Source organism: Rattus norvegicus, chromosome 4 (assembly GCF_036323735.1).
Source record: "Rattus norvegicus strain BN/NHsdMcwi chromosome 4, GRCr8, whole genome shotgun sequence".
Lineage (NCBI taxonomy): Eukaryota > Metazoa > Chordata > Mammalia > Rodentia > Muridae > Rattus > Rattus norvegicus.
The window spans coordinates 120,489,841-120,561,009 of NC_086022.1; the positions used below are offsets into that span (position 1 = coordinate 120,489,841).

The 71,169-nt window shown below is 46.0% G+C and overlaps 2 protein-coding genes across 2 annotated transcripts; both read right to left on the minus strand.

Annotated features, from left to right (window-relative positions):
• Positions 1-40,259: 40,259 nt before the first annotated feature.
• Positions 40,260-42,267, minus strand: Pcbp1 (poly(rC) binding protein 1). Its single transcript, NM_001399658.1, has 2 exons — positions 42,128-42,267; positions 40,260-42,009 (listed from the first exon to the last, which is right to left on the minus strand). The coding sequence occupies exon 2, from the start codon at positions 41,674-41,676 to the stop codon at positions 40,606-40,608; it is 1,071 nt and encodes a 356-aa protein (NP_001386587.1). The 5' UTR covers positions 41,677-42,009; positions 42,128-42,267; the 3' UTR covers positions 40,260-40,605.
• Positions 42,268-51,537: 9,270 nt separating this feature from the next.
• On the minus strand, positions 51,538-55,807 carry Tma7l1 (translation machinery associated 7 homolog like 1). The gene is made up of 2 exons (XM_039109070.2): positions 55,783-55,807; positions 51,538-55,079 (listed from the first exon to the last, which is right to left on the minus strand). Exons 1-2 carry the CDS (start codon positions 55,805-55,807, stop codon positions 54,859-54,861), a joined length of 246 nt encoding a protein of 81 aa, XP_038964998.1. The 3' UTR covers positions 51,538-54,858.
• Positions 55,808-71,169: the final 15,362 nt, after the last annotated feature.

Consider the following 71,169-nt stretch of genomic DNA (forward strand, 5'->3'; position numbering starts at 1 on the left):
AGCCACCCCCCGATGGGTATGAAACTTGCCTGGAATACTTGAGCCCTTGTCTCAAAGGCAAACAAACAAAGTAACAAGAAATAGGCGGGTGGACAGGGAAATGTAGCATGCTCCCCTAGTATGCACAAAGCCCTCGCTTCAGTTCCCAATACCATACAAAAAGGAGAGAGGCAAAGATATAGGGGAGGGGCCTTTTCCATCCTTACACTTAGGAAGCAGGATGGGTTACTGTGGCCTCTACTGGAGTCTCCATCCAGAGAAACTCCACCAACGTTCTAGCTTCTGCCACAGCTGTTCAAACCCTCAGGCTGGGCATGTGTTGGCAGGGTTTCTCTCAGTACTGGAAGGACAGAGGCTTCCTTAAGCTTGACTAAGCCACCTATTTTGATTGGATTATGCAAGACCATTCACCCAGAGAATTGAGACCATGGTAGTCTTCAGACATAGAAAAGTAAGTAAAGAGAGAGAGAAAGGATGAAGAGGAGGGTGTACCCTGCAGGGTCACACAGCCTGGTAAGGGATGGAAGGATATATGTGAGTTAGGATTCCAGATCTGCCCAACGTCCACATTCTAGGCTCCAGCCCTGGTCAGTCCAGTTCCCACATGTGGCCACTGAGCACTTGAAATGTGGCTAGCCTGATTTTACTGAACCAAGTACAAAAAATAAAGAACACATGCCGTGCTGGTTGTTTGTTTGTTTGTTTGTTGCATTTAAATTAATTACATGTTAAGTTTTGGAGCATCAAGTAAAATATTTTTAAAATAATTTTATTTTTACTATTATCATTATTGCGTGTGGATGGGGGTGTGTGTGCCACTGCAGGAATGTGAAAGAGAACAATTTCTCACCTTTTCCCTTTCCATGAGTTCCTGGGATCGAACTCAGGCTCTCTAGTTTGTAGTTCTGTGAGCGCCTTTACCCATCGAGCCGCCTTGATAGCCCTAAGGGAAGGATTTTATCTTCATCTTTTGTTTTTTGCGTTATTTATTTATTCACATATTTTTTCCATCCTGGGAATTAAATTTAGGGCCCTTCTTCTCTTATCACTCAGCCTTCCTTTTACTTTTTTTTTTTTTTTTTTTTTTGGTTCTTTTTTTTGGAGCTGGGGACCGAACCCAGGGCCTTGTGCTTCCTAGGCAAGCGCTGTACCACTGAGCTAAATCCCCAACCTCCCTTTTACTTTTTTTATTTGCCTTTTGAGACAGGGTCTCATGGTAGCCAGAGCTGGCCCTCAACTTCCAGAACAGTAATCTAGAACTCTAGCTCTGCCTGTCTCCACCTCCCAAGTGCTGGCATTTCTGGCCTGTGCCCACATCAGGTTTGCCACTATTTTTTTTTAAGGGATGCTTTTATCAAATGTTACATACAGCATTGGATAGATAAAACATTGGACTAAGCAAGGTGAGCCTGAGCAAGGGCGAGCATTCAGGCTCCTGCTTACACACACTATGTGGACTGGGCAAATTCCTAGAGGTCGAGGCAAGAGCAAGAAAATGGAAGTGGGCAACAAATGGTTATGGAGGGGAGGAGGGGTTCAGGGCTCGGGCGGGCCCGCGGAGGGCGCAGCGCAGGCGCAAACGTCTTTGTCTGCTCACAGGCGGAGTTGCTGGGTTCCACAGAACCTGCCTGGCTGGCTTTGTGCTACGCTGTTTACTCAGAGAGCGTTGAGAACCCCACTGCCTCTTCCTCCGCCTCTTCTGTCCCACCGTGAGCACGTAGAGGACCTCATAATAAACATGCAGTGTCTGAACGAGACCACACAACAGAATACACACACATGTAACACTGTGTCCAGGCGCTCACCACACCGTGCATACAGTTCACACACCACCCAGTTTCTCATGCACACCGCACGAACACGTGGTGTTTACTTTAGTTTGCACTCTCAGCGGGCACTCCGCCCCCTGCCTTCTGCTCTTAGCGCTTAGCAAGTAGCTTTAGTGAGCATGAAGGCCACTGGTGTCCCAATCCCTTTGTTTCCTGGTCTTGCATCACAACCCTGCAAGATGCCTGTCTCCAACCCGCTGCCAGAGTACCCCTTAGTGCTACTTGGCCAGACAGGCTCTGCCCTCACTCATCCGACTTTCCCCTTACAGGAGCACCAGCCTTGCTGACCTGCTTGGGCCCTAACCTCCTGCTCTTGCAGAACCTTAGTTAGCAGAGTCTTTCTCAGGCTTCCAGTTTCGTTCTTGGAGGGTGCCCAGTCAGAAGAGAAGCTGCCTCAGCTTCCTCTTCTTCCATCTGCTGCACGGCTTAACGGTCCTTTGTAATTGCTTGGTTACCGTGTGCCCATATAAAGGGATAGGCAGAAGTCCTGTCTGCTAACCACTGGCTTCCCTCCCCAGGGACAGCAGCAGAAACGATACAGCTCGCTTGGCAGTGGCTGCAGCGTCTCAGAGGCACCTGCTCTCTCTGGCTGTCCTCTGCCGGCTCTGCTGCCAAACTACCTTGACTAAAGGATCCTTTGGGACTCACTTGTCACCTTGCCAGGTCAAAGCACCAGCCTGGCTGACTGTCCCCCACAAGGCTCTATCCACCCCTTATCACACCAGTAGTTGTTGAGCCAGGGAAGAGCCCCAAGACTTCAGCTAATGGACTTTCATTTATTGCTTTGGCCTGGGGCATTGGAGCCCTAGGATAGGATCTGGGCCTTGCTCCATATTTCATTTCTGGTTCTTCGTTTTGTTTTATCTCCTTTTGGCCATCCTGCTGTTGAGGTTGCTGCTGCTGGTTTTGTTTGTTTGTTTGATATGGTTTGGTTTTGGTTTGGTTTGATTTGGTTTGGTTTTTCAAGACAGGGTTTCTCTGTGTAACAGCTCTGGCTGGCCTGGAACTCGCTCTGTAGACCAGGCTGGTCTCGACCTCACAAGTGCTGGGGCTAAAGGCATGTACCATCAATGCCCCAGTTTAAAAGTAAATAATTTTAAATAAGAAACTACAACAAAGGGGCTGGGGATTTAGCTCAGTGGTAGAGCGCTTACCTAGGAAGCGCAAGGCCCTGGGTTCGGTCCCCAGCTCCGGAAAAAAAGAACCAAAAAAAAAAGAAACTACAACAAAAACAAAGGAACAAGTAGGCACATACTTTTAACCACAGCACCCAGAAGGCAGAGACAGGCAGAACTCTGAGTTCAAGACCAGCCTGCTTTACAGAGTGAGTTCCAGGATACCCAAGGCTACACAGAGAACCCCTGTCGTTATTTACTATTGTGGGTGGGTGCCAATCCATGCAGGGGTCAGAGGATGACTCTGGAGTTTGTTCTCCCACATTACATGTGCTCCAGGGACTGCAGTCAGCTCTCCCAACTTGCTCAGCAAACCCCTTTACCCTCTGAGCTGCCTTGCTGGCCCTGCTTTGTTACTAACTTCAACTACCCATTTAAAAATCTTTTATGGGAGCAGACAGATGGCTCAGCAGTTAAGAGCACTGACTGCTCTTCCAGAGGTCCTGAGTTCAATTCCCAGCAACCACATGGTGGCTCACAACCATCTGATGCCCTCTTCTGGTGTGTCTGAAGACAGCTACAGTGTACTCCTGTACATAAAAAAAAAATCATTTATGTATTTAGGAACACATTGTATGTAACCCTGACTGGCCTAGAACTTTCTGTTCAATCAAGGCTGATCTCCAACTCAAAGACATTCGCATGGCTCTGCCTGGTGTCTGCATCTTTTACCCAGTGAGCTATCTTGTCCTCCTCTTCTCCTTTGGGCCTGGTTGTTGAATGCCACCGTCACCAGCAGGTGCTGAGCCAGGGGCCGCCTGACTGTATAACACCGGTTCCAGGGCTCAGCTAACAAGCAACAGGTTCCTTGAATACACCCATCCTGGGCTCAGCAAGTTCTGGCTCTGAAAGAGGAAGCCTGTCAGAGGCCTGAGCCTCTGTTGCCCTGAGAGGGGGAACTTACTTACCTCTGCCTTCTGTATCTGCCCACTCCTGTGGTGCACACCTTTAATCCCAGCGTTTGAGAGGCAGAGACAGGAGACTTTCTGTGACTGTGACGTCAAGACCGGCAGAGTGAATATATCTAGTTCCACACAAGTCAACACTACATAGTGAGACCCTATCTTAAAAATATTTCCCGGGGGCTGGAGAGATGGCTCAGTGGTTAAGAGCACCGACTGTTCTTCCTGAGGTCCTGAGTTCAAATCCCAGCAACCACATGGTGGCTCACAACCATCTGTAATGAGATCTGATGCCCTCTTCTGGTGTGTCTGAAGGCAGCTACAGTGTACTCATACAATAAAATAAAATCTTAAAAAATAAATTTATAAAAAAAAAATATTTCCCTGTTCATGAGTCAGGAAGCTGGAAGAGGGTGGTGAATCCACTGTAACTAGACTTATGGATTCTTTGGCACTGCAGACCTGGGTGTGAAGAACTGAACGGCACCCAGAGCTGTTAACTACTGAGTCATCTCTGTAACCCCATGAACGGCATTTCTAAGATTCAGTTCGTCCGAATGGGAAATGCAGGTACTAACCTGCTTAGCAGAGTGTCTGGGCCGATGAAAGGCAACTCTGTCACTCCACTCACACTGTCAACCACAAGAGTCGTACTCCTCCCCCCTTTCCCTTCCCCTTCCCCCCCCTCCCCACCTTCCTCCCTTCGGCCATCTTGAAACTCCCACAGTAGACCAGGCTGCCCTTGAACCCAGATCCACATGCTCTTGACATTAAAGGCTTGTGCCACCACCACCCAGCTTGTTTTCATTGTCTTTTGACACAGCATCTTACTGGGGAGTCCTGGCTGCTCTCAAAGCTACTGTTCTTGGTTTTTTGTTTTGTTTTGTTTTTTTTCTTTTTCTTTTTGTCAACTAGACACACTAGACACACAAGCCAGGATCATCTAGGAAAATGGAACGTCAATTGAGAGAACATCTCCGTTAGATTAGTCTGTGGGGCATCTTATCGATGACTGGCATAGGAGGGCTGCCCTCTGTAGGTGGTGCCGTGCCTGGGGGCAGGTGGTCCTGGTTGGCATTGGAAAACTGTCTGAGCAAGCCAGAAATGTTTCTCCATGGCCGCTGCTTCAGTTCTTGCCCTGATGATGGAGTGGAGCCTGGGAACCAAATAGACGCTCTCTTCCCCAAGGTGCTTTTGGTCATGGTCTTTATCACAGCAATAGAAAGGAAACTAAAATGCCAGCAGTGCGTCAGGGCTTTTAACCCCAGCACTGGGAGGCAGAGAACGGTGGATCTCTAAGTCTGAGGCCAGCCTGGTCTACATAGTGAACCAGGACAGCCAGGACTACTACATAGTGAGGCCCTGCCTCGAAAAACAAAGCCACAAACAAAAAATACTACTTGGAGCTGGAGAGTTGGCTCTGGGTTAATGGCAGTGGCTGTTCCTACAGAAGTCCTTGGTTTGATTCCCAGCACCCACATGATGGTTTACAACCATCTGTAGCTCCAGTTCTAGAATATCCGATGACTTCTTCTGGCCTGGTGGGAGCTAGGCATGCAAGTGGTACACAGACATAATGCAGGTCTCATACACATCAAGTAAATATATTCTAGCTGTGTAGCTCATAGCTGTGTCCTCGCCTCCAGAGCTGAGTCTAAGTGTGGGGAAACATAACCTACTCTCTAAACAGACGTTGTTGTTGGAGTTGGGAAAAGATGAAAAGTAGAGGGCCTTCCTAATTTCCTCCACAGGACCAAGTATTGAACTCAGGGTCTGACGTGGTCTGCTACTAAACTATGATCCCAGCCCCACCTCTTATTTTGTGGCCCTGGTTGTCCTGGAACTCAGTAGAGATGCACATGCCTCTGTCTCCCTCCTCAAGGTTGGGGATTAAAGGTGCACACGCCATGCCTGGCTTTTCCTCTTTCTTTTTATTTTATTTTGACAGGATCTTGTTTGATCTGGGCTGACTCGGATTGTAATGTCACTGAGGAGGGCTCTGATCCTCCGGTTTTCAGCTCCCTGAGTACTGGGATCACAGGTATGGGCCACCACACCCAGTTTGTGTAATGTTGAAGATGGAAGCCAGGGCTTCAGGGACCCTCTGTCAGGGCTCTTGCCACATTGAGCCACAGCCCCGGTCCTCCCTTCCCTTGCTTTTTTTTTTTTTTTTTTTAAGACAGAATTTCTCTAGGGCATCCTTAGCCCGGGTTGTCCTAGAACTCACACCGTAGACCAGGCTGACCACCTGCCTCTGCCTCCCCGGTGCTGGGATTAAAGGTGTGCGCCACCACTGCCCAGCTGCAGGTTTTAATTTTTGTTATTTTTAATTATGCGTTTGTGGGTAGGTATGTGCATGTGAGTGCAGGTGTCAGACATGCCCGAGGCACTGGATTCTCCGGGCAGGAGGTATAGGCAGTTTTGAACTGTTTGACCTGGGTGCTAGCGACCCAACTCAGATGGCCTGTAGCCTGCACTCAGTACTCTTAACTTCCGAGAGCTCTGCATCCTCAGATTAAACTCTAGTCAGGATTGGCGTGGAGGCACACACCGGAACGTTGGTATTCGGTCTAAGCTCCACCCCCACAGCTAGCTCCGCCCCACAGTTGCCTGGCAACAGCCAGCTGTGCCTGACTATAAAGGGGGCTGCTTGCCCCTCCTCTCCCTCTTACTCCTCTCTTGCTCTCTCTTTGTTCTTATCTTCTCTGCTCTCTTCCCCTCTGTCCCTGTCCCTTCTCTCCCCACCCCACCCACTTCCCCCCTACAAGCCCATGGTCGTCCTCCTTTCCTCTCTTCTACTCTTCTTCTCTCATTAAGCCTCTCCACATGGAACCGTGTTGGTTTGGTGGCTTTGTCCCGGCCTAGATCTAGACCCTAACACGTAATCTCAGGCACTTTCGGATGCTGAGCTGAGAGAATCACTGTGGATTCTGGTCTGAGTTCCAAAGGAGGAAACAAATAAGGACAGAAACCTTAGCCAAGTCGGATAGCTCACACCTGGGGTCCCAGCACTCTGGAGGCTCCGACAGAAGGGCTGAGAATTGTAAACCAACATGGAGCGAGACCTCGTCCCCAAAACAAATGAAAATAAACAACAGCAGCAACACATTTTAGGGCTGAGGGTGTAGTTCAGTGACAAAATGGCCCTGAGTTTGATCACCAGTGCTACAAAAGCAAAGAAGACTGTTTTTTTTTGTTTTGTTTTTGTTTTGTTTTTTTTTTTTTTTTTTTTTTTGGAGCTGGGGACTGAACCCAGGGCCTTGTGCTTGCTAGGCAAGTGCTCTACCACTGAGCTAAATCCCCAACCCCGCAGCAAAGAAGACTTTTATTGGAGTGTGAAAAAGAAAAATAAAGTTGGTTATGCTGTTCCATACCTTTAATCCCAGCACTCAGGAGGCAGAGGCAGGAGGATTTCTGTGAGTTAGAGGCCAGTCTGTCTATAGAATAAGTTCCAGGACAACCAGGGTTACACAGAGAAACTCTGTCTCAAACGACAACAAAAACAAAAGCAAAACAAAACAAACAAACAAAAACAAACAGAAGGTAAGAAGGATTAGGGTGTCCTCTTCCCTTTTCCTTTAGCCTCACTGTCTGAAGTCCTGGTTCTCAACACTGGCCACACATCAGGATCATTGTGGAGCCTCCAAAAAATGTGGGGTGAATGAGCCTGGAGCTCTGTGGGTACAAAGCAAGCAAGAAACCCTGGGCTCTGACCCCACCCCAGTATACACCAGGTACAGTGGCATTTCTACAAACTCAGCACTCAAGAGCTGGGACACATTGCTGCCTCAGGGCCTTTGCATCTCCTGGTCCCTTTCCTCTCCTCCCCATCTCTCCCCTCTCCTTCCTTTCTTGTTCTCCCTCCCTCTTCTCTTCTTTTCTCTCTCCCTCCCTCTTCTCTCCCTTCCCTCCCTCTCTCTTCTCTTCCTCCCTCCTTCCCCCTTTCCTTTATTCTATTTCCTTTTCTGCCCCCATTCCCCTATCCCTTCTCTTGGTTTTCTGAAATAGGAGTTCACTTCTGTTGTCTCAGGTGACATCAAGCACACTGTGTAGCCCAGGCTGGCCTCCAACTTGCAATAATCCTCCCGCTTGAGTGTAGGGATTACAGGCATGAGCCACTTCGCCATGCTTTAAATTTCTTCTTTAGATTTCTCATCTTTTCCTCAGATCTCTGAGCAATCTTGGTTCCCTCCAGGAGCCTTTGCCTGCAGCCCTTGGTAACCCTCCAGAGTTTTCCTGGACTGCATTCCCACAGTCTTCCCAGTTATACGTCACTTACAGGTACACTCTTTGTTCCTTTGTTCGGTTGGTTGGTTTGGTTTTTCAAGACAGGCTGTCTCTATGAATCACTGGCCATCCTGGAACTCACTCTCTAGACCAGGCTGGCCTTGAACTCAGAGATATGCCTGCCTCTGCCTCCCGAGTGCTGGGATCGGGGACGTGAGCCACCAAGCCTGGCCCCTTTATATTTTTTAACACTTACCCAAGTGTTTACTGTACTGGGAGGAGTGAGTGTCGTAGGAGAACTCATAGAAGCAGGTTCTCTCCTCTACCACAGAAGTTCTGGGAATTGAACTCAGGTTGTGGACAGCAAATACCCTTATCAACTGAGCCATCTTGCCAGCCAGTCATCTGTTTTGTTAACCTGCGGCCCCAGACTTAGAGCCTCAGAGTCTGCCTGTCTCCAGTTCTTTCCCACTGAGATGAAGCAAACTGGAGTCCCCAGGGACTTCAAGAGGAGGTGTCCCTCCTAAGTCCCCACCTGGGCTGGCTTTGTAAGAGAGCTATCTCATTCCTCACATTCCTACAAAAGACAGTCAGAGGGGTTCCATGTTTTCACTGTTGAGGACAACCTTCAACACACCCATGATTGTTTCCTCGAGATAACGCATGACAGGAGGAAGGACTGCGTCCAGCCTCTCCCCTAGTTCATCATCCAGCTGCACTGCACTGAGCCCCTCAGCTTTACAACTTTGACAAATGGGGATTTCAAACACACTGAGAGATTTTTTAAAAAGGATGGATTTGCTTCTGCTAACAAGACTATTAGACAAGTTGAAGGACATGCCTCAGTGGTTGTTTCTGCACCTTTTATGATGTTACACTTTCCCACTTGTTTTTTGAGACAGGGTTTCTCTGTGTAGCCCTGGATGTCCCAGAACTCGACTGTAGATCAGGCTGGCCTCAAACTCAGAGATCCACCTGCTTCTGCCTCCCAAGTGCTGGGATTAAAATTGTGCATCACCCCCTCCTGGCTTCCTGGTTTATTTTCTAGGTTCTTCTTTATCATTACTATTTTTAAAAACTGCCAGGCAGTGGTAGTGCATGCTTTTAATGTCAGCACTCAGGAGGCAGAGGTAGGTGGATCTAGTTCAAGGCCAGCCCAGGCTACAGAGTTCCAGGACAGCAGGAATATTTAGTGAGGCCCTGTCTCAAACAAACCATGTGTGTGTGTGTGTGTGTGTGTGTGTGTGTGTGTGTGTGTGTGTGTTTTGGTTGTATGTGTCACATGTATGAAGTGTCCTCAGAGGCCAGAAGAAGGAATCAGATCCTTTGGAATTGGAGTTACAGACAGTTGTGAGCCACTATGTGGATGTGGGGAATCAAGAGTCCTCTGCAAGAATAGCTGGGGAGTAAGCTTTGTTGGTCATGGTACTTATGACACCCCATACATCCACCTCCCCCACCACGTACCCAACACCTTTATAAGGGGCCCCTCCCCCCACATACCCACCACCTCTGTAAGGAGACAGATTCTCTTGGGATCTTGCTGCTTCTGTCTTTTTTTTCCTTCAGGCATTTCCCACGGCAAAGGGTGATGGAGAGCTCGAATCTGTCACCAGGACATTCAGGCTGAACTAACCATTGACTGGCAGGTACCAGGCCAGAGCCCAAGCTATGGTTTCAACCCAGAGGCTCCCTGTGAGGAGGCAGGGCAGGAGGCTCTTGCTTCCCAGCCCTGGGTTTGTGTCACCTGGGAAACCTTTAACAGCATGGGCTCCAGCTTGGCAATTCTTGTGGTCAGAGCTCAGTTAAAAGGAACATTATTATCTTGGCCAGAGACACTAACCTGAAACATTTCTTACAGATACATGAAGGATGGCTGGATGTGGGAGGACAGATGGATTGACTGGCTGTAGACTGAGACTGGAGACTCTGGTGACTTTTTCCACTCACTGAGCACAAGTGACAAAGAGGTCAGGAAAAGGTGACTCAAGGGGAGAGACTCCTGACAGGTTAAGATGTTTACTGCTCTTCCAGAGGACCTCAGTTCAGTTCCCAGCACTGTCAGGTCAGGCAGCTCACAAGCTCGGTGACACCAGCTCCCGGTGAACCAACGCCCTCTTCTGGCCTCTGAGGGCAACTGGACTTATTACACACACACACACACACACACACACACACATCATTTCAAATAAAGAGAAGTGGTGAATAGCACAGGTGATGAGGGGGAGGGGTGAACACTTGTAGTTTCAGGACTCACAAGCAGGAGGGTAAAGAGATCCAGGTCTCGGTTGGTAGGGTGCTTGCCGAGCACAAAGCGCTGGACTACATCCCCAGTACTACATGAGACCCTGTCCCACCACAAAACAAAATTTCCCTCCCCAGAAAGAAAGGAAAGAAGCAGTGGAAGCAACAGACTGCCATGTCTACTTTGGTGGCCTTCCTGACTTTAAAAGGTTGTGGAGCTACTGGCCAGTAAATTTGGACAGCGCTGTATCCCTGTGGTTTAACTCGCACCTCTGCTTCTTGATCATTAGGACTGTCTGGATACGTGCAGTGAGGTACCAGACACAGCTCCTCCAGGTCAAGTGCATGGCACATGGCTTTGTTTTGAATCGCATTTGTGCATTGTGTGTGTAGGAAACAGAGGAGCAAGCGTGACTTGCACCAATTGGTTCTGTTCCACTGCCTGAGGCCCAGAGATGGAGCTGAGGCAGGTTTTTGGGAAGCAGCTTTACACCCTAAGCCATCTTACTGGTCTCTGCTGTGTGGTCTTTAGTTCCTTTAGGGAGAGCCCTCAGGGTTCTCCCAAGCGGTGCAGCCCTGCCCTGAGCAGCCCCTCACCAATGGGCTACTAGGGTTTAAATTCCTCTAAGACACAAAGCATGGGCGCTGCAAGTTGCCTCTGGAACAGCCTGGACTCCAGGATGAATTTATAGCCATGACCTTTCCACTCACTCTCCTGAGTGACAGGACACTCCTGTCGACTTTCCCATCAGAAAATATCCTTCTGGAGGATTGCTTTATCCACAAAGGACTTCCCTACAAAGTCTTGGGAAGGCAGAGATCTGGGCTCAGGGTGGAGCTCAGTCACTGGAACTTGCCTGGCATATCTGGCTTGCCTAGCTACACAGAAACTGGGCTTGGTGGGACATGCCTATGATCTCAGCTCCAGGGAGGTAGCTGAGGAGGATCACAAGTTCAAGGTCATCCTGGGCTACTAAGGGAGTAAGTAAATAAGTGAGTGAAGCCAGCCTGGAATACATTAGAACAGCAAGGGGGAGGGGAAGGGGGCCAGGAGTAAAAAAAGAGAAGAGAGGGGAAGGGTGAAGAGGAAAGGAGAGAAGAGAGAGTAGGTCAGAGGAGAAAGAGAGGAGGAGGGGAAGAAAGAGACAGGGTTGCAGACACCGGACCCAGGCGGACAACTCAGATTCTCTTGGGAACTTGAAACCCGAACGCACAGACTCGGCCTGGTGGCCAGTGCTGCAGCCCGCGCAGCCGCAACACGCAAGCCTCGGTGTTTTAGCAGGTCCCGGCTGCTGCCCTAGTTCCTGCCTGTCTGCTGCAGCAGCTCTTCCTCTCGTCCTCTGTGCCACCCCAGTGTCCTTCCAATACATTACGCTGGGTCTTGGTGGGCAGAGACGATTCCCAGTCCTGAAAATCAAAGAAAACACTAAGCCCCAAACAAAGCAAGCCAGAGGAAACCACTCCAAACGGGCTTGGGGGGAGGGGGGAGGGGGAGAAGGCACTTCGGTCTTGAGGTTTTAACTCTTTTGATACCTGAGTAGTGTTTCGCATGGCTTAATTTTAGTTTTGCTTTTGACTCAGAGTCTGGCTTTGTGACCCAGGCCAGCCCTAGCTTCACGAATGCAGGCAGAACAAACAGCACCCCAACTCCAAAGCACACTCTTCACTTCTCTCTCCCGGACTATGTCTTCCTGTCAGGGAGCCACGTAGCTCAGGCTGGGTCTGAACTATTTAGCCAAAGACGACTTTGACACGGGATCCTCTCGCCTTCCTCTCCCACGCACTGGGATTCCAGGCGTGACCCACCGTGCTTGACCCACTTGTTCCTAAAAAACTGTCTCATGCAGGCCAAGCTATTTGGGAGCTCCCTGTGTAGCTAAGGCTGGCTTTGAACTCTTGACCCTCTTATCTCCAACTCCTGGATGCTGGGGTTCACAGCGTGGACCTCCATGGCAGGTACCAAAGCAGTTTTGAATCTTTGTTTTCATGACAAACTGTAGAGCCTTTGGAAAGGCTCCACCGTGAGCATTAATTTCCTGGACTTTAACACAGGCCTGGCTCACCCATGAGGTTGACTTGTTAGTTGTCGTTTGGCAGGTTTTTGTTTGGTTTTGGTTTAAGTTTTGGCTGTGCTAGGAGTGGAGCTCATGGTCTTGCAAATATTAAGCCAGGACTCACTGGATTCTAGGCTGGCCTGACACAGTCAAGCCTCCAGCCTCAACCTCTGGGGTTTGTTGGTTTAACAAACATGAGCTATCACAATGAGCTCCTTCACAGTTTTTTCTCTTTCTTGGGGGGTGGGGTTTACTGGGGAAGAGTGGTGGTGTAAGGAGCAGGGGTTAAGACAGGGTCTTACAGATCTCAGTGCTCTTCCAGAGGTCCTGAGTTCAAATCCCAGGAACCACATGGTGGCTCACAACCATCTGTAATGAGATCTGATGCCCTCTTCTGGTGTGTCTGAAGATAAAGACAGTGTACTCATATATAGTAAATAAACAAATAAACAAATAAATCTTTGAGAGAGAGAGAGAGGAGAGAGAGAGAGAGAGAGAGAGAGAGAGAGAGAGAAAGAGAGAGAGAGAGAGAGAGAGAGAGAGAGGAGAGAGAGAGAGAGTCTTACTTTGTAGACCAGGCTGACCTCAAAGTGCAGCCACTAAAGGCCAGCACCACCACCCCAGGCTAGTTAATTAATTAATTAATATATGTATGTATGCATGCACTCAGTGGTAGGAACAGAACCCGGCACCTTAGCATGCCACTCAAGTACTCTACCATTGAGTACACCCTCTGTCCAGCTAAGGGTCTTTTTACTTAGACAGTAAGACACGCTCAACCCCTGCAGGGGTTTTTCTAGGGTGGATTTTTCCAAACCCTTTGTGCTACTTCCTTCCAAAGACATCCCCCCCAACCCCCAGCCCTTGCCATTTCCCCTGCAGCCTTCCTATGGGAAGGTCCCAAGCAGCAGGAATGCAGCTGCCAGGAAAATGCGTTCCTGAGCACCGTGCTCACAGCCCTCAGGCTCGCAGGCCCATCTTCCTGCCTTCCAGATAAAGAGATCAAAGTTCCCCAACCACTGACTTTCCAGATGGCTTGTGTGAGGAGAGGGTGGGGGAGGAGGAAGACGAGATGATCCACTGAAAGGGAGAATGGGAAGTTCTGCCCTGAAAGCTGAGCTCTACATCCCAGCAGATGGCCAAGGGTCTGTACACCAGGACAGAGCCCATCTACCTGTGCTGCATGGTCAGAGTCTCACCTCCATCCCTGTAGTACCCAAGCCGGAAGGATGCCCTGAAGTCAGAGCTCTGAGTGGGAGTGGGAGAATCCCTGGGGGTAGCAGACAAACTGCTGTTCACCGTTTCTTGCTCTGTCACTGTGTGTGTGTGTGTGTGTGTGTGTGTGTGTGTGTGTGTGTGTGTGTATAAACAAGGAAACAGCAAAGTGGAACAGAATGTCCCCTCGAGTACCTGTATTTCATAAAAAGAAATTAATAGTGCATAGGGCTGGAGAGACCCCCTCAGCAGTTACGAACACTTTTTCTTGCAGAGGAACTGGGCTTGGGTCCCAGCACCCACATGGCAATTCATACCTGTAACTCTAGCTCCTGAGGATCCCATGCTCTCTCCTTAGATACCAGGCACACATGTGTGCATAAACACATATGTAGACAAGCACTCATACATACAAAACATTTTAAAATAAAGTTAAAAAGAACAAGGCAGTGGTGGCTTGTGCCTTTAATTTCAGCACTTGAGAGGCAGAGGCAGGCAGATCTCTGTGAGTTCCAGGACAGCCATGGCTACACAGTGCAAGCCAGGGCTATACAGCCTGTCTTGAAAAGCAAAACAAAACAAAACAAAACAAAACAAAACCAGAGAGAGACAGAGAGAGAGACAGAGAGAGAGAGAGAGACAGAGAGAGACAGAGAGAGACAGAGAGAGACAGAGAGAGACAGAGAGAGAGAGAGAGAGAGAGAGAGAGAGAGAGAGAGAGAGAGGTGGGGAGAGGGAGAGGGAGAAAGAAAAAAGAAACAGTAAATGTCTTAAATGTCTTTAATCCTCACTGGAGGAGGCAGAATCAGTCAGGTCTCTCTGACCAGGACATCCAAGGCTACCTCTCCCCTCCACAACAACAAACACCCATAAGGAGTCAGGGCAGGCACGGTAGGACATACTTGCAATCCCAGCCGTCAGGAGGCTGAGGAAACCTCAGCTAGAAAGGGTCTCAGGGCCCCTAGAGGTAGGCTCATAGGTGGTTATGAGCCATCACACCAAACTGGGGCCCTCTGGAGGAAAGGGCTACTCTCTCCTCCCTGAAGCAGAAGCATGGGCTCTTTGTCTCCCTTTTCCAAGCATGACTCCTCATTGACCGCTAAACCTTTCACTTCCTCCAAGGAAACTGTGACAGGCGTTTAGGACGAGGGGAGGACTGCAGTGATCTATGACAGGTGACCCAACCAGTTTTCTGGTTACGGTGGATGTCTTCCCAGCTGCTGGGAAGATATCTGCTAGGTTCACAGTCCACAGTCCACAACTCTGGCTGCCTGGTCTTGTCTGGTGTCTCTGTCTTACACCATGAGTTCAAGGCCATACTGACCAACTTAGCAAGATGAATTTCAAGCTAAAAGAGCTGACTTCATTCAACCACAGCTGTCCCACCACAGTGTCAGGTAAGTGTGGCCCCACTAAGCAGGGTCCCACCAGGTGTTTGATTGCTCATTTGTTCATGGTTTTCTTGTTTGTTTTCCAGACAGGGTTTCTTTGTGTAGCCTTGACTACACACTGTACTCCTGGAACTCACTCTGTAGTCCAGGCTGGTCTGAAACTCACAGAGATCTGTCCGCCTCTGCCTGCTGCCTCCCCAGTGCTCGGATTAAAGGTGAGAGCCACTACACTTTTACTTCTGCACTTTTGAAAGGCAGGTCTCCACAGGCCACAGTGACCTTGGACTTGCTCTATAGCTTAGGATGTCCTGGTTCTTCTTCCAGAGTGGTAGGCTTACAGCTGGCTTCTTTCGTTGGTTGGTAGGTTGGTTGGTTGGTTGGTTGGTTGGTTGGTTGGTCCGTCGGTTGGTTGGTTATGTTTTTGTTTTTTTGAGACAGGCTTCTCAGTGTAGCCCTGGCTATCCTGGAACTTGCTCTGTAGACTAGGCTGGTCTCAAACGCAGAGATCCTCCTTGCCTGTGACTCCTGAATGCTGGGCTTACAGGTGTGGCCACCACAGCTGGCTTCTTTGGTTATTTCGCAACTAAAAGTGAAGTCACCTTTGAGCTGTAATGAAAATGACTGGATTGAGCCCAGGGCCAGCATGTGTCTACCTCTGAGGTGCAGATGCAGCCATTGCCTTTTTTAGTTTTCCTTGAGACAAGATCACACTGGGGTTTTTACGATAGTCTTGAAGCTACACAGCACTCAGGAGGTAGAAGCAAACAGATCTCTGTGAGTTCGGAGCCAGTCTGGTCTACAGATCAGGTTCTAGGACATGCAAGGCTATACAGAGAAACCCTACCTTGGAGAGAAAAAAAAAGCAAAACAAACAAAACAGGAAAGCCTTGAAATTCTATGCTCCAGCCCCAGCTCCTGAGTGCTTGGCTCATGAATGTCCACCACCTCGCCTGACTTAAGGCAATTATTTTTGGTTATTGTTTTATTTTTCTGAAGCAGGGTCTTTCCCTCCTCCCCCCATTTCTGAGCACTGGGATTACAGGAGTGAACAGCACCGTGTCCATCTTTGAAGATGACTTCTGTGAGGCTACAGATATTTTTTGAAACAGGATCTCATTCAGTAGTTCCAGTTGCCTGCAACTCATTATGTTGACCATTCCGGTCTTGACCTTTCTGCCATTCTCCTGCCTCTACCTCCTGATATGTACCACTAGGCTGGTTTATACGGATGATCTGTCTGTCTGTCTGTCTGTCTGTTTTGCTCTTTCCAGACAGAGTTTCTCTGTTTAACTCTGGCGTCTTGGAGCTCACTCTGCAGACCAGGCTGGCCTCAAACTTACTCAGATGACTTTTATGATACCTCCCATGTCCTTCGGGAAAGCACAAACTCTGAACAAGGAGACAAGGTGATGTTGGTTGTTAGTGTGTGATAGGAGTATGAGGTGCTCTCTCTCCCCTGATCAGAAGGCTGGAGGCTTGTTCAAGCCAACAAAGTATGGAGCCCAGCAGGACACCGTCTTTCTCTACACTGAGGTGAGCCAAGTTATATCTGTAATTTCAGCAAGGGATTCGAGAATCTCAAGAAGTTGAAGCTTTGTTAAGAGAGCCTAATCCTTGTGATCTGTTTCTTCAGACCAGACAGTCATAGAAAAAGAAAGTAGAATTTGACAGTTTGACAGGATATTCTCGCTAACCACAAACTTACAGAATTATCGCTTGACTACAGTCCTTGCCGGACCTTTTGAAGGATCCCTCCTCAGTGCCTACTACAATGCTCAAGTCTTGATGGCACTGACCTGTGCCTCAGCACTTGGGAGGCAGAGGCAGGAAGATTGCTAAGAGTTAGTTCATGGCCAGCTTGAGCTGTATAATGAATTCCAGACTAGCCAGTGCTACAGAGAGAGATCTCAAAAAACAAACCAAGCATGGAGCCTCAAGTCTGTAGTCTGAACACTCAAGAGGTTGGGACAGTAAGATGCAGAGTTCAAGGCAGCTGCTGCCTGGCTGCAGTACACAGAGAGATCCTGTCGAAGAATAAGGAAAAGAGGAGGGGGAAAAGGAGAGGAGGGCAGAGGAGGGAAGGGGGAGAAAAAGAAACAGCCATTCATGTTAGTCTAGCCTATTAACCTATGCCTGCTACTTTAGCACTTGGGAGGATGAAGCAGGAGAGACCATCTTTAGAGATATCACAAGTTGGAGGCTAGCCTGGGCTACAAGAGACCCTTCCTCAAAAACAAAATAACAGGGACAGGTGAGATGACTGGCAAGGTAAAGGTGCTTGTCTAAGGACCTGAGTTCAGATCCCTGGTATCTATCTAAACTGTCAGATGTGGTACTGGATATCTGTTATCCCAGGACGCCTACTTGATAGACAAGAAGATTCCCCCAGAAGCTCACAGCTAGCCAGGAGTACAAGGCCAGTAGCAAAACCAAGAAAGATTGTCTTGATAAGGAGGAGATCCAAATTCCCAAAAGTTGTCCTCTGAGCCTCATATACGTGCTGGTGCTCACACAGCACACGCGTGTTGCAAAGTGGATTTTACACAAAGTAGATATTCATGTAAGGTGACCAGGCCTCTCTACACAGACATTTTGTCTATTTCAGATTCATTTCCCACATTCTTGCTAGGGTTTTTTGTTTGTTTTTGAGACAGTGTCTTTGTGTGTAGCCTTGGCTCATTCCCCCCCCCCCCCCCCGGGAGCTGGGGACCGAACCCAGGGCCTTGCACTTGCTAGGCAAGCGCTCTACCCAACCCCCATTTCCCACATTCTTAACCACACTGGAGACTTTTCTTTGCTAGGTCGGTAGGTTCAAACAAACAAACAAACAAGCAATCCCAGGCTAGCTATCCTGCTTTCCCCTTGATTAGTGGAAGGGAAAGCAGAGATGTCGTCGCAGTTTGGGCTGTGCATTCAACAAGCGGTCTGCCTCCCTGAGAACGTCAGACTCCGTTTCACTGGTGTGTGCTCTTCTGGGTACCACTGTGTGAGTGTGGAGGTCAGGTGACAGTCTGTAGAAGCTGGGTCTCTTGGAGCACATGGAAGCACATGGATTCCAGGAATCCAGTTCAGGTCATCAGGTTTGTGACAAACATCTTTCCGCTCCAAGCCGTCTTGCTGGCTCACATTTTACTTTTCCTCTTTAAATTTTTTTTGTGTTGTTGCTCTTGTCTTATTGAGGGACTGCAAACGTGTGCCCTGTATTCAGTTCCAGAAACACTGTAGTTACAAGCGAAAGTGCCACATTAACCTTTCCTTGTGGCACCACCTGGCTCTCTTTGTCCTTTTGTTTACTAGTAGTAGTGTTTGAATGTGTCTCAGGCTGGCTTGGAATTTGTTATGTGAGATCACAGATGTCACTACCACACCTGCAAGATTTTCTTTGTAAGAATTTTTTATCATTAAAGTTTTTAAGATTTATTTCTAAAACATGTGGGGTGTGTGTGTGTGTGTGTGTGTGTGTGTGTGTGGTGTGTGTGTGTGTGTGTGTGTGTGTGTGTGTGTGTGTGTGTGCAGTCACCTTTGCAGAAAAGGCCCTTGCATTCTTTGGAGCTGGCTTTCCAGCAGGCCGTATGGATGGATGGATTCTTGGGACTGAACTCTGGTCCTGTGCAAAAGCAGTCACCACTCCTTTCGCTTTGCTTGCTTTCTAAGACTGTTTCTCTCTGGAACCCAGGCTGGGGTCACAGACTGTCTTACTTTGGGTTACTATTGCTGTGATGGAACATGACTAAAAGCTACTTTGGGAGGAAAGGATTTATTTGGCTTACCCATATAGATCATTGTTAATCATGGAAGGGAGTCAGGACAGGAACCTGGAGGCAGGAGCTCATGCAGAGGCCATGGAGGGGCACCGCTTACTGGCTTACTCCTTCCTCAGGGCTTTCTGGACCTGCTTTTTTATAGAACCAGAACCACAGCCTGGAAATGGCACAGAATGGTCTTGGCCCTGCTTATCAGTTGCTATTTAAGAAAATGCCCTGCAGGGTTGCCTAAGGCATGGCATTATGGAAGCATTTTCTCCACTGAGATCGCCTCCCCTCAGATGACTCTAGCTCAGTAGGTCTCAACCTTCCTAATACTAGGACACTTTAATACAGTCCCTCATGTTACAGTGACCCCCAACAATAAAATTATCTTGTTGCTACTTCATAGCTGTAATTTTGCTACTGTTATGAGTCATAATATAGATATTTGATTTGCAGGATATCTGATATGTTAACCTGAAAGGGGTTGAGACCTACAGGTTGAGAACAGCCATTATAGCTTCTGTTGAATTGACATAAAACTAGCCAGCCAGTACAGGCACCAGCACACATGTAACTTACACCAGCTTCCGCTCACTTCTGCCTGCAGAGCCTACGACCAATTAAGAAGTTCCATCTCTCAGTCTTTTGTTTTTTGTTTTCTGGGTTGTTTTTTTTTTTTTTGACTTGTTTTTGTTTTGTTTTGTTTTTGAGACAAGGTTTCTCTCTGTAGCCTTGGTTATCCTGATACTCTCTCTGTAGATCAGGCTAGCCTAGAACCCAGAGATCCACCTGTCTCTGCCTCCTCAGAGCTGGTGTTAAAGGCGAGCACCACTAGGGCAGTCTATTGGTCTTTCTGTTTATTTTTTCTACTTGGGAATCTTTGGCTGCTGCATCTCCTTTTTTTTAAAATTAAACTTACTGGGATTTGTTCTCTTAGCATTTCATGTTTCCACTTATTTATTATTTAAATCTAATCAGTCAGAAACTTGTTTGGCTGAGTATGATGAAATACACTAAGAATGTCACCCCTCCCATTGCTGGCTTGTTTACCAGCTATATTTACAAATAAATCATGTGGACCCAGACTGTGAAGTCCGTCTCCTCCCCAGACCCCTGGAAAGGCATGTCTAATCAAATGTAGAGCTCTTGGCTAAATCTTGCAGTTGGACTCTAGCCAAATTAAAGCTTCTGGCAGCCCCTTCCCACCTGTGAGAAGGCACTCACTGGGAACCTTGTTCCCACAGCACTCCCTCCTTTGTCCTACTGATACCTGCATTAAATAGCTTTTAACTTCTGGGTTTTCTTGAGACAGGGTTTCATGTGGCTCAGACCTTAAACTCTCTACAAAGCTAAGGATAATCTTGAAGTTCTGACTCTCTCTCCTGCTTTAAACTCCCAAATTCTACTCTTCACAGTTTGTGTGGTGGTAAGGATCAAACCCAGGGCTTTGTGCGCACCAGGCCAACACTGCTAACTGAGCTATGTCTCCAGGCCCCTTTTACCTTAAAAAAAAAAAATCATTTATGGAAGTGGAGAGAGGGCTCAGTGGGTAAGAGCACTTGCTGTTTTCCAGAGGATCTAAATTCAATTCCCAGCATCCACATTACGGTGGCTATAACTGTCTGTAACTCCAACCCAGGGGATCAGACATGCACATCTATAAATAGTTAAAAAATATAAATAAATCTTTAAAAATATTTTGTGTGGCTTTCCTTTGTTTTATTTTGTTTTGTTTTGATGGGGCTGTTGTCTTGAGATTGGGTTTCTTCGTGTACCCCTGGCTGTCCTAGAACTCACTCTGTAGACCATGCTGGCCTCGAACTCACAATACACAATAAATAGGTGCAATATTAAAAAGAGGAGTTAGCACACAGGGGAACTGAGTGTTCAGCCCTGGGGAGAGGTAACAAGGAGAGACTCTGCTGCTGTGGCTGGGACAGTAGGTTCCAGGAAGGGTGTGAGCTTCTCCCTCAGCCCCCATAGCAGGATGAAATTCTGCCTTGTTCTGCCCCATGCCAGGATCCATGTCCCTAAGTTCCACCACAGGCTTCCCTGGCAGCAGAGACACAGGCAGAGCTTCAGGGCTGTAATGGAATCACGGTCAAGTTATGTTCTCTCAAACAACAGTGCTGGGGCCCTATCCCTGAGCTCATGCGTGCAAGCCTGTGTGTGTGTGTGTGTGTGTGTGTGTGTGTGTGTGTGTGTGTGTGTGTGTGTGTCTGTGTGTGTGTGTCAAAGTCTTTCTATGAGACAGAACTTCTGAGTGATTCAAGAGAGCCCTGGGCTCCCAAGATGCTCTCCAGTGTGAGGACAAAACTATTCTCACAAGAATGCTAAGGTCGGGCCTCATGTGTTTTTCAGGCTTTGACCTTTCTCCCAGCCCTCAGGAGGCAGAGGCAGGCAAATCGCTGTGAATATGTGGTGTTCAAATGGGTGCCGTGTGAGTCTCTGTGTGTATGTGGTGTGTGAGTTTCTCCGTGTGTGTATGTGATTTATGTGAATCTGTGTTGTGTAAGTCTCTTTGTGTGTGTGTCTATTATGTGTATGTGATATGTTAGTCTCTCTGTGTGTATCAGTATATGTGTGTGGTGTGTAAATCTGTGTGTGTGTGTGTGAGAGAGAGAGAGAGAGAGAGAGAGAGAGAATGTGTCTGTGATGCTGTAAGTCTGTGTGTGGTGGGGTGAGTCTGTGTGTATGTGTGTGTGTGTGTGTTTGTGTGTGTGTGTGTGTGTGTGTGTGTGTGTGAGAGAGAGAGAGAGAGAGAGAGAGAGAGAGAGAGAGAGAGAATGTGTCTGTGATGCTGTAAGTCTGTGTGTGGTGGGGTGAGTCTGTGTGTGTGTGTGTGTGTGTGTGTGAGAGAGAGAGAGAGAGAGAGAGAGAGAGAGAGAGAGAGAGAGAGAGAGAATGTGTGTGGTGGGGTGAGTCTATGTGTATGTGGTGTATGTGTGTGTGTGTGTGTGTGAGAGAGAGAGAGAGAGAGAGAGAGAGAGAGAGAGAGAGAGAATGTGTCTGTGATGCTGTAAGTCTGTGTGTGGTGGGGTGAGTCTGTGTGTGTGTGTGTGTGTGTGTGAGAGAGAGAGAGAGAGAGGGAGAGAATGTGTGTGGTGGGGTGAGTCTGTGTGTATGTGGTGTGTGTGTGTGTGTGTGTGTGTGTGTGTGAGAGAGAGAGAGAGAGAGAGAGAGAGAGAGAGAGGGAGAGAATGTGTGTGGTGGGGTGAGTCTGTGTGTAGTGTGTGTGTGTGTGTGAGAGAGAGAGAGAGAGAGAGAGAGAGAGAGAGGGAGAGAGAGGGAGAGAATGTGTGTGGTGGGGTGAGTCTGTGTGTATGTGGTGTGTGTGCATGTGTGTGTGTGTGTGGTGTATGTGTGTGTGTGTGGTGTATGTGTGTGTGTGTGTGTGAGAGAGAGAGAGAGGGAGAGAGAGGGAGACAATGTGTGTGGTGGGGTGAGTCTGTGTGTATGTGGTGTGTGTGCATGTGTGTGTGTGTGTGTGGTGTATGTGTGTGTGTGTGGTGTATGTGTGTGTGTGTGTGTGAGAGAGAGAGAGAGGGAGAGAGAGGGAGACAATGTGTGTGGTGGGGTGAGTCTGTGTGTATGTGGTGTGTGTGCATGTGTGTGTGTGTGTGTGTGGTGTATGTGTGTGTGTGTGGTGTATGTGTGTGTGTGTATGTGTGTGTGAGAGAGAGAGAGAGGGAGAGAGAGGGAGAGAATGTGTGTGGTGGGGTGAGTCTGTGTGTATGTGTGCACAAATACAGATGTGCCTACTGGACTGGAAGGTAAAGCAACCCTCGGTGTGGAGCCGAGCTTTAACACGGAACAAGATGACTCATGGTGCTGGGCTGGGAGAGCCACGGGTAGCAACTCCCGCTTCCCCGAGAAGGCAGGGCCCAGGGGGAAGACTTCGAGGTGTGGAGATTGCAGTGAGCTTCCCACCCTGCCCCAGGGACAGACTCCTTTTGGACTAACCAAATGCTTTCATAAAATTAAAGCAATTCTCTTTACTGGCACAATTAAGGACTGACTGTGGAGGTAGAGGCAGAAAGATCAAGGTTCAAGGGTAGGTAGTCTTTTTAGGAGTTCAAGTCCAGTCTTGAACTAAAATAAAGCAGAACAATGAAAAACAGATTTTCCAAGTAAGTAAGCAAGCAAGATTGCGAAGCCATGGGGATTATAATATAGGGTAAGCTCATGACTTTAAAAGTGTTTTAATGTATGTTATGTGTGTGGTTTGTGTGCTTAGTTAGGTACCCTTGGAGGCCAGGAGAGGGCATTGGATCTCCTGGAGCAGGAGTTTCAGGGCCTGTGTGCCTCCTGGCCTGGCTACTAGGAACAGAATGCAGAGCCTCTCTCTCTCTCTGGTAGACCAGTAAGCCCTCTTAACCAGTGAGCATCTCTATGCATGGATACAGCACCAGCATGAGTTCTGCCAAGGCCAGCAAACAATTGCCCTTTAATATACATGACTGGCTGGGTGTATCCTGACCAGGAGACACACAACCAGCCAAAGAGCACTTTAAAAAAATTTTTTTGAGACAAAGTTCTGGTATGTAGGCCAGCCTGGCCTTGAATTCCCCCTGCCTGAGCTTCCAGAGTTCTGAGATTACAGGGACACACCGTAACACATTTACTGGGAACTCACTTCTGAGTTTGGTCATGCCGAACACCTGGACTAAGCCTTCACAGCCAACAAATAACCACTTGCCCATGTAATGTGGCCATCTGCACTAACATGCAATATAGGGGCTGGGGATGCCCCTTAGTTGGTGGGGTGCTTGATTAGTATACATGGGGTTCCATTGATAGCATTGCACAAACTTGGTTATGGAGGCCAATTGGAATATCTGAGACACTGCCTCAAAAAAAATTAATAAATAAGTAAAATCTACACCTAGTTTTAAACCCTTAGTGTGGGAGGCAAACCAATGGAAAGCAGCTACACGGACAATATAGGAAGTGACGTCCCTACCAAGTTAAACGAACAGAGACATATGAGTTGATTTCACCTATTTGTCTGTTCTGTGGTCCTGGGACTTGAACCCAGGCCCCTTGGGTGGGAGGCAAGTGCTCACCATGGAGCCCCTTTCCTTTACTTTTACAGTGTGACCACTGGAACATTTGAAGCTGATTGTGGTGGTGCATGCTTGTAAACCCAGCACTTGAAAGTGAAGGTAGGATGATCAGGACATCAAGGTCAGGGCTGGGGAGACAGCTTAGTGCTTAAAGCAGTTGCTGATAAAGACTGAGGAACAGAGTTTAGATCCCCAGATACTCAAGCAAACACACAAGGGACAGTTTCAGCCCTAGAAGCTAGAGTGGGATCCCCAGAAAAACTGGATCACATGACTAGCCATACCAATGGCAAACCCTGAGCTTGATTGAGAGATCCTTCCTTGACAGGTGTGGTGCACCCCTTTAATCCCATCCCCTGGGATGCAGAGGCAGGTGGACCTCTGAGTTCCAGGCCAGCTTTGTCTACAAATCTAGTTCCAGGACAGCCAGGACTACATAGAGAAACTGCATTTCAAAAGAGAGAAGAGGAAGAGATCCTTCCTCAATAAATAAAGTGAAAGAATGACTGAGGATGATTCCTGACATCATCTTTGGACTTCCGTATGCACACCATGCATGTGTACACACACATGCAAACACACTTCATAACACACATGTATACACACAAACATGCATACTCACGCACACTATGTATGTATACTCACATACATGCAGACATACATAAGTACCACACATGCGTACCACATACATGCAAACATGTACATGCACACCACACATGTGTAACTGTAATTTTTTTTTAAAGATTTATTTATTATATATAAGTACACTGTAGCTGTCTTCAGATACACCAGAAGAGGGCATCGGATCTCTTTACAGATGGTTGTGAGCCACCATGTGGTTGCTGGGAATTGAACTCATGACCTCTGGAAGAGCAGTCGGGTGCTCTTAACCGCTGAGCCATCTCTCCAGCCCGTAACTGTAATTTTTTTAAATGCCTATTTTTAATGATGGTTCTTAAAAGTTTAAACATTCCTTTTAGTCCACCACCTACCAGAGGTAGTGGGAAGGAAAGGATGCAGGGGAAGTGGACCTGTTTAGAAAGGAAGCAACTCCCATCTGTGTTGCCTGAAAATCAGTTCAGTTTACAGGTCAGCAGTGGCAGCTTGATCTAGCAAACACTTCATGGGTATACCAGCAGTCCAGTCTAGTAGAGTCAGGATAGCAAAAACCAATCAGCCAGGGTGGCATGACCTAGCAAAGCCAGCTAGGCCTCAGACTCCACACAAGTCAGCAAAAGGGACCAGGAGGAAGGCTGTGCCTCTCCCAGGGAAGGGAAGATCAGTGAAGATGAGAGACCAACAAGCATTGCACAGCTACTGGCAAGCCAGTTCAGCCTCTGTCTCTGTCTGTCGAGTACTTTTTATACTCATTTCAAACATCACATGTACTTCACATGCCTTGCCTCGGCATGAGCATCTGTGTCAGCTGACATCATTCTACCAATCAGCCGGAGTCTAGGAAAGCAGCAAGACACTGCAGCACACCACCAGAAGTTTGGTTTTTTTTTAAAGATTTATTTATTTATTTTATGTATGTAAGTACAGTGTTGCTGTCTTCAGACACCAGAAGAGAGCATCAGATCTCATTACAGATGGTTATGAGCCACCATGTGGTTGCTGAGAATTGAACTCAGGACCTCTGGAAGAGCAGTCAGTGCTCTTAACCGCTGAGCCATCTCTCCAGCCCCACCAGAAGTTTTTTTGTCATATTTCTCTCTATGGAGTCCGGACAGATGCAAGTCGACTACACAATGTAAGGCAGACAAATACATGCCTGTCATTAGCAAAGAATCCTTCATCACGTGTCCTTTCACGTGTTTGCTTTAACAGAACTCTCTCCTGTGTCTGCTTCAACTAAATGTTCATGAGTCTGCCTCAGCCTTTCACCCCTGTCCACTTTAACAAAACATTCCTTCACATGTTTGCCCCAGTGAAATACCATCCAACCAACTTTCCAAAGAACCCTTAAGTTTCTACTTCACACATGTGTACCCACGCACAACTATGCACATACACACAGACTGCATATATGTACTCACAAACATGCAAACATACACATACATACCACACATATAAATATGTACACATACACACACACCAGCCAGGCTAAGATGTGTTGGATTTGTCCCCAAAACAAAACACACACACACACACACAAATCCCAAACAAACAAACAAGAATTTGGGCCCTGTGAGATGATGAGGTGCCTCACCTGATAAAGGCACTGGGGACCGAGACTGAACACCCAAGCTCATTCCCTGTGACCCACTTGGTGGAAGGAGAAAACTGGCTCTTACAATGTCCTCTGAAGGCCAAATGTGGCAGTGTCTGCCTTTAATCCCAGCACCTGGGAGGCAGAAGCATGAGGATTTCTATGAATTCAAGGCCAGCCTGGTCAACATAGGGCGTTTTAGGATAGCCAGAGGGGGTTGAAGAGAAGTTGTTCCCTGATCTCTATGTGCATGATATGACACACACACACACACACACACACACACACACACACACACACACACTCATGCACACACACTCACACATAGAGACATACAGAGAGACAAAATAAGTTGTTCCCTGATCTCTATGTGCATGATATCACACACACACACACACACACACACACACTCACGCACACACACTGAACAAAAAGGAAGCCTGAAGGCACAATGGCCTTTTTTTTTTTTTTCTTTTTTTCCGGAGCTGAGGACCGAACCCAGGGCTTTGGGCTTGCTAGGCAAGCACTCTACCACTGAGCTAAATCCCCAACCCCGCACAATGGCCTTTTATAATAATTAAGAATAGCCACAGTTTTTACAAGGTGTACCACTGGCCAGCTGTTGATTTAGTAACTTGCCATAGTAACTGGGCTGGTCAGAGAGCTAGTCCGTCTATTCTACAATCTCCATTATTCATTGTGAGGCCAAGATGCCTCCTTGGTACCAAAGACCCGAGAGTTTATCTGGGACAGTGACATGTGACCTGATTCCGTGCTAACAGCCAGTATAAGCACACAGCAACTCAAACTCAAAACCACCAGTTGCAGGGCTAGGATGCTTGCCTAATATTTTCAAGGCTCTGGGATTCAGCATGGGCTAGGCATGGAGAAAAGAGATCAGAAATTCAAGGTGATGCTATGTAGTTCATGGCTAGCCTGAGCTCAGGAGACCCTGTTCTAATGAATAAAACAACAAGCAAACAGGACATTGGAGGACTGGGGAGACAGCCCAGCAGAGTAAAGTGCTTGTCTCCAAACTTGAGGATGTGAGTTCAATTCCCAGGGGACTCACATTGTGGAAGGAGAGGACCAGCTCTTCTGAGAATTGTCCTCTGGCCTCCACATGCATAGTATGGGGTAAGGAGGCCCCTCCCGATACACATCACATAAAAAGTAAATGTAAAATTGATAGGGAAATAAATTTGAGAGACAAAGATGACTTCTGAGACCTTCCTTTCTCAGGGCAGAGGGTAAGGTCCTCATCTGTTTGTGGACAGCTCCTGGGGGCAGGAGCAGGCTTCATCCCTCTACACAGTGTCTGGTTTTCTGCCACAGAAGTTAGAGCCCAGGGAGCTTCACTGGCCAGGATTGCAAAGAGAATGCTCATAAGCTTTATACTGAGGGCTTTGTCTGCACGCCCTGATTGAATGGGGCAGCGTAAGCAACACTCCCTCGATGTGTTAGCACCACGGGGAGCTGAAGCTCCTGAGCTACAATGGGCACCTACACACCACACACATACACACACACACACACACACACACACACACATATCCACACTCACATGCACATATGCACACACACATATCCACACTCACATGCACACATGCATACTCATACCATATCCATACTCGCCCACATACACACATATTTACACTCACATGCACATAAGCACACCCACCTACACATAATTTAAAAATAAAATTTTTTGAAAGAATTATTTGTTAATTTTATGTATATAAATACTCTGTAACTGTCTTCAGACACACCAGAAGAGGGCATCAGACCCCATTACAGATGGTCGTGAGCCACCATGTGGTTGCTGGGAATTGAACTTAGGACCTCTGGAAGAGCAGTCAGTGCTCTTAACCACTGAGCCATCTCTCCAGCCCCCCAATTTTTTTTAAAAAGAACACTTTCTTTTGGCTGGTTAGTGGTGGCTCACATCTTTAATCCCAGCATTTGGGGAGGCAGAGGCAGATGGATCTCTCAGTTCGAGGCCAGTCTGGTCTACAGAGCAAGTTCCAGGATAGCCAAGGCTACACAAGAAACTATGTGTTGGTAGCTGAGGCTTGATCTCAGGTTGTCAGGCTTTGTAGCAAGTGCCTTGCTGAGCCATTGCACAGGCCCTCCATGTTACTTTTTGAAATGGGGTCTCTTCAGTGCCACTTGCTGTTTTGACTAGACTGGCTGGCCTGTGGGTTCTGTGGATGCATCTGTCCCCAACTCCTGACCACCAAACTACAGACAAGCATTGCCACACCTGGCTTTTAGGTGGGTGTCGGGACCCCAAACTGAGACCATCATGCCTGCATGGCAAGGGCTTTGTTGACTGAATCGTCTCCCCAGCCTCATACTATAAAACCCTTAAAAGAAAGCAAACCTTCATGATTTTGAACTACTCTTTTAGATATGGCAAGAACAACAAGATAAACAAACCAAAGTTAAACCTTATAGGCTGGTACAGTTGGACATACTTGTAAATCAAGCACTTGTAGAGGATGTAGAGGCAAAAGGATCAGGAGATCAAGGCTAGCCTCTGCTACTAGTGCGTCGGAGACTAGTTTGAGTCATACCCCAACATTTGGCAGAGTGAAACAGGAGGCTTGTGAGTTTGAGGCCAGCCTGGGTTCTGGTAAGGGGATAAATGCAGTAATGGTTGCTATACCTGTATGTCCCATAAGCAGACTGTGCCTGGATGTGAATCTGTTTACCATACAAAGGCAAGAAGCCCTGATTCTTGCACAACGTGGATAAACCTTGAAATTATACATTACCTGATAGGGGTCAGATAACAAAGGCCACGTATTCTGTCTGCAATCCTGCAGGTGAGAAATGTTCTGTCAGCAAATCCCTAGATACAGGAACTAGACAAGTGTTTGCCAAAGACTGAAGGCTGGTGGTGGTGGTGAGGGAAGCTGGGGAGGGGAAGGGAGACAAGTGAGGGAGGATGGGAACTTGTACAGAGTTTTCCTTGGGGAGATGTGAACAAGCCTACCTGTCCCGAGGACCTCATGACAATCCTGGAACTTGCTCTGTAGAGCAGGCTGGCCTCGAACTCAGAGCTCCACCTGCCTCTGACTCCCGAAACGCTGGGATTAAAGGCATGAGTCAAAAAAAGTTTGACTCCACCAACGTTCACCTGGGGAACAAATGGGTTTATCAGGCTTGCTTACAGAGAGGAGCATGAGTGTCCCTAAAGCATCCACACTGGAAGGTCAGCATCCAGCATGGGTGGTGGCTTCTTCAGCTGGAAATGAGACCCCCCTCCCTGACTCTCTCTAGCCCCCTTCCAGGTCTGGAATCTGCAATTAGGACAGCATTGGACACAAGTGTCTGAGGGTAGTGGATGTCTTCAGATGAGTGTCCAGTCACCCTTCCAGACTCTCCTCAAGTGAGGTACATCAACCAGCAATCAGCCTCTGGTCCAGCTGTGATGATCTTTTGCAAGGAGACATAACTGGTCTTATAAAGATGGTGGTTTTCTGCTTGACGGACAGTGCTATGCGATAGGAGTAAGAACAGAGGAGGATGGGGATAGATGTGAGGGATGGATGCAGGGAAGCTACCTTGTAGGAGGTAATGTCTGTCTGATGTAAGCCGTGGTGGTGACTGTTTCAATTCTGACTACTGTATAACCTTCTAAATACTTCAGTTTCAAGTGGTGAGTGATTACAACCGAGCCCCAGGGACTCCAATATTCCTTCTGGCCTCTGGCATCGGCTCCCCCCAAACAGATGCACATACACTCACATAGACACACATGCACTTAAATAAAAAAACAAAGAAAAAGAAATGGTTTAGGGCTGGAGAGATGGCTCAGTGGTTAAGAGCACTGACTGCTCTTCCAGAGGTCCTGAGTTCAAATCCCAGCAACCATCTGTAATGGGATCTGATGCCCTCTTCTGGTGTGTCTGAAGATAGCTACATCAGTTATTAAAGAGAGAGAGAGAGAGAGAGAGAGAGAGAGAGAGAGAGATGGTTTAGCAGTTAAAAACACTGCTCTTAAAAAAACAAAAAACAAAAAACAAAAAACAAAAAAAACACTGCTCTTGCAGAAGATCAAATTCAATTCCTAGCACCCACTTCAGGCAGGCACCTGTATTCTCACAGACACACTCGCACATGCGCGTGCACGCGCGCGTGCACACCCACACACATTTGCTTTGCACACCAGGCTGGCCTCAAACTCAGAGCTCCACCTGCCTTTGGCATGCTACACCTACCTGGCCACACTGCCACTTTTATGTGGGTTCTAAACTTAGGTCCTCAGCTTGCATGGCCACATCTCTGTCTAACAAGGGCTCCTTCTGTCCAGACTGGCTTGGAGCTCATGGTGGTCATGCACCTTATCCTCTGTATTGGAGTGTGGGCTGAGCACAGACATGATCCACCGTGTTCAGTCTGCTTTGTGTTTTAAATTGGAAGTTGGACAATAAAAGTTACTTAGAACAGTCAGACATGGCGGTTCCTACTGGTAACCCCATTACTTGGGAGGCTGAGACAGAAAGATCACCCATGATTTTAAGGCCAGTCCGGGTTACATAGTAAGACTCTGTTTATTTAAGTTACTAAAAACAAAAAGACAATGTGCCTAAAGACAGTTTTTTTTTGTTGTTGTTTTGTTTTGTTTTTAAGCCTGAAGAGACAGGCCACTAGAAATGCAGCTTGGAGTTCCATTTATTCAATAACTGTAACCTGGGATCAATCCCTTCAGGACTGGAGGGGGCGGAGCTCGGTTTCCTCACCCGAAAATTGGCATCAAAATTTTATCTACTTCAACTGGGTGGGGAAGTACACACCTATTGTCTTGGTGCTTGGAAAGAAGACACAGGAGGATCAGAGTTTAAGGTCATTTTTAGGTTTCCTGGAGTGAATTAGACCACCTCTCAGAAAAACAAAAAAAACTACTTCATAGAGTCCTTAGGATCCAATGACTTAATTATTTACAAGGCAGAGAGGGGTTTTCACAGAGTGAGCATATTATGTAGATATTATGTAGGCCTACTCTCAAGTGTTGCTAGGGGTGATCCAGGGTCAGGTAGGTCAGCAAATAACCGTCTACGTTTTGACTTCTCTGAGGTCCTGTCAAAAAGATGTGGGAACAGCCTAATGAGAACCTGAAGGTCAAAGCACTATCCACCCCAACCCCCATCTTTCCTTCTTTCTTGTTCTTTCTTTTTGTTTTATTAAGACAGGGTTTCTTTGAGTATCCCTGACTGTTCTGGAACTCCATCTGTAGACCAGACTAGCCTTGAACTCAGAGATCTGGCCTGCCTCTGCCTCCAGAGTGCTGGGATTAAAGCCGTGATACCATCACTGCCCCGCCCTAGTTTTCTTTCTTGGCCCAGGAGTTATGTTGCCCAGACTTCTCTCTAACTCACTTTGTAGCTGAAAATAACCTTGAATTCCTGATTCTCTTGCTTCCACCTCCTGAGAGACGCACCCTTATACCTAATTAGAAAGCATACTTAGAAGATAAGGTGAATTAACCGACTAATTCTGTAACTGACACTGTAAGTTCCGGGCTACACAGTGAGACCCTGTCTGAGACACACAAGGTGCCCCTGAGGTACGGAGGCAGCACTCAGCAGGAAAAAGGGCTCTCAGCCAAGTGTGAAAACTTGCCCTCAATTTCTGGGACTCATGGAGTGGCTGAAAAGACTGACTCCTGTAACTTGACCTCTGACCTCCGCATATCCTATCCTCTATAAGGAAATAATTCAATGTGAGAAAGAGCAGGACTTGGTGGCATACTGTATTCCTAGCACTTTCAAGGCAAAAGTGAGGCCAGCGGGCCTGGGGATTTAGCTCAGTGGTAGAGTGCTTACCTAGGAAGCGCAAGGCCCTGGTTCGGTCCCCAGCTCCAAAAAAAAAAAAAAAAAAGAAGAACCAAAAAAAAAAAAAAAAAAAAAAAAGTGAGGCCAGCCTGATCTTCGTACTTCCAGGCCCATCAGGGTTACATAGTGAGACTCAGTCTCAAATAAAAATAAATAAATAGATAAATAAATAAATAAATAAATAAGGAGATAGATAAAGAATAAATACATAGAAACCAAAAACAAACAAAAAGACATTTGAAGTTGGGATAGCCTGGACTACATATGTAAACACCTGTGCTGGGCAAGCAGTGTGTTTACTATCTAGAATATAGGTGCTGTATCTACCCTGATGCCTGGACATATGGGCAGCCACTAGGAGGGAAGAGGTATAGTCAGTCTCTGTTTCTACTTAAGTGGATCTGAGGTCCAAGGGGTCAAAGGCGGACCTCTCAGAGCCACCGCAGAAGGACAAAGGAGAGGAGGGGTTTTAGGATCTATATCCAGTCTACTGTCCCCTGGAGTGAGCCAACGTTAGAACAAATCTCTCTAGAATCCCTTCTTTCTTTTCCTCCTCCTACCCCTCTCCCTCCTCCCATCAGGCCCCCAGGCAGAGGTGCCAAATGCTAAACTGGATGGGCATAGTGGGGCCCATCTGTAATCCCAGCACTCAGGACCTGGAGGCAACTGGATATGGTGGTGCACGCCTTTAATCCCAGCACTGGAGAGGCAGAGGCTAAGGGAGAGGCAGGTGGAGCTCTGTGAGTTTGATGCCAACTACACGGTGAGTTCTAGGACAAGTCAGAGCTATTTAATAGAGGCCCTGTTTCGAAACAGAAAAGGCGGAAATGGAGGCCTAAGAATCCAGAGTTCAAGATCATTCTCAGGATCATGGTGATTTGGAGTCCAACCTAGGGTACAGGGGATCCTTTCTCTAAAACAAAAACAAAAACAACAACAACAAAAAATCCAAAACACCCAAATACCAAGCTGAAGCTGGCTAGTGCCCGCTCTCTCACTCCTACTCTTCTCCCTGGCGTTGACAGAAGGCTTGTGTGTCAGAAGTCGGCCTGGTGGCAGGAGGCAGAGCAGAGACGGGGGCCACAAAGGCTGCATTATACTCCGAGGCAGCCAGAGAATGGTGGACATTATCTCCTCCTGTCTTCTGACTTGGAAGACTGAGCCCTACAAGGCAGGAGCAACTTGTCCAAGGTCACTGTAAGAAGATGTCAGAGCCAGGGCTGGAGCTTGGGATCCCTCATCGGAGCCAGGATTCTAAGCTGAGTGCAGAGTCCTTAGCAGAGCCAGGATCCTCAGTGGAATGCAGAGTCATTAGCAGATCCTGGAGTCCTTGCAGATGGGGGAGCTCAGAGGCAGGAGTCCTAGGGGAAGACAGAGCATCCAGCCAAGGATGATCTTATGCAAAGTTGCCCAGAAGGCTAATAGGGGAACTGCAGGGACCTGCAGCGACAGTCACTTTGACAGCAAGCTGGAAGGGAATAGTCATAAAGGAGGATTGGGGGGTGGAGGTTATCTTCTTCTTAGCCCAGGCTGGATCCCATGAGTTTTCAAAGCGTGGGTAAGGATGAAATTTACTTTAAGTAGGATAAGGATGTATAATCTGATTTAAAGTTTTGGAGGTGTGGGCTAGGGTTGTAAGGTTGGTAGAGTATTTATCTCATACGTAAGAAGCCTTAAGTTCCATTCCCAGGCCTATGTCAAACCAGACGTGGTGAGTGCGTACAATGACAGAACTGAGGAGGTAAAAGCTGGAGATCAGAAGGTCTAGAATGTGGTTCTCAAACTTCCTAATACCGTGCCACTTTAATAAGTTCCTCATGTGGCGACTCCCCCCTCCCCCAACCATAAAATTCTTTTGTTGTTACTTCAGAACTGTAATTTGCTACTGTTATGAATTTAATGTAAATATCTGACAGACAGGATAACTGATAACCACCACAGGGGTCAGGACCCAGAGGTTGAGAACCCATGCGCTGGGTCATCCTGTGTATCAAGTTTGAGGCCAGCTTGGGCTACATTTTCTTGTTCTTTTTTTTTTTTTTTTTTTTTATATATATATATATATATATATATTTTTTTTTTTTTGGTTCTTTTTTTCGGAGCTGGGGACCGAACCCAGGGCCTTGCGCTTCCTAGGCAAGCGCTCTACCACTGAGCTAAATCCCCAACCCCCATTTTCTTGTTCTTGATGGCAGGAGATGCAAGCACAAAGATATTAGATAATAAGATATTAGATAATATGTGGTGTGTCACTGCAGAGACCCAAGAGTGTTGGAGTGAGGTCGCCTCAATTTGGAGGCCTTGAGCTATCAGCACATAGTGCAGGCTCTAGGGGGTCGCAGAGAGTCGGTGGAGGCTCTAGGAATGACCCTGAGGGTAGTGACTCAGTGTTCAAACCTGGGCCAGCAAAGGTTAGCCATGTGTCAGAAGGAGTCAGGGGTGAATATGACGGGGCCAAGTGAGCATGGACCGCGGTCAGCAGGGAGACGAATGTTCTAAACCCGTCTTAGTTAACATTTCTGTTGCTGCACGGAAACACCATGGCCAAAGCGCAAGTTGGGGAAGGAAAGGGTTCACTTGGTATACACTTCCAGGTCATAGTCCGTCATTGGAGGAAGTGAGAACAGGAACTCAAACAGGGCAGGATCCTGGAGACAGGGACCATGGAGGGGTGCTGCTTACTGGATCGCTTCCTCTGGCTTGCTCAGCCTGCTTTCTTATGGAGCCCAGGACCACCAACTCAGGGATGGCACCACCCACAATGGACTGGACCCTTCCCCACTGATCTCCTCAACTGAGACTCCTTCCTCTCTAATGATGCTAGCTTGTCTCAAGTAGGCACACAAAACCAGACAGTCCAAAATTCATTGAATAACTCCTATGGTCATGACTCAACAGGTATCTGTCACGCTGTCCAGATTCCTCTGTGGCATGGTGGTAGCCTAACAGCTGATGCTGTAATAAGAAACAGTGCAGGCTGGAGAGGTGGCTCAACGGTGAAGAAAACACACAGCCTGGGTTTTGAGTTTGTTTGTTTGTTTTTTAACATTTTAATAATTTATTTTAATTTTATGTGTAGGTGTGTGTCTGTGTGAGGGTATTAGATATTGGAGTTGCACACAGTTGTGAGCTGCCATGTGGGTGTTGGGAATTGAACCCAGGCCCTCTGGAAGAACAATCAGTGCTCTTAATCACTGAGCCATCTCTCCAGCCCCAACATCCTGTTCTTAGTTCAATTCCCAGCACCCACACCAGGCAACTCTCACGACTGCCCCAGACGAACTGATCTGAAACACCCCTCTGACCTCCTCTCTTACACACACACACACACTTGAGGTTTAAAAAAAGAAAAGAAAAAGGTTAAAAACAAAACAAAAAACCCCAGTGGCCTGCTCATTCCTGGAATTCCCCAAACAAAACAAACACTGCAATGGCAGGGATTTGGGGGGTGAGAGGGGATTGTTGAGCTGCTCCAAGAGAAGAAACAGAGTGAGGGAGCTCTGAAGTGTAAGTCCCCAAAGGAGTGGGGACAGAGTGAGTTCAAGTCCCAAGGTCAAACCGTTTAACATTCCTGCCCAGACACCTTCTGCACCCTGCCTCATCTGTACCTGATACCTCTGCTTATAATGACATTCCTTTCAAAAGCACAAAGTAGCCAGGTCTGGTAGCAGAAATCTGTAATCCCAGCCACTAAGAGGCAGTCAGAGAGGATCATAAATTCAAGGCCAACCAAGGCAATCTTAAAGGGTAAAGTATTTAAGCCATTTTTAAAAAGATTTACTTTTCTGAGTACACTGTGGCTGTCTTCACCACCAGAAGAGGGCATCAGATCTCACTTCAGATGGTTGTGAGCCACCATGTGGTTGCTGGGAATTGAACTCAGGATCTCTGGAAGAGCAGTCAGTGCCCTTAACCACTGAGCCATCTCTCCAGCCCCATTGTAGCCATTCTTTTCTTCTGAGTCAGAGCCTGACTTTGTATTCCTGGCTGGCCTAGAGTTTACTATGTAGACTAAGGGGGTCTTGAACTAAGAGATCTGCCTGCCTGTGCTTCCTCAGTGCTGGGATTAAGTGGGTATAAGACCCTAAACCCACCACAAACAAAGTAAAAGGAATGTGGCTTAGTGGCAGAGTCTTGGACTGGAGGACTTGAGCACTCAGGCTTTTTACCTAGTGGTTGGTATGTGTGAACCCTAGCTAGGTGTGGCCACTTGTTCCTGGAATTCCAGTATTTCAAGTTACAGACCGACTCAAGGCCAGCCTAGGCTACATAGTGAGCCCATCACAGACAGCACCCTAACCTTTCCCCTGATGCTGTTCACATGTTCTCAGGTCCCATGCTCTATTATGTCACCACCCTTTGACTATTAGAGTGTCACCACCATTTGACTATCAGAGTGGCCTCCATCCATCTAGGCTTCTTCTGCTCCTAGGCCTGTTTCTGATGTTCCCCGTCACTGGTCTGAACCTTTGCTCTCCAAGCATGCACATTCCTTCGAAATGTCTGCCCAAGTTAGTTTGCTCAGTAAAATGCACTAAAGGGGAGGCGGGGGTGGGATGGGTAGGGAGTGGGTCACAGGGGTGGGTGACTAAAACCTTAGAATTTAGATTTAATTTATTTGTGTGTGTGTGTGAGAGAGAGGGGGGGGGGGGCAGGAGTGAGCTTGTTTAGTTTAAGTGCTTGCTGAGGCCAGAAGAGGAAGAGGAGGTGGATAGTTACTGGTGGTTGTCAGCCTGATGTAGGTGCTGGGAATAAAAGTCACTTCCTCAGGAAGAGCAGAAAACACTCTTAGCCACTGAGTTGCTGAGTGTGGTGGTGGTCACCTTTAATCCCAGCACTCCATGTAACAACCAAACCAAACCAAAAGCCCAAACAAACAAAACCAAAAACAACTCACTATTAATTAATTAATTAATTAATTAATTAATTAAAGTCAGGGTCTCACTATCATAGCCCTGGCTGGCCTGGTGCTTATAGCTATAGAGACCAGGCTGGCCTCAAACTTAGAGATCTGCCTGCCTCTGCACCTGAGTGCTGGACTAAAGACATGAGCCACCATGCCTGGCTCAATTTACTTTTTTATTTAGCAGTGATGGGAACTGACATTCCTCCCAGTCTGCTTTACAGTTTCTCTCCTTTCTCCCCTCTTCCCCAATCCCTTCTTTCCAGGGTTTCTCCCTATAACTCTGGCTGGCCTCGAACTCAGAGATCAGTCTGCCTCTGCCTCCCAAGTGTGCTGGGATTAAAATCGCTTTGTTTTCTGTGTCCTTGGCTTGGTGACTCTAGGTTTACCCGGGTGTGAATCTGATCCTCTTCCTGTCATCCCCTGAGTGTGGGGATTCCAGGACGCTCTGCTGGTGCTGGTGCTGGTGCTGGAACCTAGGAGTTCACAAGGCTGGGCAAGTATGTGGTCAACTGAGTGACAGCACCAGTCCTCCTTCTTTTCAAAGTGTGAAGAGTGTGGGAACTCTACCGGTGGCTACACAACCAAATAAAATGTCTTTCTCTCACCCCCAGCAACCATTAACTGCCTAAAACAATCCACAGGGAGGGGTGGGGCCTTGTAGCACTCCTTTTACTTTTCTGAGGAGCTCCTGTAGCCCAAGTTGGCTTTGAACCCTGTGCAGCCAAGGATGACCTTGATCTGCTCCTGTATTCCCTGGAGTGCTAGGATCAAAAGCATAAACTATTACACCTGGCTACATGTTGTACCTTAAACCTTTTTGCTGGTGTAGGCGTGGGAAGGTAAGGGAGTTTCTTTTCTTTAGAGAAGGACTCTTGTTATGTAGCCCTAGGTAGACTAGGACCCAGTTTGTAGACCAGGCTAGCCTTGAACTCAGAGATCTTCCTGCCTCTGCCTCCTGAGTGCCTGTATTTATGGCTTGGCTGGGTTTTTGTTTGTTTGTTTGTTTTTTGTTTCCTTTTTTCTTCCTATTTGGTTGAAGATGGAGGCGTCTCAATACACAGGTTCGTCTTGGTCTTCAAACTTGTGAACTTCTTGTCTGCCTCCTGATGGCTATGCCATCACGTTTTGTTTTGTTTTGTTTTTTTTTTTTAATTAAAAAAAAAATCTGTCTTTAGCATACTGGGCCTCCATCAGCCTGGAAACTTCTCTCAAAGGCACTGTCTAGTGAACTATCCTGCTGCTTCAACTATTTCTTTCCAAGTATTTTATTTACCTGTATGGTGTTGGGATTGAACTGAACATAGGGCCTTGTGCATACCACATGACTGCTCTACCTCTAAACTACTTTTGAGGCCCTGCTGTGTCAGGTAGTGACTGAGACACCAGCTCCCAAGACTACTAAGCCCCTCGTGAAAATGACACCTGCCCTTGGTCTCGATTTACCTGCTAGTTGTGACTTCCTTTTATTTCTAGTTACTGGTGGGATGTTTCTGCCTGTGTACACATCTGTCACCAAGCCTGGGCTACACTGTTCTCCTTATGTCTATCTTCACGGTCCTCAGTGTGTATTCTGGTTAATGCCACTTCTCAGCCTGTAGTAGATAGAACCTCCTTCCTCCAATAGCATTTTAGTGGCTGTTCCTGCCTTTCCTTCATCCAAGGTGGGAGTCACTTCTTTGCTGCCCAAATTATCCCAAAATTACTAGGTATGTGGGGAGGAGGCCCTGAGTTTGAGTGCTTCCCCACAGTACGTTTGAGCTATTTCCTTCTTCCAATGGTTCTAGCCAGACTCTAGCTTGTGTGGCTGTGTTTGAGGACTCAAGTTTGTTGTCCACTTGCCCTGATTAAGGCTCAGTTTCCAGAAGACTCTGTACCAGATCCTCACTGGCCTCCTGCCCCTCCTGGTCACTCAGCCAAATCTTAAGTACACATCAATTTTTTTGTTGTGTTTTGAGCCAAGGTTTTTCTGTGTAGCCCTGGCTATCTCTAGACTCATGCTCCGTAAACCTAGCTGGCTTTGAATTTTAAAAATATACTTTTTTTTTTTTTTGACAGGGTTTATGTAGCCCTGGCTGGTCTGGAACTCACAACATAGGGACCTCAAACTCAAGAGCTGGCTTGCCTCGAGTGCTGGGATTACATTTACACACCACCACACCTGGTTAGCATACATCACATTTTGTCCCTATCTTTCAATCAGCTCTCCTCTGTCCATACATTCTAGGCAATCTCTAGTCCTAGAAAGAGGCCCTCTGCAATCTAGTTTTTTGTGTTCTAAGCTGTGTTCCTTTAACACCTTCAGTTTTCAGTGCTTTGCTCACGGCCACAGACAGAGCAGCATCAAGTGTGTTCTATAATCTGGGCTCCTCAGCAACACAGCACCAAGTGTAAGTCTGACCTCCAGGGAACCTCAGGGAGGCCTGCACCCCAGCCCCCACCTGCTCCAGCAGAGAAGCATCAACAAATGTTTATTGTGGATAACCCCACCCCCACCCAGGGAGTCCTCAGCCTGGGTTTGAACTGCCCACTCTGGCGCTTAATTGTCTATTGTCTTACTGTTGGGTCTAGCCGCCTGTAGACACTTTTTGCCCTTGTGTCCAGCCTGGAGTCAGCTGATGGGCACTTGGTTACTAGGTCTTTGCCACAGCTGTTCACAAGATCTCCTAATGGGTGTTACAGATCCAGTTTTCTGGTTCAGTGTGTAGAGGGATTCAGGAATCTGCATTGACACCCTGGATTGGTCTACATTCCTGGGAGGACTGTCCCACTTAGGCAGGAATATCTCCTGCAGTAATTAACTACTGCACACAGCTGAAGAAAAATCACAAAAATACCCTTTTGTTTCTGGGCACCTCACTTGACAGGTGTAACATTCTGACAGGCTACTTGCCACAGGTGCATGGCTCCCCACGTGGTCCTCGTGTTGGGGTCATTCCAGACTCAAGACCCTCCAATCCCCACCACCCTGCAGCTGTGGCCCTCCTTCCCACTCTTGTGCTTCCCCTTTCTCCTAGTCCCTGCCCCCTCCCACAACCCTTCCCCTAGAATATTTTATTGTTCCTGTTGTTTTCCCTGCGGGATAGGGGAACAACTGAGTAGACGGACAGGATGCTCTGTCCTACTGAAGGGGCAATCTCTCCACCTGAGAAAACCCTGTATTTTCTACCAGAGAAATGGGCAGAGGCCTCTCTCTGGAACTAGGTAGGAGATGTCACTCCCAGAAGAGACCCCGTCTTTTGTAAACATCCCAAAGCAGGCTCAACCTGCAGTTCCTTTGTTGGGGCAGGAGTGAATCTTAGCGATAAGGCAAGGAAAGCTTGTAAGAACAAGGGAGGCGCACCCTTCTCCCTCTGGCCTCCGGAGCACCCCATACTTAAAAAGGGAAAGGGAAAAGAAAGCAGCAACCCAAGAATTTAAGATCGCAATTCCCAGCTTTCAAATACGAAGCATTTTTAACCAATCCATTTTTTTAATTCTTAAATTCTTGACATTACAGAACTAAACTGAAATTTATTAACATTCCACTCTTACATTTTTCGACAAACAGAAAATAAAATCCATGAGCCAAAAACCCAAACGAAACTAAAAACAGGGAAAAGCTTATAAAACTAAATATGGATCCCAGCATTAACAGCTGAACAGAGAATGTGATTTTTCTTTAAATTCTTAGCGGATGATAAAGTGTAGAAACTGAACACTTACAAATTATTTAAAACCTGGAATCACTGACCAGAAATTACACAGTTGGATCATGGGAAAACAGCAGAAGGGGGTTACGAGCGAACCTACACTGTTCTAGCTGCACCCCATGCCCTTCTCAGAGGAAAGCCTGGCATTGATTAGATACTGGGCCAGGCTAATACTGGCAGCGGAGCCAGTAATAGTGACCTGCCTTCCAGAAGAGCCTTCCACTGGGTTGGCAATTTTGATCTGGGCCCCGGACATCTGGCGGATCTCATTGATGTTGGCGCCTTGGCGCCCGATTATGCAGCCGATTAAGTTATTTGGAATGGTGAGTTCATGGGTGGTTTGAGTAGATGCATCCAAACTTGCCCAATAGCCTTTCACCTCTGGAGAGCTGGAGTCAATTCCGGCGAATCCCGTCCCGCCGTGCATCATGGCAAAGTGAGACTGTTGTCTTGCCACCTGGTTCAGCTTGGCCAGATCCAGCGGAGAAATGGTGTGTTGTCCTTGAATCGAGTAGGCGTCTAGAGGTGGTCCCTCCAGGTCGTGGGTGGCGTGGGGATAGCCCGCCGCGTCGCTGCAGCGATCTTGGCCGCCCGCGCAGATGACTGGCGAACTGGCCGGCATGGGCTGGTACGGGATGGTCATGACTCTCCCTTGCGGAGACTGGGAGAGCGTCTCCAGCATGACCAGGCAGATCTGCTTAACACACTCGGTGACCGACTGCGGCACGCCGGCGATAGTGATAGCCCGCTCGGTCGAGTTGGGCAGCATATCCCCCGCCACCTGGACCTGGGCCCCCGTGCTCTCGCGGATCTCCTTGATCTTGCAGCCGCCCTTGCCGATCAGGGAGCCACACTGGGTGGCGGGCACCACCAGCCGAAGAGTGACCGGGGGCCTGCTGGCCGCCGTACTGTTGGTCATGGAGCTGTTGATATCTTCCTCCAGCTTGTCGATGATCATGGCGAAGGCCTTAAAGATGGCATTGGTGGGCCCAGTCAGCGTGATGATTCTCTCCGGGCAGTTCCCCTCCGAGATGTTGATCCGCGCGCCGCTCTCCTCGCGGATCCTCTTCACCGACTCCCCTTTCTTCCCGATGATGCTGCCTACTTCCTTTCCGTGCATCAGCAGCCGAATGGTGAGAGTCACGTTGAGTCCGCTTTCAGTCACACCGGCGTCCATGGCGAGCGGCGGGCGGCGTTCGGGAGTTGGGCTCGTTACGTGGTCAAGTCCTGGGCGGCTGGCGGGGGAGGGGAGGAGTAGGCCCGAACTGCCGGCGCGAGGCGAGCGGGGGCCGCGGGAGCGGGCGGGCGCGGGCGGGAGGCCGCGGCGGCGTCGCAGGACGAGCGGCAGCAGCGGCGGGGGCGAGCGGGGCCGGGAGCGGCGGACGGGCGGGTGGGCGAGGGCGCGGCGGTGGCGACTCCGGCGGCAGCCTCGGCGGTCTGGGCGGGGCGGGAAGCCCGCTTTCAACCCCGCGTACCCTCTGACCCCGGAAGTGCTTTCCGCGCAGGACCCCTAGGAAAAAAAGAGGACCGGCTTTTTTAGGTCACAAGACTGCGCCAGAGCGCGCGATACTTGAGAAAATAACCCTGTGGGACCACGAGACGGGAGAAAATGTACAACGTAGGCAAACCTGAGAATCCGGCAAAGATTGAGAGGAAGCACGTGTTTTTGTTAACTCTAGAGGCACCGGCAGGAGACTGGGACAGTTACTACTCTGTGACGGAGACAGATAATATTTTCTCGCTCCGCCGAAGAGTTCGATCGCGGAGCGATACAGGCAGCCGCGCAGGCCACTGCAGGCGGTAGCTAGGCCGCCGCGGGTTTAAAACGTGCGCGTGAGATGACGAGGGCGCATGCGCGGGAGTAAGGGGGGCGGGAGAGGCCCGCGGTGGTTTCCGGGGGGGAGGGGTGGTGAGGCGCGGCCTGGAGGCGGTGCACGCGCTCTGGTGGGCACGTGGGGCCCCTTCGTCCCCGGCGTCCCGGCGCCTCGTACCAGCCCCCACCTTGGCCTCTGTCCGGTGACTGCGTCCGCTTCGCAGAAAGACTTGAGAGTCACTCACTCCACCTAGTACCGCCCGGGCTTGTGGTGTTTTGGGGACGTGTTAGGAACTCGGCTCTCTAGAAGAATGGCGTCCATTTACATAATGCTTTGTTTGCATTTTGTTGGCTTCTGTTAGTGAAACCCTCAGAAGCCCCACCTCCTGCCCTTGTGTTTTACGTCCCGCGACGGTTTCTCTAGACATTAGAGGACCAGTGCGCACTGATGGGATGCCGCCATGGCCCGGCATGTCCATACTGGCTCGCGGGCCGCCTGGACCACGCTCTCTGGAGGCGGCCAACACTCGCCGCGGCCGCCATCTTGGGAGGTCTTCCTGACCGATCCCTCCCGCCAGGAAATGGCTATCAATACGCTGGAGAGTGGGTTGTGGTTTCTTTGCCTGCTCCTTGTGCCCCCGCCATAGTCAGCCCAGAGGAGGTCTTGTGAACGTGTTTAGTACTTCACAGAAAAGGCTAACGTGGCGCTCCCCCGCCCCCCTCCCCCCACCAGCGGGGAGGGCTGGCGGCCATGTCTTCCCAACAAAATGGCGACACGTGTCGCCATCGAGAAATTGGGGTGGGTCTGAAAGCTCTAGAACGTGCATTTTATCATTCTAGACTTTCCCCTAGGATGAAACCGCAAGCTACTTGAAAGGGTTTTTGTTTTTTGTTTTGGCACAAGGTTAATTCTCTTTACCTCCCTTGTTGGCCATGAGAATAGTTAGCAGGCCCAACAAGGATTCCTGTAAAATTGAGTGATGGCAGGCAGGTGTGTCTGTGTAGTATCTAACCAAATACCCAAGCATCTAGAAATCCGTTTTCCTAGACGCTGTACAGATTGTAGTGTAACTGATTAAAGATTGTTATGGCTAAGAAGCCATAGAATGACTGTGTCTCCCTATCCAACTGTCCAGTGATCCATAAACAATTGTGTTCACTTTTATAGTCAAGAGGAACAGTTCGTGGTTGTGGATGTGCCACACCAGATTCCAAACATTTTTTTCATATGCAATATGATTTTTTAAGTTGCAAATTCCCTGAAGTTGGTATTTATTTCTCTTTTTTCCCCCAGCAGAGCAAGACAAACCCAGAGAGATGAAGTGACTGACCCAAGGTTACACAGGATGGAATCTGTATCTTCTGATTTCCTTACTGGTGAGCACCTTTTGCAGATTTTTATTTAAATCAGAGTTTTAGAATTTAATTTTGCAGAACTAGTTATCAGAGAGGATCTCGCACTTTTTAGCTAAACTGTCAGCTACTGAGCCACGTTCCTGTATTTTTCACACAGTTTCAGTGCACAGTCACAATGTAGCCCAGTTTGCACTGAGCTCTGGATCCTCCTGTCTCAGCTTCTTAATATTGGAATTACAGGCCTGTGCCACCACTGGCAGGGTTTTAGAATTTAAATGTTGAGGACATGGTAGGAAACAACTTTGATCCCAGCATTGGGGAAATAGAAGCAGGTGAATTTCTGAGAGTCTGAGCAAGGGCTGTACAGTGGAGACTCTGGGTTTTTTTTTTGTTTGTTTGTTTGTTTTTTTGTTTTGTTTTGTTTTGTTTGTTTTTGTTTTTTTAAATGTAAGTGCTTCCTGTGAGCTTGTCATTTCTAAAGGAGCCACTCAGAAAACCCACTGCTCCTATTTGTATGTTCAGTGCCCCCCTTTATTCCTGGTGTTGGTGACATTTGTTTAGGCTCAAATATTATTACGAAGGCTCTGGATGAGGACAGGAAGTGGAAGTGATTCAGTCTTGCCTAAAGGTTCAAGTATCTGTTAATTTGTCCTTATCTGTGGCACATTTTCCTCCACCTGGCTCCGGGGGAGCGAGCAATGTTTTCTATGACTCTTTCCTCAGTTACTCATGGGATGGATTCTGGTTTCTCCATCCCAGGCCTTTAAGCAGATAAAATAAGCTATTTTACCCAGCTCCAATCCTCCATCTCTCTGCAAATACTGACAGAGCATGGAGGAGTGTAGATGAATCATAACCTGTGGATTCTTCAGCATAACGTAGGTAGTGGGCAGTGCAACAAACACACTGGAGTGGCTTTGACCCTGGGTGTCAGGGAGAGAAGAGCATTTTGATCGAAATTACATTTAGATCATGTGTCAAAATTTTGAAATTAACATTCTCTTAACTGTAAACAGCTTTAGTAGACAACGGTAGCAGCAGTGACAACACCAGCATGCAGAGCTCCCTGTGTGCTAGGCACTGTATTGAGCATTGGTAGGTGCTTTAATTCAAGGCTTCTTACATTTTTTTTTTTTTAAAGATTTATTTATTTTAGTTATATGAGTACACTGTTGCTATCTTCAGACACCAGAAGAGGGCGTCAGATCCCATTACAGATGGTTGTGAGCCACCATGTGGTTGCTGGGAATTGAACTCAGGACCTCTGGAAGAGTAGTCGGGTGCTCTTAACCACTGAGCCATTTCTCCAGCCCGGCTTCTTACATCTTTTTTTTTTTTTTTTTTTTTGGTTCTTTTTTTCGGAGCTGGGGACTGAACCCAGGGCCTTGTGCTTCCTAGCGCTCTACCACTGAGCTAAATCCCCAACCCCGGCTTCTTACATTTTAAGAAGGAAAATATTGTAAGAAATTTAAATGACTCACGTACATGCACACGTACACATATATAACAAAATTACCATAAGAGAGAATTGCTACTTGAAATATACTCTATACATTTCTGCCCATTTCTTTATATTGGAAGAAAACAGGAGCCATTGTAAATAATGACATGCCCATACGCAGGCGATGACAGATGTACATATTTAATCTTTTCAGAATGTGAAATAAATGGTGATGGGCTTTGATTGTTGCCTCTTCTTGCATAGCAACCCAGTAGGTTAAGGTATTAGTAAGTACTGAAAAACTCATGTGATAGAGGACAGCATGGTGGTGTGCATCATTAATCCCAGCACTCTGGAGGCAGTGGCAGAGGCAAGTGAATCTGAGTTTTGGGCTAGTCTGGTTTACATAGTGAATTCTAGTCCAGCCATTGCTTCTGTCTCAACAGGACAAAGGAAACAAAACCAAAATCAGGTAGCAAAAAAGATGAAATTAGATATAATCAGAGAGTGTCCTGATTCAGAAAATTCCCGTTTTGTAAATTTACCAATTTAAAAACTATTACCTGGGGCTGGAGACATGACTTAGCAGTTAAGGGCACCTCTTCTAAAGTACCTGCATTTGATCTTAGAACTCACTTAATGGTTCATAACTATCTGGTAACTTCAGTTCCTAGGACATTGGATACCTTGTGGCCTCAGGAGGAACCAGGTATGTAAGTGACACACAGACATACATTCAAACAAAACCACCCATGCACATAAAAAATGTATTTAAAAACCACATATAATACATAGTTAAAAAATTTTTGACCTCATTAGTCTTTTCATCCAAGTCTACCTATTTAAAGTCTTTTTGTGCCTGAAATCTTTTTTCTGATTTCCTTTTTTAAAAAGTTATTTTTAATATTTTTTATGTGAATGTTTTTGCCTACATGTGTAGGTGTACCCTGTATGTAAAGTGCCTGACAAGGCCAGCAAAGAATGTAGAACCTCTCGAACTAGAGTTACAGATGCCTGTGAGCTGCTGTGCTCACAGGTGCTGGGAACTGAACCTGAGTCCTTCTGGAAAACTCTCCAGTACTCAAGTGATGAGTCATCTCTCCAGCCTCCCTGGTCTTCTCTTATGCGAATACTTCTAGGGCTTGGTGTCCTCCTTCAAGGAAGCTTTTCCCTTCTCAGGTCTCCCTCCCAACTTGCTGCCCCCTCTTTCTTTCTACTAGAATACTACGCTTTTCCTTTCAGAGGCCCATTTTCCTGCAAAGTTGTACAGGTTTTAATATATGCCCTGAGCTGGAGAGATGGCTCAGTGGTTAAGAGCTCCGACTGCTCTTCCAGAGTTCCTGAGTTCAATTCTCGGCAACCACATGGTGGCTCACAACCATCTGTAATGGTATCTGAAACCTTCTTCTGGTGTGTCTGAAGACAGCTACAGTGTACTCACGATACAGTGTACTCACATAGGTAAAATAAATAAAAAATCTTACCATATGCCCTACAGGCTACAGGAGCCTTGGGTGATCCTATGATTCTGCAGAGGGCTCTGGTCTTTAGAGTCTAAGGATCTGTCTTACCTCTGGGATTCATTAGCTTGAGACTTGTATAACCCAACTGTCTGGGCATCAGTGTTCCCATATATGAAACAAAAGGCCAACACATCTTCAAGTTCTTTCCTAATTTTATCCTGGGTGTGATATTGTTTGATGATCTTGCTTGTTTATCCTTGGGGCCAGTTTACCCCAACAATGAGCTAATTCTTTCCTCCCCTTAGGCCCACAGTGCATGTTCTGAGGAGCAGCCCTGGAAGCTACTGCGATAATGGAACAGTGGAGTAGATAGTCCATTATAACTCATCTGTGATTCTTCTCAAATTTAAGTGACTACAGGTAGGTTAAGGGGCTTAACAAGGCTGGGAAGGTGAATCAGGCCTAAAGTTTGTAAGTTGGACAGCAGGGTTTATGCTTCATGTTATTCAATACACTTCACAGAAGAGCTATCTGTGGGAAAAGATTGAAAGTCAGACAGTTTGTTAGGATGTGAGGTAAGTCTCTTGACTCCTGTTCCTTTTTTTTGTTTGTTTGTTTTTGTTTATGCCTGTAGCTATAACTGACAATAGAAAAGTATTAGTCTATACTCAGAAGACCTCCCAGCTAATCTATTTTTTGCCTCAGAACATCTATTTGAATTACCTCAGACATTTGAACTTGTTGGGTTAAGAGACTTTTCTCCCCTTTTGTTCTTAAATGTTTGCTTCGGGATGGAGATGATCTTTCACTCAGTTCCCTGAGAGGAGGGAGCTGAGAGAGTGGACACCACCGTTTTTTTCTATCTGATCATGCAAGTATAGTACAGCTATTTAAATCTGCTGGCATGTAGTGTTCTGTTTGTTCTAAAACACAGTTCCAATTTTTTCTTTTCACCCTTCAGTTTTATCCACTTTTCTTTTGTTATTTCTTTTATTGTTGTTTTGATATAAGATCTCACTATGTAGTTCTGTCTGGCTCAAAATTGCAGTATTCACGCCTTTGTCTCTTAAGTGCTAGAATCTCACTAACTTGTTCCTTATTTATTCCTTACTTATTTTTGAGATGGACAGGGTCTCATTATATAGCTCTGGCTGGCCTGGAACTTGTTTGCAGACCAGACTGGCCTTGAACTCAAAGATCCATTTCTTCTGCTTCTAGAATCCTGGGATTAAAAGCCTGTGCTAGTATGTTGCACCCACTTTGATTTGTTTGAACATTTATTTGTAGCTGGGCAGTGATGATGCACGCCTTTAATCCTAGCATTTAGGAGGCAGAGGCAAGTGGATCTCTGAGTTTGAGGCCAGGCTGGTCTACCGAGTAAATTCCAGAACCATCAAAAAAGAAAATCCATATTTATTTGTATATGTACATGTTTGTGTGTGTGTGAATATATGTTCCAGTGTTTACAGAGGCTAAAGTGTTAGATTTCCTGTAGCTGGAGTTACAGATTTTTTTTTAGGATTTTATTTATTTATTCTATATAAGTACACTGTAGCTGTCCTCACACACACCAGAAGAGGGCATCAATCAGGTCTTACTACAGATGGTTGTGAACCACCATGTGGTTTCTGGGATTTGAACTCAGGACCTCTGGAAGAGCAGTTAGTGCTCTTAATTGCTGAGACATCTCTCCAGCCTAAGTTACAGATTTTATAAGCCTTTCAGAGTGGGTACTGGATCTAAATTCTGCTTCTCTGATAGAGCAACAGTGTTTTTAAATAATGAGCCATTTCTCCCTTATTTCATTTTTATTTAGTTTTTTCTTTTTTCCGGAGCTGAGGACAGAAACCAGGGCCTTGCTCTTACTAGGCAAGCACTCTACCACTGAACTAAATCTCCAACCCCCCATAACATTCATGTACACATATCCCATACACAAATTAAAATTACTCTTTTGGGCTGGAGAGATTGCTCAGCGGTTAAGAGCACCCGACTACTCTTCTAGAGATCCTGAGTTCAATTCCCAGCAACCACATGGTGACTCACAACCATCTGTAAAGGGATCTGATGCCCTCTTCTGGTGTATCTGAAGACAGCTACAGTGTACTTATATATAAAAAATGAATAAATCTTAAAATTACTCTTTTTTTTTCTTCTTTTTTTTTTTCTTTTTTTGGAGCTGGGGACCGAACCCAGGGCCTTGTGCTTGCTAGGCAAGCGCTCTACCACTGAGCTAAATCCCCAACCCCAAAATTATTCTTAAACTTAAAAAAAAAAAAAACCTTTTATTATGTGTATCTGTGTGTATCTGTGTGGATTTGTGCACACTAGTGCAGTGCCCACAGAGGTGGCCAGAAGAATAAGTTGTTGGAGTCCCAGGAGCTGAAGTTGTATACTAATTGATGTTGGTTGCTAGGACTCGAACTCAGGTCCTCTCTAAGTTCTGAACCACTGAACCATCTCTCTACTATCTAAAATTTTAAAATTTATTATTATTTCTGTTTGTATATGAATGTGTCTTGTTTGTATGTATCCCACATGTGTGTGTAGTACTTGGCAAAAGACAGAAGGATGTGTTGGATCTCCTGGAACTGGAGTTATAGGAGGCTGTGAGCTGCCCATTGTGGTTGCTGGGAACTGAACTTGGTTCTCTACATGAGCCCAAAGTGCTCTCTCTTTTTTTTTTTTTTCTTTTTTCCGGAGCTGGGGACCGAACCCAGGGCCTTGCGCTTGGTAGGCAAGCGCTCTACCACTGAGCTAAATCCCCAACCCCTCTCTTTTTTTTTTTTTAAGACTTATTTATTGGGGTTGGGGATTTAGCTCAGTGGTAGAACGCTTGCCTAGAAAGCGCAAGGCCCTGGGTTCGGTCCCCAGCTTCCAAAAAAAAAAAAAAAATTTATTTATTAAATGTATATGAGTACACTGTAGCTATCTTCAGACACACCAGAAGAGGGCATCAGGTCCTATTAGAAATGGTTGTTAAGTACTCTTAACCACTGATCCATTTCTCTAGCCTCTCTTTTGTATTTTTTTAGACAGGGTCTCATTGTGTAGACTAGGCTGATTTTGAACTCAGAGATCTGCCCGCCTCTGCCTCTGGAGTGCTAAAATTAAAGGTATATGCTTCCACATCTGGCAAAATAAACAAATAAATAAAACATTAATAAGGGCTGGAAAGATGGCTCCTGACTGCCCTGTCACCAATGGGCATCGTGCAGCTGCCTATAATTCTATTTCTAGGGGATCTGACACCCATATCTGATGTCTGGGGACACTAATATACACATTGTACTTGAACATACACATAAACATGAATAAAATGATTATAGTAAGCTGGGGCATGTAGCTCAGTGGTAGAGTTCTTTCCTCATGTGTCAAGGCCCTGGGTTTGAATCCTACCACTCTGCACTCCACCCACAAAGAAAATGTGAACTGAGAAAGCATAGCTTAGAAATATGTCCTGCCTACATTGCAGATTGTAGCAGTTTGGCCTCATGTCCAGGTGACCTGTTTTCTGTTAGGAGGTCATATGCTAATATCATACGGAGGTTAGCATGGTTACATTCTTGCCCCAAGATCTCCCAGTAAGGCGTGTGGATGGGAGTATGGAGGAAATATGAGAATATAATATAGTAGAAAAGATAAAAAGGAAGGGAAGGAAAATGCTGAAAGAATAAGGCAGAGAAAAGAGTGTGACTGGTAGGACTCATCAGTCCTCTAGCTATATGCATGGGCACCAAGGGCAGGAACTGGCAGGACCACTTCTGGGTTGGTGAGGGGCGGGAGAGAGAAAAACTGCTTTTTTTAATGTGTATGGATAGTTTGCTTGCATGTATGTGACTAGATACATGTCTGGTGTCTGGAGGGCAGAAGGCATTGGGTCGCCTGGAACTAGAGTTAAGAAGGTTGTGAGCTGCTATATGGATGTTGGGAACCCAGATCCTTGGGAAGAGCAGCCAGTGCTTTTAACCGCTGAGCCACCTCTCCAACCATCAATTATCTATTTCCCTTAACAAGTGGGGATTTTTTTTTGTACCAGCTGGAGATAAGATTTCTGTGCCAATAATTTCTATACTAGCCTAAATTCATTTGGTTTATCAGGAAAAATAGGTTACAAAAGTCATAGATGAGGACTGGGATTGAGATGTATACCTTTATTTTCAGGATATGGGAGACTGAGGCAGGCGGATCATGAATTTGAGGCTTATCTAGGGTATAGTTTGAAACCTTGTCTCAGAAAAATAAGGGGAAAAAAATCACAGAAAAGAATTTTTTTTTTTTTTTTTTGGTTCTTTTTTTCGGAGCTGGGGACTGAACCCAGGGCCTTGCGCTTCCTAGGCAAGCGCTCTACCACTGAGCTAAATCCCCAACCCCAGAATTTTTTTAAAGATCCATTTATTATATGTGAGCACACTGTAGCTGTCTTCAGACACACCAGAAGAGGGCATCAGATCCCATTACAGATGGTTGTGAGCCACCATGTGGTTGCTGGGATTTGAACTCAGGACCTCTAGAAGAGCAGTCGGTGCTCTTAACCGCTGAGCCATCTCTCCAGCCCCACAGGAAATATTTTAACTTAAAATTGATTATATTTGGTCAGTATATAATCACTGATTGATATGCCTTTAACACTGGGATCTAAGAAAGAATGAAGCCAGGCTGGAGAGATGGCTCAGCCGTTAAAGGCCAGGGTCACAACCAAAAATATAAGAAAGAATGAAGCCAAGTGGTAGTGACCCACCCCTATAGTCTAGTGGGAAGCTGAGGCGAGGATTCCTATAAGATCTTTTCACAAACCACATACTACCTGTTCTTTTTCCATCCCTACCCACTCCCCTAAGAGAGATTTTTGCCTTTGCTTTCCAATTTTTTTTTTTTTCCCCCGGAGCTGGGGACCGAACCCAGGGCCTTGCACTTGCTAGGCAAGCGCTCTACCACTGAGCTAAATCCCCAACCCCCCCCCCCTTTTTTTTTAAATGTAAAGAGCACACTGTAGTTGTCTTCAGACATACTAGAAGAGGGCATCAGATCCCGTAACAGATGGTTGTGAGCCACCATGTAGTTGCTGGGAATTAAACTCAGGACCTCTGGAAGAAGTCTTAACTGCTGAGCCATCTCTCTCTAGTCCCCTGATTTCCAAATTATTAATGTTCCAGAGAAAGAGACAGACAAGTGACCCAGGACAGCATGTTAAGTCTTAGAATCTAAAATAACAGAGGGTGCAGAGAAGAAAAAGCCTTCCTTTAGCTTTGGAAGGAGTCTGAGAAGGATAAGGATGGTATTTGGAGTCTCACCAGTAAAGTGGGTAGTAGGGAGAGTGGCACTGGGTAGCAAAACAAAGGCAGAGGGAGCACGGTCACTCCAAGGTTGTGGCCATCTCAGGAAGGAATGGAGGATGTTTGTGTTACTAATTTTTAGTGGCTATTTTTCTGCTGTGTCAGAAGTATGGAGTATTTATTTATTTTAAGCCAGGTAAAGACCCTGGTTGGCTTCAGACTATGTAATGGAGGATGGCCTTGAACTGCTGATTGTCCTTTACTTCCTGAGTACTAGGATTATATGCACACGTGCCATACCCAATTTATGTGGTTCTGGGATGGAACTCAGGGATTTGTGCACATTAGTAAGCACTTGATTAACTGAGCCATATCTCCAACCCTGGGTTCTTAACAGTTTAGCTATCCTTGCCAGAATATAGCAAGTGAAAGTTTATTTTGTAGCAGTACTTACTAACAAGGTAAAGATGCTTGAGATGCTTTATTTTGACACAAGGATTTTTTTTTTTTTTTTTTTTTTTTGTGTAGCTCTGAATGGCCTGGAACTTGATATGTAGGCCAGGTTGGCCTATGAGCTCACAGACCTTTGTCCTGAGTCCTGGAATTGAAGATGTGTACCACCATGCTGGACTTGCTTTATGGATTCGAGACATGGTCTCAGTGTGAATTCCATGTTGGCATCACCGTGTAGTACATGCTGGCCTGGAACGTGCCATGTAGCTCATAGTGATCTTGAATGCTTAGTCCTTCTACTGTAGCCTTTGAGTGCTGGGATGTAGGTGTCTTTGTCTTCATGTTAATATGTGTACCACATGTGTCTGGTGTCCAAGGAGGTCAGAAGAGTGATTTTCCTCTAGAACTGAAGTTAGAGATGGTGGTGAATTACCATATGGGTTTGAACCAAAGTCCTGTGTAAGAGCAAATGCTGTTACACCGAGGAACTGTCAAGGTTTGTTTTTAAGGAAGAATGTGTAAGTTTAGGTCTTCATGTAGTTGGCTAGGACATTTGAGTGAGAAAGTTGGGAAAGGAATTAAAGAGAAATTTCTACACTTTATTCAGAACAATAGAAATATGTTTCAATATGTTTCTCGGGCTGGAGAGATGGCTCAGTAGTTAAGAGCACCGACTGCTCTTCCAGAGGTCCTGAGTTCAATTCCCAGCAACCACATGGTGGCTCACAACCATCTGTAATGGCATCTGATGCCCTCTTCTGGTGTGTCTGAAGACAGCAATATTGTATACATATACATAAAATAAAGAAATCTTTAAAAAAAAAAAGAAATATGTTTCTCTAGGTCATTTCTCTGATCTTGCCTACTGAGCACACAAGTCAGACATTGTCAGAGACTTGTTTTAGAGACAGCTACTTCAACCAGGCGAAGCATTAGTTCAACTTTATTCATTGTTAAAAATCTTTTGTCTCTAGGACTGCAGAGATAGCTCACAGTTAAGGGCACTGGGTTCAATTCCCAGCACCCACGTGGCACTTTATGGTCTGTAACTCCAGTCCCAGATCTGAAGCCTCTGACTTCCAGTGTCTAAGTGTGAAATTCTGATTTGTTATATACTGCACATGAAACTTCACAGGACAGTTTTCACCTTATTTGTAGTGTATCTGCTTCAGACTCTCCAACCACGTATCAGATGTGACCTTCCAACTTGTGCCAGCATGTTAACTTTCATGTTTTTTGAGCTAGGCTCTCACTGTAGCACAGGTTGAATTTGTACTCATTGTGATCTCACCATGTTCTTCTTGTCCCAATTCCTTGATTTCTTGTTTTGGTTTTTCAAGACAGGGTTTGTCTGTATAGTCCGGGGTATCATAAAACTTACTCTGTAGATTAGGCTGGCCTGAGAGCTGCCTGCCTCTGCCTCCTGAGTGCTGGGATTAAAGGTGTGTGCCATCACCTCCTGACCCAGTTCTTTTATTAATCACTTTTTTTTTTTTTCCGGAGCTGGGGACAGAACCCAGGGCCTTGTGCTTGCTAGGCAAGCGCTCTACCACTGAGCTAAATCCCCAACCCCATTAATCACCTTTCTTTCTTCTGTTTTGTTCATTCATTTACTGAGACAAAGTCTCACGTTATATGTATACACCAGGCTGGCCTCAAACTGTGGCTCTTCCTGCTTCTGCTTTCCTAATTACAGGGATTACAGGTGGGAAGTCATAATCTTTACAAAACTTTGTCCCTTTGCCCACCTCTGTCCAGTGGGCCTGTCTCCTTTCATGTTACGTACACCCTGCTATCCTCTCTTGTTTCTCCTATCCTGACCTTTCTAAGAGCTTTTTCAAAGATCCTATTATTAGGGCTGAGGAGACAGCCCAGTAAGCAGAGGCCTGGGGTTTGGATCCCTAGAAGAACATTTAACTCCAGAGCAAGGGGTATGGTAGCTATTCTGTATTCTAAGGGCAAGGGAGGTAGAGATGGGATCCTTGGGGCAAGCTGGCTAGATAGACTAGCTAAATTGGGCAGAAAGAGACCCAGTTCAGAAAATAATGTGTAAGGAAGGCTTTTCTTAAAGGCAGGATCTTACTGTGTAGTCCTAGTTAGCTTGGAATTCAATACACTGACCAGACTGGCCTCAAACTCACAGAGCTTTATATGCCTATGTCTCTCTCTTTTTTTTTTTTTGGCTTTTAAATGAGTTGGTTTAATTCAAAGTGATAAGAATTCAGAGTACAACGAGGATGGAGCAGCAGGCTCTAGGTTCACTTTAAATTCACAGCTGAGGTAGGAATTGCTGAACACGAGAGACAACGAGACATCGCGTTACTCAGTTTATTGTTTTTTTTTTTTTCAGTTATACTTTTCTTTTCAGTTTATTGGTTTTTTTACAAAAGTTCATTACAGTGTACAACAACAGGCTCCAGGATAACACTTCATTCTAGTTGTAGTGGCAAAGATGTTACGGCAGGGAATCCAGATGTTTGACAGGTTACAGGATAACACTTCATTCTGCATAGGAATGGAAGAGGAGGGTCACCATCACCTCAGATGTGAGAACAGCTTACTTTTTGCCAGATTTCTTAATTCCACCTGTAGCCAGGGGACCCTTCCCCGCGGCCTTGGCTTTTAGCTCCTCAAATTTCTTCTGTTTCTCCTTTTGTTTCTGCTTGAAAGCCTTATCTTCCTCGTCCATCTCCTTGGCCTGCTTCTTGGGCTGTTTCAGGGGCTTCTTTTTGCCACCTTCGAGGCCCGACACGGCGCCTCCTGCCCCTTCACCAGACCCTCATGCCTATGTCTCTTGAGTGATGGGATTAAAGGTGTGTGCCACTATGCCTCTTGAAGAAAATACTTAATGTCACCCTCTGGTCTCTACATTCAAGAATACACGCACATATGTACTCACATTCAAATATATACACTCCTGTTATTGGGTGTTAGGTCCCTGAATTCCATTGCTAGCATGAAAAAATAAATCTAATTTTCAGTGTACTTTGTCTTCTCATCCTTTCTCCCCCTCCCAGGCACAGAGCTACATAGGCCTAGCTGGGGTCTTACTCACTGTGTAGACCAAGTTGACCTGAACTCAGAAAGACCTACCAATTCTACCTCCAAGTGCTGGGATTAAAGTTATAGACCACTATACCTAGCCATACTCTTTTTCTTTTGGACTCAAGGTCTTTTTTTTTTTCCTTAAGATTTATTTATTTAATTTATAGGAGTACATTGTCCCTGTCTTCAGATACACCAGAAGAGGGCATCTGATCCCATTACAGATGGTTGTGAGCCACCATGTGGCAACTGAACTCAAGACCTCTGAAAGAGCAGTCAGTGCCCTTAACAACTGAGTCATTTCTCCAGTCCTCAAGATCTTACTCTAACGCCCAGATGGGTCTCAAACTGATGAGTTTAAGTGATCTTTCTATCTGAGCCTTGAATGTAGCTAAAGTATAGTTGTGTGCCAACATGCCTAGCTCGACATGGGCACCTTCCGTCACAGCCATCTCCTCCATCCCGGCCTCTCCTCAGCTCTAGACAGTTTTGTAATAGTTATGGTGTTTACTTACTTGTTGCTGTAGTCTTGTCTCTCTGAGTGTCCGTTTCTATGCCTATGGCAAATGAGACTCTGGTGGTGAATGATGAATATATACGTTTTGAGAACAGGAAAATAAAAAGATGGTAGAAATGTGTTAGAAAAGGGGTTGGGGATTTAGCTCAGTGGTAGAGTGCTTGCCTAGCAAGCAGAAGGCCCTGGGTTCGGTCCCCAGCTCCGAAAAAAAAAAAGAAAAAAGAAAAAAAAAAAAGAAATGTGTTGGGGGTTGGGGATTTAGCTCAGTGGTAGAGCGCTTGCCTAGCAAGCGCAAGGCCCTGGGTTCCATCCCCAGATCTGGAAAAAAAGAAAAAAAAAAAAAAAAAAGAAATGTGTTAGAAAATATATATCTCTGTCCTTGTTTTGGAAAAATTGTAAGAGTGTAAAGTATGTGGTGTTTTTTTTTTTTTGTCAACTAACTCATTTTTACTTTATTGTACGAACAGAATATTTTAATTTTCATTTTATGTCATTCTTAACTTCTATTGGATTCTTTTATAATTTAATTAATTAATTAATTTATTTTTACACTCCAGTTTTTTTCCCCTCCAGTTTCACCCCTTACTGTTCCTCATCCCATACCTCCTCCCTGCACCCCCCAGTCTCAAAATGTCACAAAGAGACATTTTAAAAACAAAATAACATAAAAGTATTTATAAAAATACAAAACAAAAAAATGTATTTCTTATGAGAGTAACAAAAAGTCTTGTTGTTGTTGTTGTATTTGAGACTAACTGAGTCTCATTCATCGTTCAGCCTAGACTGGCACTGAACTTGCTAGACAGCTAAAGAACAACATAGATTCCTGATCTTTATGCATCACCCTTCCGAGTGGTTTGTACCACCATGCTATTTACTGTGTTTTTGGTTTTTTTTTTTTTTTGTTTGTTTGTTTCGTTTTAAACTTTTAACATTTGGGCTGGAGAGATGGCTCAGTGGTTAAGAGCATTCACTGCTCTTCCAGAGGTCCTGAGTTCAAATTCCAGAAACCACATGGTGGCTCACAACCATCTGTAATTGGATCCGATGCCAGAAGACAGCTATAGTGTACTTACATATAATAAATAAGTAAATCATAAAAAATTGACATTTATTTTTATGTCTGTGTATGCGTATGTGCCATATAGTTGCATGGTGCCACAGGATGTGTGGAGGTCAGAGCACAACTTGTAGGAGTCATTTATATCCATCTACCATGTGGGTCCTAGGAGTCAAGCGCAGGTCCTCAGTCTTTGCAGCAAGTGCCTTTACCTGCTGAGCTATCCCAGTGACCTTGGTTTTTCAGAACAGTTTGTTGTGTATTTAGATTGCCTTGAAGGCTCCATCTTTTTGCCTTAGTTTCCTGAGTGCTGGATTATCTATGCTTCTACATGCTTACCTGGTGCTCATGGGCGCTTGCACGCACTCTTTTCCTTTCCCTTTCCCTCCCCCGTGTGTGTGTGTGTGTGTGTGTGTGTGTGTGTGTGTGTGTGTGTACACTCATGTACGCCCATGAGACAGGGTGGGAGGGGTGTATGTTTGTATGGTGTGTGTGCACCTATGTATACAGGTCAAAGAAAGGCTTGTATCATTCTCTTTTATCGTTCTCTATCACATTTCTTTGAGACAAGGTCTCTTCCTGAACCTGTAGCTCTTTTTAGCTAGGATAGTAGTCAACCATCACCAGTGAGATCTTGTCTTTTGCCTGCAGCCTGGGTTTACAGGTTTACACCAGACCTTGTTACACAGGGACTGAGGTCTACACTCTGGTCCTCATACTTAATATAGCATTTTTGAACCACTCAACCATTTTCAGCTGCTGGAGTAGATATTTTTAATATTCCCTTTTTCTATATGCAAGTAAACCTTTTATTGAAAATGAAGAAATGGGGGTTGGGGATTTAGCTCAGCGGTAGAGCAAGCGCCAGGCCCTGGGTTCGGTCCCCAGCTCCGAAAAAAAAAAAAAAAAAGAAAAAAGAAAATGAAGAAATGAAGTACTAGAATCAAATCTATACTGCTCAGAGAGCTGAAACCTAGGTAGGTATCCTGGTTAATTTTTATTGTCAATTTGATGAAAACTAGAATTCTCTGGGATGAGGGTCCCTCAGTTGAGGAATTGCCTCAGTCAGGTTGGCCTGTGTCTGTGAGAGAGAGTCTTAATCGGTGGGAAAGGGTTCCGCCCAGTATGGACAGAGGTGCACTTGAGTTGTATAAGAGAACAAGCTAAGGGCTGGAGAGATGATGGCTCAGTGGTGAAGAGCACAGGGGCTGCTCTTCCAGAGAGCTTGAGTTCACTTCCCAGCAACCACCTGGTGACTTACAACCATCCATACCAGGATCTGATGCCTTCTTCTGGCATGCAGGTGTACATGCAGATAGAGCACTCAAATAAAAAAAAAAAAAAATAGAAAACTATGGGCTGGGGATTTAGCTCAGTGGTAGAGCGCTTACCTAGGAAGCGCAAGGCCCTGGGTTCGGTCCCCAGCTCTGAAAAAAAGAACCAAAAAAAAAAAAAAAAAAAAAAAAAAAGAAAACTATGTGAGTATGAGTAAGTGAATGGCACATACATTCCTCCACAGTTTCTTCTTTAGCTGTTGCTTAAGTTTTTACCCTGAATTCCCTTAAATGATGGATCATGACCTGGAAGTAGAAGTTGAATAAACTCTTTCCACCCAATGTTTTTGCTTAGAGTGTTTAGTCACAGCAACAGAAGATCAAATTATTCCCTTCCTTTAATGAAGTTGTGATCAGAATTATAGGTGTAACGCTAGCTTCTGTCACAATAATGTTGACCAGACCCTGTCCTGAGTTCTTTATGGAGTTGCTCCTCTTTCAACACATAACTACTATGTGTTGGTACTTGGAGAGGCAGAGTAGATGAAGACATGGGAACACAGGCTCTGGGAACAGGCCTCTTACACAGACATTTCAACTTTACCAGTAACTGTGTGGCCTTGAGCAGTTCTATAGAATGAATTACATGGCCAGGTATAGTGCTTAACATAGTATTTATTTAACAAATAGGATGTACTTCCAAAGGTCTGTCATAATTACAGTGTTGTTCTTACAGACGAATAAGTATAGTCCAGAGGAAGGTGAAGTCATGTGTATATGTCACACAGCATACATAGAGGATGGACTAAGGTTTGTCCTGAGCAGTTGGACTTAAGAGATTTTGCTGTTAACCATTCTGCTGTATCACTTTTTGCAGATGTGAGAGACTGTACCAGAGAGATAGATGTATCTTGCCGAACTTAATGAATCTGCTGTTTTGGATGTGCATGTATTCTGTCCTCCGAACCTTCCTGTGTGATTTTAAGCATCTTACTCTGCCTGTGTCTCTGTTCTGAGTGGATTCTTCCCAAGATGCAGAGAAATAAAAGAGTGCGTGGTGTGTTTGATGAAAGGGTGGGTGTTTCTGCACTGGAATTAGGAGCTGAGTAAAGATGTGTATCTTAGTGTTGTAGTGTTCTTTGTACTAGAAGCAGGACTGTGTCTCTTGCTATGTTTACCTTTGTTGTTCTTAGGTACCTCTTAGGCGTGTGTGTGTGTATGCGCGCGCGCACACAAGGAGGCCAGAAGTAGATGTTGGCTCCCTCTGGAGACGGAGTTTTAGGTAGCTGTGAGCCACCCAGTTGGCTGCTGAAACTGAACTCGGGGTCCTCTGCAAGAGCAATTCCCTTTAACTGTTGAGCGTCATCTCTCCAGCTCTTAGTCTGCTCAGATGCAGCTAGTAATGTTGAAAAGCAAAGCAAGCAGTGTGCACACAGAGAACTCTGATGTGGACTTCACGTGCATTTAATTCTTTTTTTAAAAAAGATTTATTTATCTATTTTATGGCATTTAATCCTTAAACCTGTGATAGTCACTCTTGTTTTATAGTATGTGGAGAGGGTTAGGAGGCCCACCCATACCCACACTATTAGTAGTGGTAGAGCTGGGATTTGAGAGTCCCTGCTCTTAGCCTCTGTACCCTGCTGCCCTGTAGAAAATGTGTAGTGCTGGTTGAATACACCATAACCGAGATACTAAGGTCTAAAAATATTTTTTATTTCTTACTTTTTTCAACATTTCCAAGGTTTCTTCCCCTCTCCCCCCCTTCCTTTCTTTTGAGCATCCCCTAATCCAAAAAACTCAAAAAGTATGTTGCATACTTGTGTGGCTTAGGAGGCATTAGGGGACTGGAAAGACAGCTCCGTGGGTTAAAAACAATTGTTTTTCGTTTCCTGAATAATGGGAAGATTTTGGAAACTAGGAATAAAGGCCTACAACATCTGTGCTTGGCTTTGTCCCACCTTATACCTAGGACTTCACTTTTAGCCTTCTTGCTTTCATACAGCAAACAAAGTACTGGGCCTAGAGGGTCTCTGAGGTCCTTTTGGATGCTGACTGACCACTAAAAGGACGGTAGCACTACTCAGTACCTGGGATTGGAGCGAGACACTTGTGAGTCAAAGATGGTCTGTCTCAAGGCATAAGGATGCTAACTTTCAGGGCAAGTGATGAGCAAGGCAGCTCTGGCTCTTTCTTGAGGCTGGTTGCCAAGGGAACTCAGACTCTGGTCAGTAACAGCCAGGGACACTTTGGCTGAGGTTTTGGTAAGGTTAACTAAAGCAAGCAAGTCATTCCCCAACCCTCCTTTCCTTTTCCTTGTCTTTTTGAACTGTTGGTCTTATATCCTTTTGTGTGTGCAGCACTGTTTTAAGTACTTGACTAATAGCCTATATATCTTTATAGCAATCTTATGAGAGTAGTGACTGCTAAGTAAAATTTGCAGATAACAAAGCTGAGGAAAATAGAGTTCAATAATGTGTTCCTATTTGCTCAGATGGTAGTGTCCCATCTGTGCCTCTGGCCACTGGGTTGTGTTGCCTGGGGGATATGAAAAAAGCAGAGAGAGGGCGGGAGGAGGGAGGAGGAGGGAGACTTCAGTGTTGTCAATGACTTAAGTTCAGGATGATTAATATTTTAGAACCTTTGAAGTGTTTAACATAGTTTCCTGTCCCTGATCAGCTCTCCACAACAGGGGTTTCTACTCTCCCTGACAGACTCACCAGGATTCTGTTCAGTCATCTTCTGAGGGGGAGGGCATCACCTTGCTATCTCCCCTAATTCATTCTTATTTTCCAGATGGTTTTGCTATGTAGCTCTAGCTAGCCTGGAATTGCTGATCCTCCTGCCTCAGCCTCCCTACTGCGGGGAATATAGGCATGTATCATCATGTCTGATTTATTTCCTGATAATATTTTTCTCATTGGCAAAACATTATTTTTCTCTTTTTCTTTTCTTTCTTTTTTTTTTTTTGAGACATGATTGGTTCTGCTGCCTAGACTTTACAGTCTTCCCTTAGCTACTAAGTACTTGGGATCACCATGATGTCAGGCTTTATTTTTTTTGTTTTGAGTTGAAATTTAATGGCGATGTCTCATTAGTTTCAGGCTAGCCTGGAAGTCCACAGTATTAGTTCATCTTCCACAGGCAGTCTTAGTTTGTCTCCAGGCACACTTGTTGTCCCCTCACCCCCCCTTTTTTGTTTTTGTTTTTGTTTTCACTTGGGTCAATCTGCACAAAAGCTCTCTCACCTCTAAGTACTTCGCAGATGCAGCTCAACAGATGTGTGTCATTTCTTGTCATTATTTACGTGCAAAGCCTCTTAGGTGTGAAGTCCTGGGCTTGGAGGATGAATGGAGGTGGAGTCTTTTCCATTTCACAGAAAGAAGCCTGGGGATTGCACTGAAGGCTCTCTTGTGGCTTTTGAGAAAGTCACAAAATGGCTGGAAGTTACTTGGGCTCTTGGCAAACTGCATTTACTTCACTACGCCACTAGGTGATGAGCAACTCAAAGACCTGGGCAGCAGGGACTGCCCTGTTAATAGCTGTCTGAAGTCACAGGTCACTTCCCTGAAAATGGAAAGGATGCTGAGATGTGCTCTGTATAGGTGTTGTCTTTCTTGGCTTTGTTCTAGTTTTAAATACTAATTTGAAAAGTGCTTTGAGTGGTTTTTGTAGGCAAGGGGCATGAATGTGTGTGAATTAACACTTTAAATGGAGGGCTGGCAAGGTAGCTTAAAGAGAGATCCCTGGGACTTACAGGGTGGCAGGAGAACCAGCTCCCACAGAATGTCTTTTGACACACGGCATAGCACTCTCTCCCAATAAATAATAAATTTTAGGAACTGGGGGTAGGGACTTGGAGTTGGGGGTCAGTGATCGGGCTATAAAGTGAATAAATAAGTTAATGGAAAAAGGTCTGGAAAGGTGGCTCAGTGGTCAAGAGCACTGACTGTTCTTCCAGAGGTCCTGAGTTCAAATCCCAGCAACCACATGGTGGCTCACAACCATCTGTAATGAGATCTGATGCCCTCTTCTGGTGTGTCTGAAGACAGAGACAGTGTACTTATATAGAATAAATAAATAAATCTTTTAAAAATTAATGAAAAATAAATTTTAAAAATTTAATTAATATTTAAACTGAAAAACAGAAAGTAAGTGAATTTATGGAGGACAATGTGATGTTTTCACATGTATATATGTTGTGTTCAGATTGGGTTAAATAGCACAATTCCCTCAGACATTAATCTTTCTTTGTAGTGTAAAAATTTCTAACTCCTTTTAGTTTCTAGACTATACTGAATAGTATCACTCTTTGTAGTCTATTTACATAGCATAGCCCAACTTTATTCTTTTTTTTTTTTTTTTGGAGCTGGGGACCAAACCCAGGGCCTTGCGCTTGCTAGGCAAGCGCTCTACCACTGAGCTAAATCCCCAACCCCCAACTTTATTCTATTTGTAACATCGCCACCTCCTAGTTCTTCCTCTCTCCAGCTGCTGACCACCATTCTGTTTTTTGCTGTTGTGAGATGATTGAATGGGGAGATTATACACTGTCTTTCTTTTTTTTCTTTTTTCTTTTCAGGAGCTGGGGACTGAACCCAGAGCCTTGTGCTTGCTAGGCAAGCGCTCTACCACTGAGCTAAATCTCCAACCCCATACACTGTCTTTCTTCTTAACCTAGCTTGTATCACTTTATGTGATGATTCCCTGCTTCAATCATGTTGTTGCAAATGACACTTTAAAAACTTTATTTTTATTGACTGAATAGTATTTTATAGTATGATTTACATTTTCTTCCCTGTTACCCATCTCACTGTTCCACTTCCTTTCCTTTTCTCTCTTTCATTTTTTTTTTTTAATTAGTTTTGATTCTCTTTGAGCTGGGGTTGGGACCTAGGTCCTCATGAATGCTAGGTAAGCATTGTACCACAGAGCCCTGGCTTGCAGTATGCGGTTATTGTCAGTGGTGGTGTAGTGAACACAGGGCTGTTTTCTTTTTGTGTGTGGACCGTTGGGTCTGGACCAGGTCTTCCTTATATCATTGGCCTCAGAGCTTACGTCTTCCTGCCTTAGCCTGCCAAGTGTTGGGATCGTCTGCATATCTCACCATACTCGGGCCGTGTGCCAATGGTGTCTTCACAGCGTTTAGGATTTTTCACTATTGATCAGAGTCTATAGAATAGCTTTCTGCCATCTTGGGTTCCTAGTGATGCAGATGAGGTACCCAGTGCCAGCAGCATGTGCCAGTGGCCTATGTTAGCCCTTCCTCAGTCATTTGTAAGCAGTAGCCTGTTAAAGCTAGAGCTTGTGAATTTTATTTATGCCTTGAGTTTTTTTATAGAGTGGTGAGGTGTGCCTTTTTAAAAAAAAAGATTTAATATATGTGAGTACACTGTCACTGTCTTTAGACATACAAGAGGAGGAGATTGGATCCAGTTACAGATGGTTGTGAGCTGGGAATTAAACTCAGGACCTCTGGAAGAGCAGTCAATGCTCTTGACCACTGAGCCATCTCTCCAGCCCCAAAGTATGCTTTTTTTTTTTTTTTTTTTTTGGTTCTTTTTTTCGGAGCTGGGGACCGAACAAAGTGTGCTTTTTAGAAGTAACCCTGATTTAAGAACGTAAACCTTTTCTTGTTGCAGATGTTTCCCAGTCTCCTTGCTGTGCATGAACAGACTGAAACTGAATCCAGAAAAGTGAAGTGACGTGTATTGAGTCACACAGCTCTCGCCACAATGGAACTTCAGGCACATAACCCAAGTCCTGCTGAGCTGTCCTGTAGTGCTGTCACTCCACAGCACATGGTCATTCGGAGTAAACTGAGATATTTTTACTGAGACAGGAATTTTGCCAGCCATTCATGGGGAATCAGGAAGAGGTAATAACTCTTTATACTCAAAATGTGGCCCATTTGAAGAACCACAGATCCCTTTGCCCTGATGTCCCATCCCAGTTAATGGATCTACCTTGTAATTCTCAAACTCAATAAAACCAGAAAGTTGCTTCAGCTTTGGAGAATAGAGTTATTGAGTAGCCTGGAGTGGGATAAGTTTGTTCATGCCCTGCTGTAAATAGTGGACAACCTAATCAGCTGCCAAAGCTTGGAGACAGACACTGTAAACCAGGTCTTATCAGTGGTCTGGTTTCTGTTTGAGTTCCAACCTGGGACTCTTCTGATGGGAACCACCTGTTCCTGGTTTGCTGCGCTTTGGATTTCCCCAGTCCTTCAGTCCTTTCGGTTTTGAAATGAAACTGCTCTCGTGGCTGAGGTCAGGTCCAAGAGGACTTTGACAGTTCATACCAGCTTGTTTTTCCTAGAGCCAGCTGGTAAGTGAGCTTGTGATGCGAGAGGTGGTGAATCAAGCTGTTGGGCAAGGACTGAGCAGAGTCATTTCTGTGGGTAACCAGGAAAACACAACCAAATATATTTGCTCAGGAAGCTGAAAGTTAAGAGTGCAGTCGCCAGAGTGCTTAACAACTGCAGCCTTGCTTTGCGAAAGAGGACCTCTCCCACCCCAAACACCCTACCCCAGGTTTCTCTGTGTAGCTAGCCCAGACTCGCCTTGAATGCCTAATTTTCCTTCCTCAGTCTTTAGTCTTAGGATTACAGGTGTATACCAATATGCTTTACTACGAAAAAGGTGTTTGGATTTTTCTGTTTTTTTAATGTATGTGAGTATACTCGCTGTCTTCAGTCACACCAGAAGAGGACATTGGATCCCATTATAGATGGTTGTGAGCCACCATATGGTTGCTAGGAATTGAACTCAGGACCTCTGGAAGAGCAGCCAATGCTTTTTTTTTTTTAATTTTATTTTTCTTGGATATTTTATGTATTTACATTTCAAATGTTATCCCTCTTTCCCCCTCTCCCATACCTCCTCCCACTGCAGTCAGTGCTTTTAGCCACTGAGCCATCTCTCCAGCTTCTTTTTTAGTTTTTCAGACAGGATTTCTCTGCAGACCAGGCTAGCCTCCAACTCACAGAGATCTACCTCCCTCTTGAGCGCTGGGATTAAAGGCGTGTGCCACCACTGCCACCTGCCTACCACAAGAGGTTTTATCTCACCTTATCTCCTCGGTAGTACTTCCTTATCCCAGTCTCTGGCCTTCTCTGCTACTTTGTTGTCCTTGCCCTTCACCATAAACCTCCCACCAGAACATAGCTCTTCATCGAACCCCTCTAGTAAGACTGGGTCACCCCGTGACCTCACCAGCTTCGTGACCTCACCAGCTTGCTGCAGCCTCATTTCCTAGCACTCTAGAAACTTCTAGCAGCATAGACTCTCTCTCCCTCTGGAATTCCCGCTGGAACAATGCCAGCTGCTCTTGTCCTGCATGCTGGCGTGTCCTCCTTTGTCCTCCACATTTAGTGGCCCCAGATGGGTCCCAAGACAAGCCTGGGCATGAGGTTAAGGAGAGAGTATGGCAGTGGGAGACTGTTCGTGTGTTCAGATGTGGGCAGGTGCAGAGCCACATTTAACCATGAAGGCCATGTTGGGTGGGAGGGTGGCCTTCTTCTCTGTTCATTCTCTTTGGTGATAGAGTACAGCTCAGAGGTGAAACACTGGATTCCTCGCAGCACAAACATCAGCATGCTTTCTAGTTAGTAATTTATGTGGAATATAGCAATCTTTGATTCCTCTCATTTCTGTTCCCTAGAGAGAATGTGTCCTTGGAATGTGTAAACCTAGAAAGAACTTATCAAGTTATTTTATGTCTTTAAAGTTTATCTCCACAAACGATACGTTATATGATATATACCATTCCGATACTCCATTCCTTGTCTCAAGAATGGGCCTTTAGCTGCTATTGTGGAGCACATCCAAGCACTCAGGACGATAGAGGCAGGTGGATCTGGAAGTTCAAGGCCAGTTTGATCTATATCATAGTAAGCTTCAGGTCAGACTCTGTCTCAAAAACAAAACATCAAAAGTTGGGCCTTGGCATTATCCCATGTTAGTAAGTAGACATTTCATTCTGTGGCCACTGTGTAGTATTTCATCAAATGGATAGTGCTATGGGTTTTTGTTTTGTTTTTTACACTGTTGCTCTCTTCAGACAGACCAGAAGAGGGCATCAGGTCCCACTACTGATGGTTGTGAGCCACCATGTGGTTGCTGGGAATTGAACTCAGGACCTCTGGAAGAGCAGTCAGTTCCCTTAACCATTGAGCCATTTCTGTAGCTGCTTTTCTATTGAGAGACAGGTGTTTCTCTGTTCTAGACGATGCTTACTGTGATTTAAATGTTGGCTTTCTCTTCCTAGTCATTGATCTCAGCCTTCAGCCAGCTTTAGTTATCACCTACACATGGATGATTTAGTATCCAGTTGTTCACAGGGAGAACTTAATGGTGGTTATTCATTCTCTCTCTCTCTCTCTCTCTCTCTCTCTCTCTCTCTCTCTCTCTCTCTCTCTCTCTCCCTCCCCTCCCCTCCTCTTCTCTCCCCTCCCCTCCCCTCCCCTCCCCTCCTCTCCTCTCCCCTCCCCTCCCCTCCCCTCCCCTCCCCTCCCCTCCCCTCCCCTCCCCTCCCCTCCTCTCCTCTCCTCTCCTCTTGTGTTTTCAGTGTTAGAGATTGAACTCAGGGCCTCACATATACGAGGCAAGTGCTCTCTCACTGAGCTGCATCACATCCCAGTGTCTTGCATTTGTAGTCAGCACGATGTGCCCCATCCTCTGATATGATATGGAAGCCTGTAGCAAATAGTCATGCTTTCTTCCTCTTCATGGTCTGATCACTAGGCACACTCCGGAAAGGGCCCTCAGCAGTCAGGATGCTTGCCTTCTTTGTTGACACTGCTTTATGCCTTAGTTTTCTAATTCCTTAGGTTACATGCTGTGTAAAATGTCTACAGTGTTCAGGGAGCACTGAGTGATGTGTGCTGCTGCAGTCACCTCTAGTTGGCTCTGTCTGTGCATCCAGACTTTTTTTGTTTTGGGACAGGGTCACTCTGTGCAGTCCTGGCTGGCCTAGGGCTTCCTATGTAGCAGATCAGGCCACAGAGATTTGCCTGTCTCTACTTCTCCATATGCTGGGATTGGAGGTGTGTGCTACCAGCTTGTCTTGGTTTTTCTTTGTTACTTTTTGGAAAAAAGTTTGTCCTGCCCCATTCTGTCCCCTTTGCTGAAGCCATGGTGACTGCATCAGCCTGAGAAGACTGTGATGTCATTTCTTTGCTTGAGATGTTAGGGGACTGGAGATGGCTCAGCAGCTAAGAGCATTGGCTGTGGCTTGGGAGAAAGCAAAGCTTGAAGAGGAGCAGGTGAGACTAAGTCAGTGACTCCAGAGTACATGCTGAGCCCTAGAGGCTCCTAAGGGAGTCAGAGCCACTTACTAGCTGCTTGGGAAACAGCTGCTGTGGACAAGCAGAGAGTTTGATGTGACAAAAAGGCAAGATGGGAGCATTCCTTAGAACTTTGGGAAGTTTCCAAATGGTGGTGGCACTTAATCCTAGCACCTAGGAGGCAGAGGCAGGTGGATCTCTCTGAGTTGCTAGCCTGGTCTTCAGAGCAAGTTCTAGGATAGCTAGGGCTACACAGCGAATCCTATCAGGAAAAGAAATTAAAAAAAAAAAAAAGAATATCGTATTTGAAATTGTAGCCAAGGGGCTGGAGACATAGCTCATTAGTGAAGAGTGCTCATTCATTGTTCTTACAGAGGACATGAGTTTGGTTCTTGTATCTACTTCTGGCTGCTCATAACCACTGTAACTCCAGCTCTAGGCTTTCATGGGTGACCACACTAACTTGTGCACACACAGACACAGAATTTAAAAATAAACTGTTAGAAATTGTAATAAATTCTACTAGTGGGGAAGGATGGCTACTGGAGCTTCTTTGCAGTAGAGATGTTGCCATATTTCCTCAGTCAAAGAGTGTATGTCTCAAAAATATGGAGTGGCACATGGCAGCTGCTATGAGGACAGAAAAGCTGCAATGTCTAAGAAGTCTGGGCTATATGGAGAATGCAAATGTTACAGGAACCTTGAGGAAGGGAGACAGACTCAAAATATCAATAATAAATTAAGCAGGTCTTACTAAATAGCTTTTTTGGTGCCTCAAGAGGAGTCGGTGTTTTAAGAAATACCAAGTTCACAACAGAAGGGGCTTAGTAGAGGAGGAGACTGAACTAGCCTATACTTCATGCTTAAATAAATATAAAGAAACAGAGCATTGGCTGCTCTTGCACAGGACCTAGGTTCTGTGCCCAGCACCCACATGGTGACTCACAACCACTTGGAACTCTACTTCCAGGGGATCTGGTGCCATCTTCTATGGCCCCTGCATGTGTGTGGTACACAGACATCCATGTAAATAAACACACATATAAAATAAAAATATAAGGCCAGGCATGGTGCTGCACACCTTTAGTCCCAGTATTCTAGAGGCAGACAAATCTTTGTAAGTTTGAGTCCAGCCTGGTCTTCAAAGGTAGTCTAGGACAGCCAGGGCTCTGTCTAGAAAAAAGAAGCAGGGGCTGGAGAGATGGCTCAGATGGGCACTGACCACTCTTCAGAGGTCCTGAGTTCAAATCCCCGCAACTACATGGTAGGCTCACAGCCATCTATAATGGGATCTGGTGCCCTCTTCTGGTGTCTGAAGAGAGCTACAGTGTACTTATATATAATAAATAAATCTCTAAAATCAAAACAAACACATCTTTTAACAAAGCAAAGGACATGAGCAGTATTTCTCCTTAGACAGGCCTTCCTGACCACCTGAGGTCTCTGGTGCTTGTATTCTTTGTGCTGCATTGCCTATTTGCCATTCCTTTTCAGATTTGACCTAATGAGTGTTTTTTTCACATTATCCATCATGTGTGTAGGTCAGAGGACAGCTTTCAGGATTTGGTTGTCCTTCCACCATGTGGGTCCTGGGATTGAACTCAGGTCATCTTGCTTGGAGGCAAGCACCTTTAGCAGCTCTGCCATCTTGTTGGCTCCTCTTCTTTTTATTTATGTGTATGAGTGTTTTGCCTACATGTATGCAAGAGTACCATACCGTGTACCGTGTTCTCTGAGGCAAGAAGAAATTGCTGGATATCCTGAACTGGAATTACAGTGAGTTGCCATGTAGATGCCGGGAACCTGTAGGCTTTAAGTTTTTCTCCACTCTACTTTTTTTTTTTTTGGTTCTTTTTTTTCGGAGCTGGGGACTGAACCCAGGGCCTTGCGCTTCCTAGGCAAGCGCTCTACCACTGAGCTAAATCCCCAATCCCCACTCTACTTTTAAAAACTATTCTTAAATACTTTAACCTCCCTCCCATCAGAGGTAGTTGGAAAAAGTTACTCGGATATGGGGGAAGTGTACCTGTTTAGAAATTGTTGGGGCTGGGGATTTAGCTCAGTGGTAGAGCGCTTACCTAGGAAGCGCAAGGCCCTGGGTTCGGTCCCCAGCTCCGAAAAAAAGAACCAAAAATAAATAAAAAAAAAAAAGAACCAAAAATAAATAAATAGAAATTGTTCTTTGGAGCTAATCCCATCTGCATTGTCAGGAAGCCAAAAGTTCAGTTCATAGGTCAGCAGCAGCAGCAGCTTGATCCATTCACACACACTTCACAGATACACCAGTAGTCCAGTCCAGTAGTGTCGAGGTAGCAACAGCAGTGGCATAGCCTAGCAGCAACAGCCAGGCCTCAGCTGAGTTGGCACAAGTGAGCATTAGTACCACCAGGGCTAGAAGTTCTCAGCTGTGCCTCTCAACAAAGCACAGATCAGTGAAGACGTGAGACCAAGAAGCATTGCACAGCCAGCTCTACAAGCAAGCCTCTCACAGTCCATTTATTCCTATTTATACTCCTTCCAAACATCATGTGTCTGTCCTCTGTGGGTCTTGCTTTACCACGTCTTTCCTCAGTATATGAGTCTGTCTCAGCTGACATCACTCTGCCAATCAGCCTGAGTCCAAGGAAGTGGCAAGCAGTCAGCTTACTACCAGAAAGTTTTTGGTGAGTTTCTCTCTATGGAGTCATGACAAAGGGAGCTCAACAATGCCTGTAAGGTGAACCAACACATGCATCTTTTAACGTGCTTGCCTTAGCAAAACATCCTTTCGCCTGTGTCCACTTCAGCAAAATGACCCTTCATATGTCTGTTTTAGAAAAACATCATCTAACACAACTGACATTCCAAAGAACCTTTAAGTTTCCACTTTAAGAACCCAACCTGGGAGCTCAGCAAGAACAGCAGGTTTGCCCTGTGATGGGCAGACACCTTTAATCTCAGCACTTGGAACCAGAGGCAAACAGAGCTCCAGAGTTCCAGGCCAGCCTGGTACAGACTGAGTTCCAGGACAGCCAGGACTACGCAGAGAAGCCCTGATTCAAAAGACCAAAAATGAACATAGGATATTGCATCCATGGATGGTTGAGAGAGTAGAGTAGTCAGCCAGGTAGGAAATAGGCCTGTAGGAGGGTACAATCATGGTTGAAATGGAAGCCTAATTCCTCAGGCCACCTGAGAACAGGATGGTGGATGGAGCATAAGGAGGGCTGGCAGACATCTCAGGACAGGTCATTAATAGCCACAGGGATCACTGAAACAGTCTCAGTTGCCACTGCCTCTCCCTCTCTACCTCCTTTTCTGCTTGCTTCTTTAAAATATATATTTATTTATTTAATGTATGTAGTACACTATCACTGTCCTCAGACACACCAGAAGAGGGCATCGGATCCCATTACAGATGGTTGTGAGCCACCATGTGGTTGTGGGGAATACAACTTGGGACCTCCGGAAGAGCAGTCAGTGCTCTTAACCGCTGAGCCATCTCTCCACCCCTTTTGCTTATTTTTTTTTTAAAGATTTATTTATTTATTTATTATATATAAGTACACTGTAGCTGTCTTCAGATACACCAGAAGAGGGCATCGGATCTCTTTACAGATGGTTGTGAGCCACCATGTGGTTGCTGGGAATTGAACTCATGACCTCTGGAAGAGCAGTCGGGTGCTCTTAACCGCTGAGCCATCTCT

What these genes read in the sequence shown, in the direction of transcription:
- Pcbp1 (NM_001399658.1), bottom strand. Translation starts at nt 41,676, where the DNA reads ATGGACGCCGGTGTGACTGAAAGCGGACTCAACGTGACTCTCACCATT.
- Tma7l1 (XM_039109070.2), bottom strand. Translation starts at nt 55,807, where the DNA reads ATGGAGGAGATGGCTGTGACGGAAG. An exon ending in GGAGATGGCTGTGACGGAAG is followed by an intron (nt 55,080 to 55,782) that starts GTGCCCATGTCG and finishes CATAGGCATGAG; the next exon opens with GGTCTGGTGAAGGGGCAGGA.